Here is a 72,089-nt window from a genome sequence, read left to right as displayed (position 1 = left end):
ATGTTCAAAAAAAGAAAAGGAATGGAAAATAAATGTTTGTTATAATTCATCTCTATGGGATTCATATTTCAAATCATTATGTACTACATTTCCTAATATTCTTATGTTCCATATGACTATATTGGATAGAGTAGAACATATGATTGAACTCTGTCATCTATCAATCCAGTATGCAATAAATAAAGATCTTTTCCATTAAAAAGTTGTGGATTTGTATTTGAATAACTGCATTCCAACTTTCCTAGCCTACTCAAAAATGGAAACTGGGTTTGACTTTGACCTTTAATCACAGAATTGTGTCCTGTAAGCAGAGCTTGGAAAAGTTACTTTTTTTGAACTACAGCTCCCATCAGCCCCATCAGCATGGCCACTGGATTGGGCTGATGGGAGTTGTAGTTCAAAAAAGTAACTTTTCCAAGCTCTGCCTGTAAGTGCCCATCAACTCTCATTCCAAAATTTCAGTCATGAACAGAGATGTTTCACCACTATGTTTTCTTTTCCTGTCCCTTTGCAAACAGGAAGCCAATAAAACGCAGAATGCACACCAATTTTCATTCTGATGCCTTAGTGTTCAAGGGATTTCTTGCATTTCACAGTATTCATCTTTCTCATGCCCCCCCTTTGAAAACATGTGCGAGGCTAAGCAAGGATTCATACTTGAAAACAAAGATTATTACCTTGAATATGCAACTGACTTTCCATCTGTACCTCAGTGTTCAGTGCATTGTGCTGTGTTTTTCATTTTCTTTGTCCATTTGAAGTTGGGTGCAGTTGTCAAGCTGGTATTCAACTCTGCAATGTACAATTGCCCCTTATCATATTCAACAAACAGAATGCCAAATAGGTAAGTTAAACCAAAGACTTCAGTTCCCTCTGCCAGTAATAAACTTGAGTCATGAAAGGAATGAAAATGGCTAAGGGGTGGGGAACCTGTGGCTCTCCAGATATTGCTGAACTACAATCCCCGTCAACCCCATCTAGCATGGCTAAAGGCCAGGGATGATGGGATATGTAGTTCAGCAACATTGGGGGTGGGCATACTTAGCTACCCTTGGACTATAGCCAGAAGGCAACCAAAAGGTGTCTTTCATTAATGTTTTTAACCTTTCAAAAAAAGATTTTGAATGAGCTGTCTATACTATGGAGGTCTAGAACCAGTGGTGGCTAGTGGCCATTGGGACTGTGGGGTAGAAGGCAGGGAGCCCTACAGTAGGTGGAACCAGAGTCAATGACAGGGAGAACCAATTAATTCTAGTTTTGCCCCCATCTTCCTCCCAGTTGAGCTCTACAAGGGCAATACTGAGACTAAGGAGAAGGAAGCTGGCAGGCACTGCCAAGCTCCTGGAATGATGATAAGTAAGAAGGTAGGCAGGCAGTGGCTGGCTGGCTGAGGACAGAGGGAGGTTAGTGGGACAGTGCCCCGCTTGCCCCAGTGGACCAGGATCCACTGTCTAGAACTAGGTTGCTGCTTTCTACATAGGTAAAGTAGATAGATAGAAATAATATGTATATCCAAGCAGCTTCATTCTGGGATGAAGTAGGACAGCAAGACCTTCTGAGTTGCTGGCCGCAGGAAGTGTCACCAAAAGTTCCAGCATGTTTGGGCTTGCTGCACATTATGAACACAAGTCAGAAAAAGGAAATCAGAGTAACAGAAAAGCAATAAAGACTGTGGCCAGCTGCCTGGAGTTTGCTTTATGGAAATAGATAGCAAACTCCAGGTTAGGAAGCCCGGGAATTATTTTGGGCGCTTGGTTAAATAGGAAGGCTAATGGTTTGGTTTTCCCTGCCAAAGCAAGGAGGATAGGCAGTTTAGATATTCAGAAAAATTAAGAACCAGGATAGGCTCACCAATTCAAAAATGAAGAGGGGGTTAGGCAAACCAGACCCCATGTGAAAAACTCAAAAGTTACATTGTCAGAAAAAAATGCTAGGTGACACATTGTATGTAGTCTGGTAAGTTACACACTCACACACAAGAAATGTACATAGGGTTACAAAAGTGTATAGAATTTGTATACTATGATGGCTCTCAAGTCTTTTGCATAGAACTCTGTTAGTTATGGCCCTACTTACTCTTTGCAATTCTCTCCACACTTACCTGGGAGTAAGTCCTATTGAATGCCTATTCAGTTACCTTAAATCTGTGCTATAGATAAGTATGCCATAGTCACAGGATGCACTACGAAGGAACGGCCATTTGAAAGTTTTCCTTTTAGAAAATCTGGCTTGTTTAACAATATCAATACAAAGCCACTCCCCCTACCAACTTTTCTCTTTGGTAAATCACAAGGATTTGTCTCGTAAGTAAAAGAGCCTGGGAGAGGAGAATGCTCTTTTTCTGTAGCTGACCGCAGAAATATAAAGTTCCAACATGTTCAACCCAAACCCTTCACTAACTGAATTATTTGGATGTTCCCTGGCACAGTTTAGTCCAACCACTAATTCTCCCTGCCTTATCCCTGAATGCATTTCTGGAGCATTCAGCATCACTTGGAATGATGTCACAACTTTAGCATCCTGTATCACAGCCTACCCAATGAACATACTGATCTATATTGGCAAAATGTTAATAGAAATGATATAGTCATAACGAGAATGCTGTGAAGCATCAGACATTTCAGGAAACATTCATGACTGCTCTGGCCATTCTCCATTCCCACCCACCCCTCTCCCCAGGCATCTCACCCCTCTATAAGAGTTTAAGATTTCCATTTTGGTGTGCTGTGGAAGGACATTCCGCGCCATGGAATTCACCAACAGCAAAGAATGTAAAGATGAAAGGCCTCAGGAGTGGACGTTACATACATTTGGGCACTGGCAATATAGATGTGACAGAAGCAAGTAATTGCCAGCACTTATGGGAATTGACTGCAGGCTATTAAGCAGTCTGGGGAACGAGTACTTAGTTGCTTCTCTCTTGCTCTCCTGATCTTTTAGCCAACTCTGCTTGGATTAAGACAGGCTACTTAATCTTTAAAATATGTGTTTCCATAACAAAGGACGGATCATGCATAAATTCTTCATATTGCTCTGCAAGCCAGGGCCCACTGGAAATCCCCCACAAGGTGCTTTGTGTGCTAACCTTGTTTTGACAGGATTGCCATGAAAAGCTACGCAAAGAACCACTTCTAACCTGGAAAGAATTGTAACAGCAATGTAATTTCTCCTCTGTCGTTCTTTGCCTTTAGTCATGGCTGAGCAGCAAAAGGCCACAGCAAAAGTGATGGGGGGGGGGAGGAAAGAAAGAGACAGACACTTACAGGGGAGTGTGAATAAACAAATGGAAAGGGTATTTGTCTCTCATTTAGGTTCTAATGGATGCTGCTTGCTAATGCCTCCCAAAAGGCAGAGCTAGCGATTGTATGCTTCTGAGGGATGCTCTAATCATAGCTCTTGGTTTGGCTGGCGGGGAAGCAATGATTTATGTCAATCCATCTGTGCCAGGAGAGGAAACACTTTGAACTCCATTGGTCCCCAGACTGCATGATTAACCACCTTTTGAGACCACCTCCTGTTTAGAGGAGAAATAAAGGGCCCTGTGCCTGTATTGCAGGGAAGAATTTAGATGAGGGTACTTCTTGCTCGACTTTCAGAGTGGAATATGAGGCAAGGGAGTCACAGATGAAAGAGATGGGAAGGTGAGAAGGACAAGATGGAGAACACAAGCTGGAGGAAGAACACATTTGTTTCAGAGAGCTTTTTGCCTCTTTTATGACATACTACTTTAACAGCAGGCTGACTGGATGTCCAGAGTGGCCACAGTACATGAAAAGGAACCAACGAAGTATTTTGGATTGGGTTTTTGCTTCTACTGGAATTTTAGGATTTATTGCTCAGGGGTGCTGAATTCTGAAATCCAGAGGCATCATTGGGCCCAGAAGCCTTTGCAGAGCAGAGGGTTCAGGCAGACAAACCATCATCGTTTTACTTGCCAATGACATGTAGCGATCTTTTGCTCAGATCAAACATTTGAGACAGGATGATATGATGAACATCCAGTTTAGCACAGACTTCAAGACTCACTATGTTTTAAGTATTTTAAATTGTTGACATATCAGCCCCAATACTTACACTCTAAGGAAATACCTCAGATAATTTTTACTATTTTCTTTTCCCTCACTAAAATGAATACTCAAGTACAGGCAGCAGAATTAAGAAATTAGATCCAAATACACTGTTCTTGTAGGTTTATGTTCTTGGTGATCCCAGTGATTTCTTTGCATCCATATTGTTTTACTGAAACAGGAAAGTCTCACTAAAGGCATTTTTTAATTAGTATTTTTACTCAAAAATGCTGTTATGCTTACTCTCTTCCTCCTCTCCTGGTATTTTATGTTTTCTTGGGGTACATTCGACCACAAAGCTGGACTGAGACAGGAATTTTGATGGAGGATTAAATAACATGATGATCTTCATATGTTTTTCTACAATCCCTCCCCCACAATTACTTTTATTATGCAGTTATTCTAATAAATACATTTGGGAATTAAGTATTCATGTTTATGCTTTCTGTCACTTCACTGGAAAGTGAAGTCTTATGCTGTATCAGTTAGGTCAATCGAAAACATGTACAACACAAAATTGCATAGAAACTTTCATTAATCATTATTAAATGTTTATTCACCCATTTGGTCTGACATAATCTTATTTCTATATATTACAAATCATTTAATGTACAGGATTGGCATAAATAAATACAACACTTTTTCAGATCAATATCATTCTTAAGTCAACCATGCTCAGTGAAACAGCCTTTTTTGTTCTTCAGAATCAATTAAATAAAAGGGATTTGGATCTATATCTGCTGGAGCTCTGTTGTGCAATAATACATCGATAGAAAAACACTGCTGGGTAACTGTGGAAAGAAGTTGTACAAAACACTTCTCATGGCTTATGTTGCAAGTCTTTAAGAGTCACTCATGTCAGCATGCAAAAAAAAAGGGTAGTGAGCTCAAGCCAGAGTCACTCATCCTCATAGGCTTCCATCCTTTGCCTGTGAGAGGGGAAGTCTCCAAAAATAGTAAGTACTTGGATGCACAAGACTCTGGATTGTTAGGAGAGGTGTTTGTTTTTTTTAAACGCTTTCATCAGTCTCTAGGCAAGTTGACTAGACAGAAACATATCATCAACCCATACATTACTATTATCTGAGTCTACTAGAGCTGCAAGTTCTTCCCATAACTCTCTTTTAAAAATGTTTATTTTCAAACAATAATTTTGGGGAGAAAATTTCATATGGTACAGTATGTATACACTCAGTATACAGTGACAGAATTAGTATCTGACAATTTTTCACAGCTAATGTACCCCCCCCAATCTGTATTATCTTCCTCTATTGCTATCTGATATGCAACAATATACTATAGTGGTTTTCAGACTTTGAGGGAATGTTTTCTACCCTTTTGTGTCTGCCAGAAAAATCCTTGCACATCTGTTACACAACTTCTGCACATTGCAGAAGCTTCTAGGCCAGATTGAAGGGACACAGCATCTCACACTGTGAAATGAGAGTTCATCAGACCACGCTCCCAAGAATCCTTTATACTACAAAGTATAAAGTACAAGCAGCAGGAGATCAGTAATGGTTGGAAAGCTGTCAGGAGAGCCTGTTTATTATTACTGACTTCTTCAGGTTCCCCTGATAAGCTTGCTTACTGTAAAAACACATTGAAAACCACTTCATATTTCACTATATTTGGTGGTTGCAATCATATTTAATATTTGACATTATTTGAATGCAATGACATTTTTAATCTTACAGGGTTAATTGAGAGATAATGTGCAAGGGTAATTACTATTTAACAGATGACTACTATATTCAACAATTGCCAGTATATCAATATAGCCAAAGATGCCAACAAATCTATGGTATAAAAATTCAAGTTTTGAAGATAAAAAAAAAATCAAATTGAAAGTTTCCGATTTAGGATCTCAATAGCATAATTGGAAAATTGAGCAAATTTCAAATACTTACAAATATTCATTTTACTTGGTGTATATAGATCTAAAAAAATGACTCAGCAACTGTAAGAAAATGACAGGAACTTTATGTTTACAGACAGAAAATGTATTCTAATTCTAGATACATTAGATGTATTCTAATTCTAGCTACAATTTTGAAAATTTTATTTTCTTCCTCACTAGTGTATAAAGTGAATTACACATACATGTCAAATGAAATTTTACTTTCTTCCATACTTTTCAGGTATAGTCATTTGTACAGAGGATACATGTGCCTCAATAGCCAACACATAAATTATATATAAATGTAAATTTGGAGAGGAAGTAGATAATTTGTTCGTTCCACCTTGTGTCGGCCGCGTTTGCCTCTCGGCGCCTTTGCCTTTGGCTTCTTGGGGAGAACTGTCCTGTTGGTCGCGTCTTTGTGGGGCCTGTTTGTGCCGCCCCCTCGCTGTTTACTACACTGGACGCTGGATGCTGAGAGTGAGAGGAGGTGCCGCTTTCAGTTTCGCAAATGACGCACCTTTTGGACTATACGGGCTAGAAGCCTTATTGAACCTTACTGTAGTAGCTTTTACCTGGTTGTTTTAGTTTTATTGCTTGTTTTTTGATGTTGTGATGTTTATATACCTTTACTTTGTACATCGCTCAGAGTGGCTGGGTCTCCAGCCAGATGGGCGATAAATAAATTGCATAAATAATAAATAATAATAATAATAATTTGCTATTCAAAAAAATACATAGTTGTTGAGAAGTTGTAAAACGCAAGCATTCCAAAACAGAGCTGCATTAATCTGCATTATCTTTTTAGAATGTTGAAGCAAATGTACACTGGGGAGTTTTATTGCTATTTTTATTTTGTGTTGTTGTTGATATATGCCTTCAAGTCAGAGCTATTATTATTATTATTATTATTATTATTATTATTAGGATTTATATTCTGAATTTCCTCTCAAATAGAAGTGCAACCCATAAATGATATAAAATAATTTTATACTCCTGATATAACATATGTGTATGTTTCAATATACATAAAATGTACACCTCTTTGTTAATGAACACATACCAAAATCTTTGTGTATCTCCAGTGAGCGTATGTAAGTTTTACCTGCATATGGAAACCAGCAAGTAGAAATTTCAGCAAGCCCCTTCCTCCCATGCTTGAAATTCAGAAGTGCAAAACTATGTTCAAGAATGGCCATTTAATCAAATTGGGCTTGGGCTTCTTTCCTTGGACAGCAACATGAAAAATTGAATGTAACTATTTTCTGATAATTTCCGGATTATTTACAAGGGATAGCTAAGTAAAGAAGTCAAGCTATTTGCTCCCAACTTGGAAGATGTTATTAAAGCATAACCCTACATGAAACCCCAAATCTCTCATGTATTTTTCATCACTGCTCTTGCAACTCTCTGGAGCTGAAGAGCACAGAATAAATATTAGGGATGTATATCTGTCCTGTGTACTTTCTGAATTAAGAGGTAACTAGGAGAGATTTGTGTGAGGTTTCCACGTTCCCAAATTGGATTGCACCATTATCAAGGTGTCTTGAGTCAGATCAGAAACTGTGGGCTTGGGTGCCCCCCAAATGCTGCATTTAAATATGAACTATTACATTTTTAAAGTGAAACCAAACTGAATAAACAAACACTTATTTACAAGTGAGGAGGTGGAGAGATGGGGTATCTTTTGTTTTGATGGACAGCTCTATGTATTTTCCCAGGGCACTCCTATCTCAGTGATTTAGAGTAGGGGGTGTTAAAGTAAATATTAAAAACTCTGTTGACTATGCAAACCATTGGAGAGCTCTCTTTCTCTCTCCCAGGGACAAGAAGCTGTATCCCCCAGAATCCATGGTGGGGAATAGATACCCCTCAACCCTTGGGGTAAAAGAGTCCAGGGGTGACATTTTTCTCACCCTAGGCTTTCCTTTGGGATCATGCATTTTTACACCACCACCATCTGTCCTCCTATGATTCCTATTATACCCAACCCCAGTGCTTTTTTTTTTGTTAAAAATGAGATACCAGTACTCATCTCTTGATGAAAGTGTTGTGGCTGCCAGCACAAAACAGTTGCCATGGGCAGCAAAAAAGGGGGTGATGGTACTCCATACTGGTGAGTATTATCACAAAAAAAGCACTGCTCACCCCACAACAGCAACCTCTGCCTTTACAGGAGAACCACTGCAATTATTGTGAAACTTGGAAGGCTTCATCCCCTCAGAAAGGGTGACCATGCCTGCAAATTGCATCTAACTGTGGCATAAAGTAAATGATTTTTTATATTTCTTTTTTTTAAAAAAATCAAACTTCAAAGATGCACAAAATTCTCTGGATGTATCTATCTACAACGTGACAGGATTAAACCACTCTAGAGGGTGTCTTATGCCTGAAAATTTCATTGACTTTTGTGAAAAGGAAAAAAATGTTTAGCTGTTTTTAGATTCTCCATTATAGATTTGTTTTTAGTAGATCTAATTTGATCCTAAATAACAAAACAAATTGGAACGGATATTTCCTAAAGCTACAGATACAGGTCAAATGTTGTGACGAGTGCACACCCTTAAAAATAAACTCAAATATATAATGTTATGGTGCTCTTTCTGTAATATAATTGTGAGCTAGAAAACTGAGGTTTTTAAAGGGACCCATAATATCAGTAGTGCACTGACTATTGTATCAAATCTCACTCTCACAAGCTATACTTTGAAACAGAACATTTATCAGATTAATGCTAGCATTGGATTTCCTCTTCCTGTACTTAATGGCAGGGACAGTTATGCCATATGTTATTATTTAATTATCCATATTCAGTTTCATGTGCTGTACAGAGCTATCTGTTTGGCTTTTAGAAAACTTTATTTGGAGAGATATAATGGATGCAACATAGCTTTAAAAAGAAAGTTACCATAGTTTTTTAAATGGTTGCGAAGGTAGGAAGATAACTGGGCCAAATACGGTACTCACACACACATACACACACACTATCATGGGGCAATTTGGCTGCTGTGAAAGTGGAGGGGAGACATTTTCTGAGACTTGAAAAAATTGAACAGCGCTCTTTCTTCCTTCAACCACTAGGTGGAGCTAGGGTCAACAACCATGTATCTAAAAACTACTTTGTGGTGTAGTAGACACAGAATTCTGAAAGCAATGTATTCTGAAAGTAAAGTATCTTAAAACATTCCATGCCATTATCCACTTGCTTCTAATGGAAATGGACTGCCTTCAAGTCGATTCCGACTTATGGCGACCCTATGAATTGGGTTTTCATGGTAAATGGTATTCAGGTGGTTTACCATTGAGGCTGAGAGACAGTGATTGGCCCAAGGTCACCTAGTGAGCTTCATGGCTGTGTGGGGATTCGAACCCTGGTCTTCCAGGTCATAGTCCAACACCTTAACCACTACACCACACTGGCTCTCAAGACTTTCAGAAAAGTTGGACAATTATTTTGGGGGGGTTGATCAAAGATGAGGCAGCACAGGTTTCTGTTGCTTTTGTACTACAGTAGGGCCCCGCTTATACGGTGGGTTCCGTTCCGGACCCCCGCCGTAAAACGGAAAATGCCGTAAAGTGGAACCCCATTGACTTTAATGGGCCATGTAGCGCGAAAATGGCGCAAAACGTCACAAAAGGGGGGGAAAACCCTTTAAAATTGAAAATGAAAGGTGCCGCATCAGCAGAACGCCTTAAAGCGGAACGCCGTAATGTGGGGCCCTACTGTACTTCAAGTGATGGTGGACCTACCTTCAGCAACCTGGAAACATTCTTTACCCAGTAGCCACAAAATCACACAATGGAAATGAGGCTATGTATGTATGTAGCATTTTTCTCATTGGGCAATTGCATATCAGGAAATAATGCTGCAGGCAAAGTGATCACTACATCACTTGAAATGGTGACAACAGGAAATTTTGTAAAAGAGGGGGGGAAAGTAAAAAGTAAAAAACCTCTGCCATCTCATCTATAATGGTAAGTAACGCCCCTGAAAATTCTATCTTTGGGGACAATTTTGTCCTACCATCCCCAACATTGAGAAAAACTATGGGCTGAATACTTTGACCCAAATCTAGTCTCATACTGTTGGAGCATGGCCTTTGTGACTATCATGTCCCTGCTATGTTGTCATAAGCATCTTAATCTCCAACCTTCATTTCCAGATGTCTGATGGTATGGATGCTGCAGTAGAACAATTGTTTGGCATAGCCCACAGCCTCCCCACAAAGGCTGCCGATACCATATAAATGCATTGTTCAATGAGTTCATGCACAAACAATTTAAACTAAAGTACTCATCGATGTCAATTAGGGATGGGGCAGAAACTCAATTCAGTTTGCATTTAAAGCTGAATTTATCAAGTTTGCACATTGTGAAATAATATGTGAACCATAACACAGCCATCCTTCAAAATTTGCACTTATCTGAATTTTGTAAGGCAGTTGTCCAACCAAGTAATGTTTACAAAAATGCATATATTAGGAGGAATGTTCACAAAATGAATATAGTGGTGAAGATAACATATGAAAATGCATTATATTAGGATAAATTGCTTCCAAAAATGTGTACATTAGTCAAAGCTGCATATAAAACTGTATTTATTAGGAGAAATTTACACTAAAATGCTGGAGAGTATTCATGAGGATTTTTAAAAAAATCACAAATTGCTGCAGAAATGTGGAGGACCAAATTTAATATTAGAAAAATTAGAGATGGCTTGAAAACAAAAAAGGACACATACAGAAAGTAGAAGGAAAGCCAGGCCACAAAGAAGAGTTCAGACAGGTAGCATGGAACTGCAGGGATGGCATCAGGAAGGCTAAAACTGAAAATGAGCTGAGGTTAGCGAGGGATGGTAAAAGCAATGAAAAAGCTTTCTTGAGGTACATCCATAATAAAAGACAGAGAAAAGACATGGTAGTACAGCTACTCAATGAGGATGGCAAAATGACAACAGATGACAAAGAAAAGGCAGAAGTCCTCATTTCCTAGTTTGGCTCAGTCTTCTCCCAAAAGAAGGCCTATGACCCTCCTGGCAAACGTAAAGTTGAAGGGGCAGGGTCAAAGCTTGAAAATGATAGACAAATGGTCAATGAATACCTAATCACATTGAACAAGTTCAAATCTGCAGGGCCCAATTAACTGTATCTTAGAGTAATGAAGGAACTGGCTGAAGAATTCTTGGAACCACTGTCTATTACCTTTGCAAAGTTGTGGAGAATGGATGAAATGCCAGATGACTGGAGGAGGGCTAATGTTGTCCTTATCTTCAAAAAGAGCAAAAAGGAGGAACCTGAGACTTACAGACCAAATATCAATCCCTGGGAAAAGTTTGGACCAGATTATACAGCGGTCAGTCTGGAAGCACCTTGAATATAATGCAGTGATTACTAGAAGCCAACATGGATTTGTCAAGAACAAATCCTGCCAGACTAATCTTGTCTCATTTTTTCATTGGATAACCTCCCTGGTAGACTGTGAGAATGCTGTGGACATAATATACTGTATCTCAACTTCAGCAAAGCTTTTGACAAAGTGCCTCACAATATTCTGATTAGCAAATTAGCTAAATGTGGGCAAGATGAAACAACTATCAGGTGGCTCCATAGTTAGCTACAGAATAGTACTCAAGAGTGCTTATCAAGGGTTCCTTCCTTCCACGGGGGAGGTAACAACAGGGTACCACAGAGCTCAGTTCTGGGCTCAGTGCTCTTCAATATTTTTATTAATAACTTGGAGGTATAGGGAGTGCTTATTAAATTTGCAGGTCATACAAAATTGGGAGGAATAGCTAATACCCTGGAGGACAGAAACAAAATTCAAAGTAATCTTGATAGGCTGGAGCATTGGGCTGAAAACAACAGAATGAAATTTAACAGGGATAATCGCAAAGTTCAGTAGTACATGGGAAAAGGATCGAGGAATTGTTGATCACAAACTGAATATGACAACAGTGTAATGTGGCTGCAAAAAAGACAAATGCTATTTTAGACTGCATTAACAGAAGTATAGTTTCCAAATTGTGTGAAATACTGGTTCCCCTCTATTCAGCACTGGTTAAGTCTCATCTTGAGTATTGCGTCCACTTCTGGACACTGTACTTTAAGACGGATGCAGACAAACTAAAACATGTTCAGAGTAGGGCAACAAGGATGATCAGGGGACTGGAAACAAAGCCCTATGAGGAGAGACTGAAAGAAGTGGGCATGTCTAGCTTTGAGAAGAGAAGACTGAGGGAAGGTATGATAGCACTCTTCAAGTACTTGAAAGGTTGCACAGAGGGCCAGAATCTTTTCTTGATCATCCCAGAGTGCATGACACGGAATAATGGGCTCAAGTTACAGGAAGCCAGTTTTGAGCTGAACATCAGGAAAAACCTCCTAACCATTAGAGAAATACAACAATGGAACCAATTACCTAGGAGGTGGTGGGCTTTCCATCACTGGAAGCATTCAAGAGGCAGCTGGACAGCTACCTGCCTGGTATGCTTTAAGTTGGATTCAGTAGGCCCCTTCCAACTCTATTCTATGATTCTATGAAAATGAGAAACTTAGAGAACCAAACTGATGGATAATTCCATCTCTAATGGCAATGGAACTTCAGTCCAAGTATTCTACATTTACTAGTTTGCAAAGGTGCCTCATAATGGGTTGACTTCCCCAAGTATGTGGAGAGATTTTTTGTACAGGGATAGCTAATGTGGTGCTCCACATATGTTGTGGATTGCAACTCATATCATTCCTGCCCACTGGCTGGGGCTGATGGGAGATGCAGTCCAACAACATCTGGAGGGCACCATTTTGGCTACCCGTTGTCCAGTAGCAAACGACAATAATAGTGAAAGAAGCCTTAATAAACAAGAATTGAATATCACCAATAAAACTTTCTGTAAAGACACAAGAGTTCACACAAGCAGGTGAAGATGAGCTCTGCTGTAACAAACATCACCGGTGTCAAAACCTTCAAGTCATTGCAAACAAGTGCCACCTGGAGGAATAAGAAATTAGCTAGAACTAGTACAGAAGTGCATTCATCATGCAGAAAACATGGTTTGCAAAGTATTTTACACTGCAGAACATTAATGTGACATAAAAATGATGCAATCTTTGCACAGAGAAGTAATAAATATCAATAACTTTGCAGTGCATTAGTAAGGATAAAAAATTAATTGATGGACAAAAATACTGAAGCTCATTTATGAAAATCCTTTTTGAAAATTAATGTGGCTATGGTCATGTAATCTCCAGGATGTCGTCAGTTGCAGGTCCTCCCATGGTGAAAACACAGTGGCTCAGTTTGCACAGTTTATCTCTACGTGGACAGGCTCATGCATTCCCCTTTCCTCCTCCTGCACAGCCACGAGGGTGGCTTTGGCAGTGTTCAGTTTTGCTTTCACAAAATCCCTGGTTGTCATTGAATACGAACCATATATCATAGTTTATTAGCCCATGGTTTGAAGTTAGCTTGTTTTGAAACTGACTAAAGTTTGTTATAAATCATGATCTCTTGGTCATATGATAAGCTGGGATTCCGTGAAAGTGAAGTTAAAGTCTCTGAGAGGGGGAAAGCACGACCCCAAGTCTTGCTCTGGCTCATCCCAGCTTATGCATGCAGTGCTAAACCACTGTTTAGCATAACATAACGCAGACATGTTCATATGTAAAAATGACAGACAGAAGTCACGTTATGGCGATTTCATCATGTCAAAACTGAGAACTGAGGTGAGGTTGGATAAAATTTAGTAAAATTTTAGTAAACAAAACTAGAGAATAACGTTTAAAATGTTGGAAGTTGACTGCAGCACAGCTTTAATTCTACTTTGTTTCTTAATGTCCATCTACAAAAATAGGCAAAAGCAACACAACAAATTACACACTTCTGGAAAATACTTTAACATAATCCATTAACAAAGAAGTGTGAACTTGGGAGGGGGGGAAACATGACTGGTACGCAGTTGTTCTGAACACAACGTTTTGCATTTGCCTTAACACTGTATTTATAAATATGCTTGCTATTTTTCCATATCACCCACTGCAGTTGGTGGTGCTCCTCCATGCCTCCCAGCCCAACACAAACCATATTACATGTATGCATGCACCAGCCAGCAGTTGCAAGTTGCTTGGTCACTACTTATACGTTATCTTGTAGGATCAATCACCATGGCAAATTTCCCAAACTATATCATAGCACTCACATTTTGATTCAGGGCTATCATATAGTGAAGTTTCTGTCCCCCACCAGAGTTTTCGAGGTGCAGCTGGGACAGGGAAAATAGCTAGGTGATGATGGCTTCTGGGGGAACTACCAGGGATGGAAAACTCACCAGGGAAATTACTGTTCCCATGACAACTATAGGATGTAGCCCAAGCCTCAGTTAGGAAAAACAGTTTAATGTCTGCAGCTGAATGGAGTTTCCAAACTGCTCTGCCCAAATTAATTCTAATGTTGCATTCAGTCTCTTGTCAGAATTTTCCTCTGGTTCTGCCCTTAATATGATTCTATTTTATCTTCATGTTATTTCATTTTGACAACAACAAAAATGTAGTGCTGTACAAAATCCACATCCATTTAGTCCAGTAAAGGTCCTTTGAAAGCTTAGATCCTAGCCTGTCCTCTGGGACCAGCCTAGTTAAACATGATGGATTCAGGGTCTTGATTTGCCATTTGAGCCATATGCCTTAACACGTCCTTTTTCGTTATGATGCCCAAAAGCCTCCTAAAAAAGAAGAGAAGGAAAGAAATAGAAAAGGTCGTTAATCATTAGCCTTTCTCTTCTCTTTCTCAAGTTCTGCTACAGGCAGAACTTCACTACAAAGAACGAAACAATTTAAAAAAGTATTTCCTCCCTCTTTTAAAAAGCAGGAAATGGGAATTTTAGAAAGTCATGATTTCTCCTGAAATCATGAAACTCCTGATGAATACAGGTTATTGAAGAAAACTCATCACAATAAAAGTACAGTGCATTCATTTTGTCTCCCCACACACACCTTTGACAAAATGATAAATTTGACATAGTCCCTTTAGCTGCATTCTTGAATGCACTCGGGTAAGGCTGGTCCTTGGGGCAAGCAAGAACTCATCTCACTTGACATCATCTCTCAGGAACTTCTTTCAGGAACAGTTTCTAACCTGTAGGCCACAAGAGGCTAAGCTCAGTCTGGGCCAGACCAAACGGAGACAGATATATTTAAGAATCTCAAATGACTTGTAGCCAAAGGCCTCTGAACTGTGACCTGAACCAAGTCATAATGAGTAATTTTAAATGAAAGTCTTCTTAAAGGCAACTGAATTATATCCTCCCTCAAGCTACAAGTCCTGAAAAAAACTGATGTGATCTCTCAAGGATTCTTCCATTTCACAATTCATACATAATCACAGATGAGTTTATTAATTGTATCAGCTGTATGCCACCATGTCAATTGTAAAAATATAAACAGCACAATAGCTTGTCATCAATAATGAAACAGCAGAAATAAGCTTAACTGTTGATTAAATAAACCATACAAAACTCTAACAGGAAAAGCATTTGAAATCAATGCTAATTTATCAACAAGTCTACTGCAGGAAATTGTATGACCTTATAGGCTGATGCCAAATCTTGAACACAGGCGAAAGTTTTTGACAACTTACCAATAATCAATAAAGTAAAAAATTGCTTTCTAACCTTCCAATAAAAAGAACAGAATATGCCCCACTGACATTGTCACTTGAATACAATAGTCACGTTTCATATGCAATGTCTGAGTCATAGCTTTCAAAAAAATCACCATGTTCCTTGTTTAACCACACAAGGTAATAACAACTCCCTGAAGTTACTGAAACATTTGGTCACATACACACCTTACATTTAAAGCACATTTGTACCACTTCAACAGTCATGGCTTCCCTCAAAGGATGTTGGTAACTATAGTTTGCCCCTCACAGAGCTACAATTCTCAGCACCCTTAACAAACTACGTTAAGTATAGTGTGGATGTGGCCAAATTATTTTGCAAACAGTGATTATTTTTAGTGCAAATATGAAGGCCTGAAGCACCACTAAGTCCCTCTGAGCACCCACATCTTGCAGCTGAACCATAACCTGAGATTACTTTGACCAGAACTAGACACATTCAAGTTCTACATTCCACTGAAAATCCACACTGTTGTATAAATCTATCGGCATAAAAGAAAACCAGGAATATTTAAACAAGCTATAGCATTTATTGATTGTTTCAAAAAACAGTTTTTGTAGTTTCCCTTAGTCCATCAGTTGTATTTAGTTTTATTTGAAATAGTTTAAATAAAAATGGGAAACATGGTCAAGCCCCACCATCACACATAAATCATCACTCGTTCAGCATATTATCTCTCTCTCACACACACACACACACACACCTCATTTGTTTAAACAGGTCTGAAGTATTCAAAATACGCACTGGGCAAGCAAGAATGTATTCATGCTGAAAATGAATTTGGCCCCCTGGAATGTATGAAAGAATACTCAAAGAGGCCTGATCCCCCACCAAGGGCAGAATAAACCTTTCCTCATCCTCCCATGTTTGCTTCTAAGATGAAGATTTTTCTACAGTGGCCATGTCTTCTTTGCCTGGGGTCATTGGGGGGGGGGAGAGATTGAACTACAGTTTTCAGGTTCCCCAGAAAAAAATGCAGGTGATGGACGAAGAATCTCACCTGGCCTTTCCACCTGCTTGGAAGAGCCACCCCTGCTTGCTACCCTCTCCTGGCCTAAGATAAACGAATCCTCCTTGAGGACCAGTCAGTGTGGTGGAGGTGCATGCAAGAGATCAGGTGGGTGACCCAGTCAAGGTGAACTGATTTTGTTTGCAAAAATCAAGGAAGGGTGTTTGCGTATAAGAACACACCCCATTCAGTTTTTCACAATACTCAATTGTAGCTCATGGTTACAATTTTTTAAAGTGTCTGCTATACACATTCTATAATATTCAAAGGATATTCTAGAACATTTTCATTGAATCAAGTACATACTTGACCAAATGTAATAGAAATTATAGCCCAGGTTTGGTGTGAGTGTAATTTTGAAAGTATTTACGGATTTACCCTGACCTCCCCACAGATTTAGAAAGCAGACAGAGTCTGGTTTTTGATAAGTAAAGTTCACACAATAGCAATTTTTAGGAGAAAATCTGATGAATCCATCAAGACCACACAGTTTCCATTGTATCAGAAAAGTCTGAGCTATTGGATTTAGAAATCACTCTTTAATACCATCTTGCCTTCCACTTCAACTGTGAAATGAGCACCCAAAGCATCCAACCTTGAAAATGTTCTTTATAATCAGGTACATCAGTGGTTCTACCACTGAAGCTTGGCCTCCATCGTGGCTTCAGACTATTTAGATATAATTTGAGCTTCTGAGGGACATGCTCTACATTCCTCACAAGGTCACTGTTTCACTTGAGTTAGCTTCTGTCTCTTATTTTTAATTCCTCACCTTCCTGCAGACTCCCAAGTCATATGCACTTCCAGTTTGTGGAAAAATAAACCTCCACTGGTTAATTCCCTTCATTTGTCATTCACTTCAGGATTTATATAAGCACTTTAGGTACATTTAAATCTAGCTAGAAGCTCAAAACACAAACAAAACATTTGCTAACAATGACATTCTGCTGGCACTCCTCCACAGCAGCAAAACATTGGCTTCTCCACTGATAAAATTAATACTTTTTTGGGCAGTCATGCTATCTATAGCCACAGTTTAATTACATGTATTATGTATGCTGCTCTCGTCAGGAGAGGGCAAGTGAAGAGAAGAGATGCATGACTATGAGCTTAAAGGAGAAACATTTTCAAAAGGAACTAGTGATAAAGAATCTTTGGGAACTTGTCAGTCCCAAATGTGTACATTACTAGCACCTGCGCTTGGCTGTTCTTCCTTCAGAGATAAATTAGGAGGCCCCACTTAAAATTATTTCTCCCCCTCAAATAAAAGAAAAAGAAGAAAGGGGAGAACAGAAGTCATACAAACAGGGCATCAGCACAACTAGGTATTAGTTTGGCATGGAGATCCCAGCTCACATGTTCTTTGAAGTGTGTGGTGTAGAAGCTGGGCTGCTCCCTCATTTCTCCATCACAAAGAGTTGCTGATGCTGAAAATATTACACGATAGAATTCAGCACAACCAATGTGTCTTGTGTTCCAAATCCGGTTCTAACGTGGTCATCTTTTGTGAACACTGAATTAATTCACTGTTACAGAATTTTTTTAACAAAGTATCAGTTGTTTATGATTATAGCAAGTAATATGTTGCTCTTTTCTCCATTCTCAGATAAATGTATTCACTTTTGTATCCTTGTGTGTCCTAACTGGCCACTAGACAGGCATTTTTTCTAATATAATGGACATGATCCAGCCAAAGTTAAGCACTTTTAAGCACCAGAATTTTCCATGGGAGAGATTTAAATATGTGCTTAAATCCATTCCACCGGAATCAGGAAAAGTACAACACTTCACTTTGCCAGATCATATCTGGTATCATAAAACAAGTTATCAGAAATAAGCCCTTTGCACACATATTTGTTAGCATGATAAAAAGAACATCATAAAAACAAATAGGCTAAACTTTGCACACACAAAATTAACCTGGCCAACTGCTAAGAAGGGGCAGAATGTGTTGCTTATCCCTTGCAAATGGTCCCTACCAAAAAAACCCAAGACACTTCTGACTTTTTCATTCAGCTTCTTAGCCTGAAGACTCAGCCAATCAGTTATTTTTTTTAAAAAAATGTGGCTCACAGGCTCACATTTTTTAAAAAATGGATTTTTTTCTGTCAGCAAATAGTAGGAATCAAGCTAGGTTATCTGAAGTGTTTCTCTCCTACAAATAGATTCTATTTAAAATTGCTTGTTAGACTCTATGACAAACTAATATATCAAATGAGCAAGCAAAATACCTTTGTCATATTAATAGAGCATCCTGGCTACAGGCCTTTTTTCTTGCTCATATGGATATATTTTATTTATTTATTTATTTATTACATTTGTTAGTCGCCTTTCTACACAAATATGTGCACTCAAAGCGGCTTACAGTTAATAAAAAGTAAAAGAGTAATTTATATACATATATACATGTGTGTGTTTAAAAAACAGTATAAAAGGCAGGGGAGCAATCCTTCTTAAGAAGGCTACACTATAAAGCTCACCTCCAAAAGCTGTCTAAAGTTTAGAAGCAAACGGCTGGAAGAAAAGAAATGTTTTTGCCTAAAGACGGATAATGATGTCCCCAGGAGAGTGAACCCCTGAGAAGAGTGTTCCACAAACGGGGCTGCCACAGAGAAGGCCCATTCTTGTGTTGCCACTCTCCACACTTCTTTTGGAGGGGACACACAAAGGGCCTCTGATACGAGCGCAGCGTCTGGGTTGGTACATATAAGGAGAGACGGTCCTTGAGGTATTCGGGTCCTGAGCCATATAAAGCTTTATATGTTAAAACCAGCCCTTTGAATTGAGCCTAGAAGCTAACTGGTAGCCAATGCAGTTGCGCCAGAATTGGTGTTATGTGCTCATAATGTCTTGTCCCGGTGAGCAGTCTGGCTGCTGAATTCTGCACCAGCGGCAGTTTCCCAATTGTCTTCAAATGCAGCCCCACATATAATGCATTGCAGCAATCTAACTTAGAGATTACCAGAGCATAGGCAACATAAGTTGGGCTATCTCTATCCAAATAGGGTCGTAGCTAGACCACCAGCCAAAGATGATAGAAGGCACTCCTTGCCACTGAGGCCACTTGAGGTTCAAGCAACAGTAGTGGATCCAGACGTACTCCCAAGCTACATACCTGCTCCTTCAGAGGGAGTGTAACCCCATTGATAGCAGGCCACAACACCTCCATCCCATCTAGGGAACCACCGCTAACAGTGTCTCAGTCTTGTCTGGATTCAGCTTCAGTTTATTGGCTCTCATCCAGTCCATTACCGAGACAAGACATTGGTCTAGAACATCTACTGCGACACATGGAGATGTAAAGGAAAGATAGTGTTGTGTGTCATCCGCATATTGCTGACAACTTACTCCAAATCTCCAGATGACCCCACTCAGCTGTTTCATGTAGATGTTAAATAGCATGGGAGATAAAATCAAACCCTGAGGAGCCCCACGATGGAGACTTCACAGAGCCAAACAATGCCATCCAAGAATCACTATCTGAGAGCGACCATCCAAGTAGGACCGTAACCACTGCAAAACAGTGCCATCCACCCCCAACTGCGACAGCTGTTTCAAGAGAATACCATGTTGGATGGTATCAAAAGCCCCTGAGAGATCAAGGACGATTAAGGAGGACATACTTCCTCTTTCTCTCTCCCAACATAGGTCATCATGCAGGGTGACTAAGGCAGCTTCTGTTCCAAAACTTGGTCTGAACCCTGATGGACATGGATCTAGAAAATTGGTTTCATCCAAGAGAGCCTGGATCCAGCCTGCGACCACGCACTCTAGAACCTTGCCCAAGAATGGAACATGTGCAATTAGCCAGTAATTATTTAGATCTTCCATATCCAGGGAGGGTTTCTTAAGGAGTGGTCTTATCACTGCCTCTTTTAGGCAGATGAGGACCACCTCCTCTCACAGGGAGGCATTGATCACCTCCCTGGCCCAGCCAGCTGTCTCTTCCTTGCTAGTTTTTATCAGACCTGAAGGACAGGAGTATATCTAGTCACTTACCCACTGCGTGTGACAAGACACTGCCTGAGTCCAAGTTTTCGGAAAATATCTACCACTGTTTCCATTGGTGTGTGGTCTGTGACTGTAAAGGGGCTCAGATTGAGAATGCGCCGGAGCTTTAGGGGGTGAGGGCTGTTCGCAGGGACTTCTGGAGGCTCTTCAGTGAAGTATACAATGGAATTGCTGACTACACCATCCTGGCGCTGCCTTGCATTTTCTGTGTGACAAACAGATAAAATACACTTGAAAAAGTGATGTTATGCACCTTTTTTTAATGGATTGTAGAAAACATCAGAGCCAACACCAGCACACAGCTTACTTGAGCAAACACTAGAGCCCTGAAAGAGCCTGCTCCTACTGACTTTTTTATCTGCCTAGTACAGCTGGACAATGGACAGCCAACAACTGTCCCTCCACGGGTAGGCCTATGAGGGGCTCTGGCTCTCAATTCCTCTTCCCAGGGAATTTTGGGAATTGTAGCTCTGTGAGGGGAACAGAGGCCTGGCAACCAAAAGGTCTTCTGTATCTTTAAAAGTTGTGCAGGGGGAAGGGGGAATTTCACCTTGTGGTTTTTCCCATTACAGTGTTGCAAGAAAACCTGCACTTGGCTGAATTTTCTCTTCTCTTAAAGATACAGAATCATTCTCAGGCCCTGAGCCTGGCAACCCTAGCTGAGAGTGATCATGTGTTTCTTCATCAAATAATGTAAATGAATGTATAAAGAAGAAGGAACATTTCCCACATCTTGAGTTGAAACTGGCCAAAACAATCTTTCAAATACCTGAGTTCTTGGTGTGAATTTAATAAACATTCCTTCCAGAGTTTTGTAAAGTTAAAGGAATATATTTGCTTGATATATTTGACTGTTATGAGATAAAAAATGTATGACAACCAGCACAGAGAAAAATGGGATGACACGGGAAAATACTAATCTGTAGGAAGCATCCATTTATTATCAGAAACTGCTGTTTGTGAGGATTATGAGTTGTGTAAGCTAAAATGAATTACCACTTTCCACAAACTATGGCCTGATCCAGATGTAACAGTCAAACCATGGCTGGCACATTCCTCCCTCCCTTCTCCAGCCACATGCTCAAATTCTTCTTTATTTATTTATTTGTATTAAATTTATATCCCACCCTTCCTCCCAAATGCAGCCCTCTCCCTTTCTCTCTCTCACTTCCTGGTTTGGAGAAACCATAGTTTGTAATGATGTTAAAACTTAGCAAAGCATAGTTTGTCTCAAACCAGAACTGGAAACCCATTTCAAACTGTGGCTTACAATTCGGGTTTAGAGTAAAACTACAATATGTACATATCACAATTTTTCCAATTTAGGTATAGCTTGCCTGAACAAGGAAGCAAAGGAGGAAATCAGAATGCAAGAGGGCCTGCGTATACTTACATCATGACTCTTGAATACAGATTTTAAAAAGAAAGTGTGCAGTGCCTCTTATAATGACCTTCCCACTCTACTGAGTATGAGCAGTCCTCTGAACAATTATTACTGAAGGGTGCAATCAGGAGAGGCTGATATCGTTTACCGGCTTCCTTCCTTTTTCTTCAGTTTCCAAAGGGCATGCTGAAAGCTCAAGGATGCTGACAAACACTCTAAAAATATCCTGTGTTCAAATACAAACTAAAGCTAGCAATGTTTTTCTTGATTTGAGCTGCAACTGAATGATTTGAGCTGCAACTGATCTATATCTATATCTACACTCTTTTTCATCAGACATTGAGCAGAGATGTGTCTCTGACTTTTAAAATCCGGAAATGAATGATTTCCAACACATTTCAGTTCTGCTATGTTTCTCTTAAAATTCTGCTTTTGTAACATTAGCAGGCTTAAAACTACATTACCTTCCAACCAGCCTCCAAGCCCATATGTTGTTCATGACCTTTGATCTGCGGAAAATTTATGAAAGCCAAAAATAGCTGGCCTTTAAATGGGGACACTCTTGAACAAGTTCCCACCTTTAAATATCTGGGTGTACACTTGTCCAATAGATTATCCTGGACCCCGCAAATCAAGGCAGCAGCCCTAGCTGGCTCCCGAGCAATAGGATCAACTAAAAAGTTCTTTTACACACGGGGGGGGTCAGCTTATTCCCCCGCTGATAAAAATATTTAAAGCAAAAATACTCCCCAAAATCTTATATGGAGTTGAACTCTGGGGAAATATGGCCAGAACTAAACTAGAGTCCATCCAGAATATATTTATGAGGCAACTGTTAGGCCTCCCACAGGGGACCCCGGCAGCCCATCTCAGAGCCGAACTGGGACTGCCCTCAATAACGGCACGCATAGACTTAGCTCTTCTAAGATACTGGCTTCGTCTCAATAACATGGACGATACATCTCTGGCCAAGCAGTGTTGCCAAGCACAAATGCAATCTGCCGAGGGAGCCACAGAATGGCTGACAATCCTTTCTAAATATGACCTCTCCCCAGCTAAACTTATGGATCTCAGTAACATCGCCCTTCGCAACTGGATCCTTGACTATGATGCAGCACAGGACCGTGCATCCATAGAGATGGCCCCCTTTTCAAGATGGTACCCCTGCATTAAATTAAATCACCATATGTCAAACTATTTAGAAGCCATAGATAGACCCCCATTAGAAGAGCCTTTACGGCTCTCCGCTTCCAAGCCATGCCTACGGCCTACCTTGAAGGACGGTTTCGGGGTATCCCTGTGAACCTGCACCAATGCATTTATGGCTGCAAGGCCATCAAGGACATCGTTCACTATCTACTCCACTGCCCACTTTTTGACGACCCCAGACAAAAATTTCTTTCTCCTTTTTTAATTCTCTTAGGACCTTGCTCTGACAGAGAAAGAGTATATGCGCTTTTATCTGATGATTTTAATTTAGTGACCTTTGCAACTGCTAATTTTGCTGTGGCAGCTCAAAAACTGAGAGAGTCCTTTGCTGCAGAGATAAATGCAGAGATAAATGCCCTGCCAAACCCCTCCTGAAATGTTTTGACATATTATGTTAATTTTATACCTATTAATTTTTTACCTGTTTGTATCTTGCATATGGCCTATGGCTAACTCTGCTATAAAGATTACATAGTAACCATATGTTGTTATAAATTTACTGCAATTTACAGAAACATTAATAACTTTTGTGATAAATCTGCCATTTTGCAATTAAAATGTGTTTATTTCCTGTACATACGTTTGTCATAGCTCATATTTAACCTTTTTGTCTGATTTGAACTAAGATAAAGTATGGATCTGAAGAGTAAAACAGAGATAGAAGGAAATAAATTGAGGGTGTATTTTCTCTTTCAGTCTAGCCATTACTGTAGCCTGATGGGAGTTGTAGTCCACAACATTGTGAGGGCACCAGCTGGCGAAGGCTGCTGTAATGCATTGTGACACTTCTCTTACTACAGAAGTAACAACAGAAGAAAAACCATGCTCTGATGCCATTCCTGAAAGAATCAGTGGGCTGAATCCAACATTCTCTGTCCACTAGTGCAAGAGCTCTTGTGCTAACACAGGGGTGGGGAACCTTTTTCAACTGAATTCCCTTCTGGTCAACTTTCTGAGGGCCACATGCCAGTGGTGGGCAGGATTAGAGGAAAAAGTGGGTGGAGCAATAACTTTAAATTTTGCATCTGCACAGTAGACTAATTTCTACACACACTCACACACACCACTCTGTCCTCCATCCAGACAAGCAAGAGGTATTTTCAGAGTCCAATGACACATTCCAGCTAAGCAAAAGCACTTGTGGTGTGAAGCAGGGTCAGTGAGGAGTGTGGTCTGGGGAGACTCATTACTCACTTATCGCAAGAATCAACTCCCGCCTCTGTGCAAAGCCTATAAGACGTTCAGAGTCTTTAGAAACTACCACTGGAAAGCCATTGTAGTCAGTCTCCTTGATTAACGTCTCCACATCTTCCACAGTCATGCTGTCTTGGGTTAGGACAGAGAGAGGGGGTTCACCACGTCTAGGCCTCATGACATCAGTAGCCAGTGTTCGGTGGGTAAACTCATCCTTGACATCCAGAAATGGATAGCCATTCAAATGGATGTGTGCCTCATAGATTCCTTCTTTACCAAAGGCATCAGCTACCCATTTGCTAGTTACAGCTGCAGCCATCAAAGGTACTATGTACTCTAATCCTCCTGTTAACTCAAACATGATCACAACAAGAGAGACTGTCATCCTGGTAACTCCACCTGTTGAGAAAAAGAGAGACTCCAGTTGATTATGTGGCAAGATTCCATATATCAGGCTACCCCTTTGTTTTCCACTTTCTGTAGATGGTTCATCTTGTTCAATTTAGTGAGAAACACAACAATACTTTCCACAAGCCACCACCATAGAATCAATGTGGGCTATGAATGAGTGCTATATTGATAGTAGCATTGCCACACATTGAAACTTCAACACCCCAATACATCTCCTTGTTCCCATGTGGATATATTATTTATTATTTTATTTATTTATTATTTTATTTATATCCCGCCCTTCCTACCAGCAGGAGCCCAGGGCGGCAAACAAAAGCACTAAAAACACTTTAAATATCATAAAAACAGACTTTAAAATACATTAAAACAAAATATCTTTTAAAAAAGCTTTCAAGACTTTTTTTAAAAAAAAAGGTTAAAAACTTTGAAAAACATATTCTAAGTCATCATTAATTCTCAATAGCTTTCAATCTCAGGCTCAGCAAGAGCAAAGAAAAGAAGTCAAAATGGTTACCTTGCCAATATTATGGTCAATTATATCATTATTTTATGTAAGTGCAAAACACCTAAAATCTCATGTTATTTAACTTCTCTAATAAATTGGAGGCTTAATCCCATTTTGGAATTAATGATCACAAAATAGCTCTTCAGTATTATCTACTAACACAGTTGTCTAAGTAGAGACCAGTCTACATTTGTGCTGGAACTGCTTTTTAAGATGTTTTTAAAGTTGTTTAAAGATGTTTTAAGATGTTTTGTTTTAATATGTTTTAAAGTCTTTTGTTTTTAAGATTTTTAAAGCACTTTTAGTGTTTTTTGTTTACTGCCCTGGGCTCTTCTGGAAAAAAGGGAGGGATATACATTTAATTAATTAATTAATTAACAAACTAAATCATACAAAACTGACATGATACTCATTAAAAATTGGTCAAGAATGTCAGAGTTTAAATTATAATTGAGCAAAATTGGAAGTCTAGTGATCCTTTGTATCTTGCAGATTGTTAACAAGTAATATTTGTTGCTAAGCTGGAGAAGTTAACAGGACAGCAACATCGATGAAATGGAACTGGCAAAGGGCAGAAATCCAGAAATATACTTGCTTCTCCCTGCGCTGGTGAGTGAATTAGGCAATAATAAGTATGTTCAGGCAGGCTTTACATTTTTGTTACTGTTTATGATTAACTCAAACTGAAGACGATGGAAGGTCAGCAAGTCGCTCTGGCCCAGTTTGCACACAATACTAAGCCAAAGCATGGCTAAGCATAAACAAACAGGTGTGTGGGTACTCATAGTAAAAATTACAGCCACTTCAGCAAATCAATTTTTCTAAAAACTGATCTAAAGTATTGACAGAACTTTAGAACCAACAGAAAAGCTCGAGTGACCTCAACCAGAGAGTGCTGGGAAGCAGGAAGAGTAGATATAGATACCCCTGTACCTCAAGGTATGACAAGTCTTGAGAAGACATACTTTAATCGTGGCACAGCTGTTTGCTGACAGAGAAAGCTTTCTGGCTGCTTTTTGAGGAGTGAATGAAAGAGAACCTGTAGATGGAGAATTCATAGTCTTTGAGATGACAAATGGTGACTGGTTGACAGGATATAGATATACCACCATAACATATATGGCAGATGCAGATGAAGCCCAGGGATGGATGGATGCCCATGACCATGAATTCGTGAAAGCAGATGTGCATATTAGAGCCCAAGAGGCAAGAATGGCAGCTTGGTTAGGAGCCATGCCAGAGCAGCTGCCTGGAATAACGAAGAATGGGCCAGTGGCTGTAAGAGCAACAGATCCCTGGGTTAATTACAGTACACATTACACCCCATTGGCACCGGAAGAACTGCCAGAAGTAGCCAACAGAAATGATTGTGAAAAAGATTATGCGATCCTGAGAAGACAATATCTATGGATAAGTCAAGAGTTATATGTGGGAGGCCCTATACCCATCCCCCTCGAATACAGAGAAATGCCTCAGGCGTTGCCCATACAGGTGGTCAGAAGAGTCATGAGACCAATGCTGGGAATGAAAGATGTGGCAAAGTGGATCTTGAATAATATGGCTGCTATAGAAGGAGTAGTCCTGGTTCCTTCTGCCAACATACAGAAGAGACTGATAAATGCATTAGTACCAGCTCCATTGGCATTGACTAAGAACGTACAGGCATACCCCGTTTAACGTTGCCCCACTTAACGTTGCCTCGCTATAACGTACATGCTCCATTCGTCCCCATACCCTGCTTAACGTTCGTGCGCTTCGCAATAACGTATACTTTATTGGCATGACGCCATTGCCATCTAGTGGTGATTGCGTGCAGTACAAGTGAAGACAACTGCTTCACTTAAAGGTTATATTTGCTTAAAGTATACTCTCCGGTCCCATTGCATATGTTAAAGTGGGGTATGCCTGTATGTGGTAACTGGTGTAATGTGGTGGCCAACTTCTATTTGAAAGCTCATGGACATGTAGCAGTTGCCAACTTGCAACCAGTGTTGGCTGCTACAGCAAGAACTGAGGGAGCAGCAGTAGCATTTTGAGTGGGTATGTGTTTGGCCCTGAAAGCCTATGCAATGGTACAAGAACCTGCTGAGAAGACAACCCTTGATGCTAGCAGTGAATATAGACTTAGAAACCTTACCTGATGACCACATGCAAGCAGAACAGTTTGAGACTGTGTTGACTCAAGCACAAAACACTCTTGGCCTGGATCCGTTAGGGCGTACCCAGAGAACACGAGACAGAAATTGTACATGAAGTAGAAGAAGATAACCTTCTTTCAGATGGGGAAGAAGATGACATAACATACCCCTACAAGGTGGACTACCACAAAGGTTTCACAGGGACACAGACATCTCACAATGACAGAGAGAATCAGCTCCTCCGAGGAGGCCCAATGGAAGACTTGAAGAACATTTTCAAGAATGTTATCAAGTGAGAGCACCATGACGTTGTGGAGACAAACATTCTGAATTTCATGAGTGAAGAGCCATGTGGGAAGTGAGAGGCCAAGCAGTGAGTGCCACTACTCCCCAAAGAGGAAGAGGAAAAGGACGCCACTCAGTCACCACACTGCCAACCACAGCTGAACCACGTCCATCAACCAAAACCACAGAAGGAAAAGCTATGTATAGCATACACACAATGCACCCAGATGAGGAGGGTGAAGAAGAAATTACGGAAAACTTCAAGGACAAACAGTTTGCCTGAAGGAAGTCTAAGGACTGACCTAACATAATACAAAGTCCCACTACCATGTTCTACAAGGTTCTTTCCAAATGAATAATTCTTAAGTGAATGAAGAGGCACAAAGATGCCCAACCACAACAAATGTATGTCTGAGGACAACTAACCAGCAATAGAAATTTGCTATATTAATTAAGCCATGATTCAAAGTGATGTAATTTTCCAGGGTATAAGGAACCATATCAGAAGCACTAGCACCCTGCACAGCCAGTGTTGAAAGCTTTAAGAAATATAAGAGCCATAGAGAATCCTGCAGCACAAGTAAAGATGAGTAGACCCCTGTGTTAGAAAGATATTAACATAACTGTTAATATATTTAAATTGGTTGTAACAGTTCTTCCATATTATAACATCTGCTATCTTTGGGTGTATAAGATTGTAACCCACCTGGTGCCTAGTGGCTGTCAACAAGTTTTCTCACCTATCTCATTGAGCTTGAAATTCCTGATTGTCCCTGGTGGAGTCAAGGGGTTCAGCTTGCTGTTTTATCTTAAAGTGCACAAGGATGTAATGGTAAACTGTGGGATTAACAAAAACTCTTGCTTTGCTGGCAAGCTGCTGGATTCCTAAAGCGACTTCTAAAGCCTAGAGAGAGTGTTTGGGAGCATAAAAGAAATTTGCAGTAAATGTATATGTATTTGTTGATGTATGTGTTCACATATTAATACTACTTTTAACAGGTTATAGTAATTTTTTTATCCTGTTAACATACAGAGTGGAGCCAGCTCTAGAAACACAAGCCACAACGTTCAAATCTGAAATAAGACCCATTGAAAGAGAAACAAAGTCTTCTTCATAAGTTTCGGTACGCAAAGAATTGAGATGATGACAGATACAGTACCAAATGGAGATTTAATAATCTGGTTCCATCATGGCCAAAAGACTTTAGTGACCATGAAGCAGAGAGCTTATATAAGCATATACCCTGGTCTAACTCGGGACTCTAATTGGTATCTTAAATGTACATGCAGGGTATGTGGCCTTGAACCGAGCACTCAATATTCGTGGAAATTGTATGGAGAATGGTTTATGACCCTGAAATCAAAGACAGTGAAATGATAATCTCTATATAGTCACTGGGAGAAAGCCCACCCTGAAGAATTCATCCAGAAAGGAAGAATTGCCAAGCAAGATTTTTGCCTCCGAAGTCCCTTTGGAAGTTCACCAGGACGTTCCGATACTACTATGGAAACCCTGGATTCAGATTCAGAATCTGAGTGCAGCAGATCACATATAGCTGTTATTAGTGTAAAAGAGGAGCCAGGTTGTAATTAGTGATTTGAAGACCGAAATAAGTTACAATGATGCATGTTTTTCTCTTATGTTATCCAAATGTAGTAAAAGCTTCTATAGTGATTGCTTTATTTACGTACATGGGCACCATATACATGTATATGTAATTATCAAGATTTCCCTTGTCAAATAGAATGTACTGATATGTAAACATGGTTCAGTGTTATGATGTAAGTAAGCAGTTTGTATCAAGAAGAAGATGCCTTACAAAACAGTGTCTCTGAAGAAGAATCAGCAACCACCACCACAGATGGAAAAAATGAAAACACCAGACATTCATGGCCTGTGTATTATGTTCAACCCACAAGAAGTGATGATGTCACTGTAATTGCCTAAGAATCAATTATATACATTCCAATGTTATATTTCAGCAATTTCAGCAATATGGGGGTGTAATGGGCCAGTCCAAAAATGGTTTAAAATATGTATAAAATATTGCTGAAATAGCTTTGATTTGCTTACATTTGCTTAGCTGATAGCTTATTGATGCATAAGTTGCAAAGAGTACAATGTTCTTTTTAAAATGGGCATCTTGCCCTCCCTTCTGAACAAAGCAATGTTTTGTTATGAGGCAAAGTACAAAGTGATAAGGAAGTTTAATTTTTGTAAGTTGTATTTAATTTATGTAAATTGTACTGTTTTTATTGATATTTATTTCTATATTTGTGTTTATTTTTTGTAAGCTGCTTTGAGGGCTTTTTGGCCAGAAGGCGGGATGGAAATATTATAGAAAAATAAAATAGAAAAATTGTATGGGGTCGTACTCTCTCTGAAAGAGCAGGTCTGTAGTCTGGGGGTGCTCCTAGATCCATCTTTGTCACTAGAGGCCCAGGTGACCTCAGTGGCTAGGAGTGCCTTTTACCAGCTTAGCCTGGTAAGACAGCTGTGGCCATTTCTGGACTGGGATAGCCTGACCACTGTTGTCCACGCACTAGTAACCTCCAGGCTGGATTACTGTAATGCACTCTATGTGGGACTGCCCTTGAGGTTGGTCCGGAAGCTGCAGCTGGTGCAAAATGTGGTGGCGAGACTGCTCACTGGTGCAGGGTATCGTCAACATGTTACCCTGCTGCTGAAAGAATTGCACTGGCTGCCCATTTGCTACCAGGCCAAGTTCAAGGTTTTAGTTTTGGTGTACAAAGCTCTATACAGCTCGGGACCAGGATACCTGAAAGACCATCTTATCCCTTATATACCCAGACAATCACTGCACTCTCCAAGTGAGGGCCTCCTGCAGATACCATCTTATCAGAAGGTCCGTTCTGTACAACATAGGAAACGGACCTTTAGTGTGGCGGCACCTACCCTGTGGAACTCCCTCCCCTTAAATATTAGACAGGCACCATCTCTGGTATCTTTTCAGCACCTATTGAACACCTTCCTCTTTCAACAAGCCTTTTAAGTTGAGACCTTATTCCAGTCTGCTTCTGTGTTGGAATTGCTTTTTAATATGCTTTTAAACCTTAAAAAAAATGTTTTTTAACTTTTTTTAAAAAAAAGTCTTCAAAGCTTTAAAAAGTGTTTTTGAAGTTGTTTTGTTTTAATGTATTTTAATGTCTGTTTTTATGATGTTTTAAAGTGTTTTTAGTGCTTTTGTTTGCCACTCTGGGCTCCTGCTGGGAGGAAGGGCAGGATATAAATCAGGTAATAAATAATAACTAAATAAATAAACTATAATAATAATAAATAAATAAAAAGTCTAGACAGTCAGCCAACACTTTGGCTGTATCAACAAGGAAGCTCCTAATATGGTGTGGCTGACACCTGCAGACGGTAAGGTAAACTAGTTGTTTATACCAGTCATAGAGAAGGCATGGGGAAGCGCAACTGACAGACAGTAGCTGATAAGATCATGGGAACATGCCCCCTCTTTGATACCAAAGTGTATAAAAGGCCAGGCTTCACACACTCACTATCCTCCACTCTAGCTGCAGTGAGGATCAAAGAGAATGCAGGAGAACCATTCCATCTATTCTATCCATGACATCTGATGGGTGATCTATTATGACATGTATTTCCATGTACTTTGTAACTTTGGCTCAGCAACAGGACTTAAGAGTTTAACTCAATCTTTCATCTATTGTAACCTATTTTAACTAGCTTACAATAGATGAAAGATTGAGTTAAACTCTAAGCATCCCTTCAAAGTCTTATACTTTGATGTTAAATGGATATCCAGCAACTTCTTTCTTGTTGATAGGTATTCCTTTTTTGTATTTCTGCAGTGTTGGCTAAGGCCACCTAGAATGCATTTTATTAGTTTTGGTGTGCAAGATATGAATAAATAGCTTATATTTTAAAGATTCTGCTGTCTGAAGCCTGACTGCCAAATAGAAAATTTCTGGTACACCCCAAGAATCAAGAATTCTTGAGTGGGGTCTCCTCTGTCCTCCACCTACGTTTGACAACTGCTGTTGATAACCTGTGAGTTTAGTGAACTAACGCCTTATAACATATAAGGACTCTAAGTGGACATGGAGGAAGGGAGAAGGCTAGAACCCTCGACCCTGTGCATTCACAAGAGGGCCAGCCTTGCCAGTATCAACTGCTCTCCCAGTTCTTCTGCTGCCACGCTACCTGGAGGTAAGCCATGGTTTGGCTTAGCATTATTCCCAAACCCAGACTCGTAGTTTGTCTCCCCCAAACAAGCCACGAGTAGTAAGCCAAGACCAAACCTTGGCTAAGGCTTGTGGTTTGTCTGGAGATAGGCAAACCATGAGCTCAGGTATGAATGTAACACTAAGCTAAGTCATGGCTTAGCTCTGTGAGGTGCAGCGGCAGGACTAGGGAAGGAGTGAAATGGCAGTGATTTTTACTGTGGGTACCCACATTCTATAATGAAATGCTTCTTAGTTAATTTATATAGCTTAGAGCAAGCACAATTTGAGACTAAAAACAAGGGTCAGGAAATGCAAATAAGATTGAGCTTAATTTCTCTCTTTTAGTCATAGCAGTCACAGAGAAAAACAGCTGGATCAGCCACAATTTGTGGAACTTTGGTATTGGAAAGGATTTGTAACTCAGCTGAGTACCTTTAGTAGTATACTGGAATAACCACTCTATGTATCCTATATTAGAGGCACAGTTTTATGTTTGGTAATGTATGATTTTATATTAATTAAAGCTGATAAAAAACCAGACATGATGGTGGTTAAAACCACTTCAAATAAAGTAACATGACATTGGTAATCATATCCGTGAATGATGAATTCTTAAACTAAAGAAAAACACCTATCACTGTATCTAAATATCATGTCTCATACAACAATGATGAAAATCACATATTGTACCTAAGCAAGCTGCAGCTCCCACCATGGCATAAAGTCCTGGGGTAACACAGTCAGCTCCTGGCCTGCACCAGTTCCTGAAGACAATCCAGTCATGATGATGGTAGGCCAACTGCTCCACTCCGATTCCAACTATTCTACCAGCTATAGCTCCTACAGCCATACTAGGTATAAAAAGTCCTGACGGGATCTCAAAGAACATAAAAACAAGTGAATAGTCAGATTCTCAAAAGGCCAGCTTGACTATGAACATGATTTCAAAGTTTACTTTAAACATACAATAACTGAGTAATACTCAGTATTTAGCTACCATAGATCTTTGTCTCTTGTTACAGATGAACTATGCCCTTTAACTACTGAGAAGTCTTGCTTTCGCTATCTCTTTGGCTGTTTGGTATAAACAATGTAGGTCGGGGGGGACTTTTTGGCTTCAGTGGCCAGACTCTTATCAGGATCTGCCTCATGGGCCAAATTTGAGAGGTGGGCAGTCCATCTGTCAATCACATAATGTAATTATGATGTCACCTGTTGGGCAGGGGCACCCATCTGTCAAAAACCCTCACGCTTCCTTTATGTTTCTGCGATCGGGGACTTAGAACGGGAGGGGGGAGACTTGGAAAAGCCACTTCTAAGTCTCCTCCCACTTCCTTTTTTAATTGCCCATGATTGGGGACCTAAAGAAGGAAAGGTGACTTGGAAAAAAGTCTTCCCCTTTCCCCTTTAACTCCTTCATTGCAGAGAATGAAAAGAGAAATGTGGGGAGACTTGGGAAAGGCTTTATCTTAGCCCCTGCTCTCTCAAACAGAAGGGCAGGAGCTGTCTTAAAGCCTTTGCAAAAATTTCTTTGAAGTAGCTCACATGAGAGCTGCTCCAAAAGGTGCTTTTGCATACAACTTTAATCCGTGCTCATTTGATGCAAGGTGGTGGGCTCATATGCCTTCAGATCATTGCCAGGAACTACCATACATGGTAATTAAATCTCACCCTTAAGGTCTGTTCAGATCCTCAAACTCATGGTAAGTAGGTTAATAATATCCCACAGTTAGTTAAGTACTAAATACCTTGTGAATATTTCCCCAGACAAATTTTTATCCACAATCTTTCCTGTGGATCTGGCAAACTCCAAAGGGAAGCCATGTTAGTTTGTTACACCACACTTAAAAAAGAAACCTAACAGATTTACTGCAGTGTAAACTTTCACAGACTAGAGCCCACTTCTTCACCATGGTGAAATATAAATCCAATCTCCTGGTGAGGACACATTCACAAGAAAATGTTACCAGAATAACAAGGGAAACTGACCGATGCTTCTTTCCTGACATAAATGACATACCCGCATCCTAATACCAGTAGAACTCAACAGCATGTGAAGGGCAGCAGTTTAGCCACCACCTGCTCTTAGGGTTTCAAGCTTTGACTTTTTTCCTTAGTCTTTTATGGATTTATCCAGCTTCCAAAGTACTTAAAAGTAATGCCTAAGATTTTCATAAAAGCAATTTAGCTTTGCCTAATTTCATTTATGAATTTATTCCAAGTTTAGCTACTCATACAGGCTACATTATCTTTTTCTCATTCGACTCAAAATATGCATGCATTTTTTTCTCCTTGTCAGAATAAAGATTTATGCATAATGAGTAAGTAAAGAATTATATCATCTGTTTAAAACATCTAAAAATGAGTCCTTGTCATTTGGCATACTTTACAACTTTATTACTGCCCTTTTCTACATAATTTAAATTGGATTTGAATTACATGTCAAACACAGTATAAAAATGTTAACAAGGAGCCTGACTTTTCACAGGTGAAATCAGGCGGTTCATTCTTTCATCCCCAACTTGTCAAGAGTTTTGTGAATTACTGCTTTCCTTGCCTGAAGTGCAATCAAATCACCAGTCACTAAAGCAATAACAGGCAGAAGGTGAAATGAAAACATCAGTCACTCCACTTGCTTGCCCCATCCTGGCAAGATATACATTGCCGCCCTGGGCTCCTACTGGGAGGAAGGGCGGGAAATAAATCAAATAATAAATAATTAAATAAATAAATAATATTTTATAATAAACCTACTTTTCAAGCCAAGGCAAGTGTGTGTCTGTGTGAGATGAAATTGTTTAGCATCAGAGGTTGAATCCCACTACCATCCCATTATTCTAAAATCCAGTTAGTACTAAAGGGATGAAGTGATAGGAGCAAGTCCTATTGAATTCAATGGTGTTTGCTCCCGGGTAAGGGGTGTTTGGTTTGCAGCCTTAGATCTCTTCAGGTGGCTAGTCTAACATGTTAGCTCTCAGGACATGCAGGGTGAAGAAGCAAAATATGAATCTATTTTCTCTTCTTCATGTACAAACGGGAATTTGCACATCTTCCATGTAATAAGATGTTCCTCAATTTGGAGCAAGCACAGCTCATGAACCCAGAAGTTGTGTGAGTTTATTCTCCACGCTGGAGGTACAAAAACAAGGGATATAACTTACTTTGGCTCCTTTTCCCTCTGCTTCCTTGTAATATGTGAAGCCCCCATAATCAACCGCGGTAAAAAGGCTAAGCTATCTGGCACCGTAGTGACGTACTAGTTTTTATGGTGACTCTGAATGTTTTGTATTTATTTATTTGTTTGTTTATTACATTTATATACTGCCCCATAGCCAAAGTTCTCTGGGGGGTATACAGCAATTAATTGCTAATTCTAATATTGAACTCAGCTGGTGAATGCTGAGAGGATTATAGTCAAAATGGAGCCTCTAAAAAACAAGAGCAAGATATCGGCATGCTTGGAGGAACCCCAAGAAACACCACACGTAGAGTGATAGCTGAAAAAAATAAAAATTGGAGGCTGGGGGTGAACACCCTTCTGGAGGGAATATGTGTGGAACCCTAAAGAGAAACACTCTGATTATTTATGAAGAATACTCCTATGCTCTGAGAGGTTCTCAAAGCAGCTTATAAAAGATTCTTCATAATAAAAGCACACTCAAATTTAGCACAGAAACAGAAATTACATGGTGTCCCTATGGAGCCCTATGGCAGCATCTGCTGCCCTTGTGTCATACTAGGCCACAGCTTCCACCCAAACCCTCTGAGGCAAGAGAGTGAGGCTGATCAATTTAAGTCACTCAGGCCACAGGAGTGGCAGTGCACCACAGAACCGCCCCACTCAGCCCATGATGGAAGCAGTTTTCTTTTGCTGGTGTTGGCAGGAAGCAGGTTCTCTGAGGCAAGGGAGAAGGGCCGAGCAGCTGGTTCTTTTCCTTAGGAGGGATGATGCACTGCAATATTTGGTTGCAATTATTAATAATTTTACCATTAATAATCTGGACTAACAAAAAATTAGGGGCCAGATAACAATAGCAACAACTCTTGTTGTTACAATCATTACCATTTTATTTTTTGAAATTATACCCCAAAAGTAAAGAATAGAAAAGTTACCTCAGAATAGATTGTCCTCCCACCGTATCATTTTTGAGGATGAAGAGGGGATCTGGGACACTGGCATTCTTACTCTGAGTTTGGGACTGGTGGGCCAGAACATAGGCAGAGGCAACTATGCTGAGTGAAACTACCACACACCACCAAATGATGAGGAAACCAGTGGCCACTGTTTTTCATGTGTTCTTCAAACATATCTAATACTTGTTCTGCAAACTGAACCAAGCTAATATATGATTGTTTTGTGTGAAAACAAACTGATGACAAAAAACAAAATCCTAAAACACACACACACACAACCTGGAAGGTCTTGGCACAAGAAGCCATAATTGATCAAATTAAGAAGTGGCCACAATCAAATCATAAAGGGACCTCATGTGTCAGCAGGTTAGGCACTCAGAGCAGCTTTGTCCAACTGCACATTCTTTCTGTTTTTTGGACATCATTCAGGATAAAATTAAAATACTTCCAGTGTAGTTTTGCCAATGGCGTGACAAGTTGATTAGCCTGTCATTTAACATTGGTCAGTTAATGCAACAACTCCACTTCCTGTCAGCAGCCCATAAATTCTTATTTCAATCCAGGGATTTCTGAAAAACATTAAGCAGCCTAGAAGAGGTAGAAGCTGAGCCTTGCCAGAATGTTGCATGTAAAAAATTCCTTCAACACAAGAAATGGGGAGGTGCCAAGCTGCTCATATCACATTACTTGAGAGTTGGGCTTGCACAAAAAAATTAGGTTCCCTCCAGAGTGCACCTTTGAGAACCCTAGATTTACATCAAATTGATTTGACAACCAAAGATATAACGGTCTCTAAGCTCTATTACACTAAACTAGACTACATTGCACAACAGAAGCCAAGAAAGAACGATCAAGCAATTGTACTAACAATCAGGAGAAACAATGGGCTGGCTCAGATGTAATTATAAACCATAGTTAAATTAAACTATTGTTTAAAAATAAAGCTAGTACACACTGCTGAAGTTGTGAGTGTTTATTCCTCTCTCACTGCTTTGGCGCTGGGACCTAAGCCATGGTCTGGCTCAGCATTACATCCCAACACGGGCTCATGCTTTGTTTTCTCAAAAGAAACCACAATTGGAAAACCAAGATCAAACCTTGGTTACCGCTTGTGGTTTATTAGAGAAAAATAAGCCCGGGTTTGGATGTAACACTAAACCAGACCATGGTTTAGCTCCTGGCAGCATGGCAGAAGCAGGACCTGGGGATGAGAGATATGCCTATGATTTCAGCAGTGTGTACCAGCATGTTTACGTTTAAACCACAGTTCAGTTTAACTATGGTTTAAAGTGATGTGCAAATGGAAGCCAGTAAATGAAACAGCCAGAATCCAAAATGGATACATTTATGTAATTAAAGGAAGTAAGAAATGAACTATTCTGAAGGCATCTCTAAAAGTCGACAGAAATGTGGGAAGATGCTTTGATTTATTTGTTAAGTCATATTTCTGAAAAGAGTAGCCTTTGCATTAGGAGTATATATGATATAGGAAGCTGCCTTATATGGAATCGGTCACCTACCTCACAGGGCAATCCTAATCATGTCCACTCAGAATTTATTTATTTATTTATTTATTTATTATACTTCTATACCGCCCAATAGCCGTAGCTCTCTGGGCGGTGCACAACATAAAAACATCCAATATACAGGCAAAAACATATATCAACAACTTAAAAAACAATATATCAAAAGTAGTAAAAACATAATTAAACATATAAACATCTACAACACAAGCCTAAAAATATTAAAAGCGTATTAAATCAGTTAAAAGTATTAAGATGTTAAGTAATTAAGATTACTAAAATATTAAGAGCGTAAGTGCAAATGTAGGTGTTAAAGATAGATGTTAAAAATGTTGTTAAAATGCCTGGGAGAACAAAAAGGGGTTTACCTGGCGCCGGAAAGACAGCAATGTTGGCGCCAGGCGTACCTCATCAGGGAGAGAGTTCCATAGTTCGGGGGCCACCACAGAGAAAGTCCGTTTTCTTGTTGTCACCTTCCGGGCTTCTCTCTGGGTGGGCCCCCGAAGGAGGCCCTTCGATGTTGAACGCAGAGTACGGGTAGGTTCATATCGGGAGAGGCGTTCCACCAGGTATTGTGGTCCCAAGCCGTGTAAGGCTTTATAAGTCAAAACCAGCAATTTGAATTGAGCCCGGAAGCATATAGGCAGCCAGTGCAAGCGAGCCAGAATCGGGGTTATATGTTCACATCTCCGAGTCCCTGTTAACAATCTGGCCGCTGCATTTTGCACGAGCTGCAGCTTCCGAACTGTCTTCAAAGGCAGCCCCACATAGATTGCATTGCAGTAGTCCAATCTTGAGGTTACCAGTGCATGGACAACTGAAGCAAGGTTTTCCCTATCCAGATAGGGGTGTAGTTGGGCCACCAACCGAAGTTGACAGAAAGCATTCCGTGCCACCGAGGCTACTTGTGCCTCTAGTGACAGGGATGGTTCTAAAAGAACTCCCAAACTACAGACCTGCTCCTTCAGGGGGAGTGCAACTCCGTCCAGAGCAGGTTGAGCCTCTCCCATCTGGTCAGGGGAACCACCCACTAACAGCATCTCAGTCTTATCTGGATTGAGCTTCAATTTATTCGCTCTCATCCAGTCCATTACCGCAGCCAGGCATCGGTTCAGCACCTTGACAGCCTCACCTGAGAAAGATGAACAGGAGAAGTAGAGCTGCGTGTCATCAGCATACTGATGGCAACACACTCCAAAACTCCTGATGACCGCACCCAGCGACTTCATGTAGATGTTAAAAAGCATGGGGGATAGTACTGACCCCTGTGGAACTCCGTATTGGAGGACCCAGGGTGCCGAGCAAAACTCCCCCAGCGCTACCTTCTGGAGACGACCCGCTAAATAGGAGCAGAACCACTGCCATACAGTACCTCCAACTCCCAAATCAGTGAGTCTCCCCAGAAGGATACCATGGTCGATGGTATCAAAAGCCGCTGAGAGATCAAGGAGAATCAACAGGGTTACACTCCCCGTCTTTCTCCCAACAGAAGTCATCATACAGGGCGACCAAGGCCGTCTCAGTGCCAAAACCGGGCCTGAACCCCGATTGAAATGGATCTAGATAATCGGTCTCATCCAAGAGTGCCTGGAGCTGGTCCGCGACCACTCTTTCTAGAACCTTGCCCAGGAATGGAACGTTCGCTACTGGCCTGTAATTGTTAAAAGTTTCTGGGTCCAAGGAAGATTTTTTTCAGAAGTGGTCTCACCACTGCCTCCTTCAGGCAACCAGGGACCACTCCCTCTCGCAATGAGGCATTAATCACCTCCGTGGCCCAGCCGGCGGTTCCAACCCTGCTAGCTTTTATCAGCCAAGAGGGGCAAGGATCCAGTATAGAAGTGGTCGCATGCACCTGTCCAAGCACCTTGTCAATGTCCTCGAGCTGTACCAATTGAAACTTATCCAAGAAAACATGACCAGACTGTGCTCCAGATGCCTCATTTAAATCCACTGCTGTAACATTGGAGTCCACGTCCTGACGGATGCAAGAAATTTTGTCCTGGAAGTGCCTGGCAAATTCATTACAACGGGCTTCAGATGGATCTATCATGTCCTTAGGGCCAGAATGTAATAGCCCTCGGACAATCTTAAAAAGCTCCGTCGAATTCAGTGAGGCTTGCTCTGAAGTAAGTGGGGTTAGGGCTGAAGCCTCAATAGTGTCTACACTGGGGAAGGGAACCTTTTCCAATCTGAGGGCCACATTAACTCAAGGGCAACCTTCTGGGGTCCACGCACCAGTAGTGAACAGGGCCAGAAGCAAAATGTGGATGTAGCAGCAAATGCAGCTACATTCCAGTCATGAAAAATTATGCACACCTCCATACAGGTAAGCAAATGGCATTATTACAGTTCAAGAACACATTCATTCCAGGCAAAAGTACTTGAGACTGTATAGGGGGTCTAGTGAAGGGTATAGCCTGGGGCCAGTTAGAGAGGCCTGGAGGACCGTATTTCCTCTCCCACCCTCCCCCACTGCCTGAGGTTCCCCACCCCTGGCCTAGACTAGCTGACAGTGGATTTCCAGGTTTTCAGACAGGAGTATTTCTCAGCTCTACCTGGAGATCTTTTGCATGCAGAGCATATATTCTGCTACTGAGCTATACATTCTTTCAATACATCTGCCTTCTTGGTTTTGCTTGTATTATGAATGCCAGTTTTTCAAATTAGAAACTAGATTGCAACGAAATACACACACACACTGTGGACTTACCTTCATGCCAAAGGTAAATATTGTGATGATGATCTTAAAAACCAGAGCCAGGGCTAGTTGCCACATAGCCATATACACTCCTATACCAGCTGGTCTGTCAGGAATGTCATCCACAGGCCTAGTCATATTGGGATCATTTATGTAGTCACAGAGCTGTGAGGACTCCAGAGCTCCACAGTCATTGAACAGTTCAGAGATGAGCTCACTGGTGCTTCTCCGAGTGTATGGATTGGGAAAGGCAATTATGGCAGTGATGGCAGTTACCACTATCACTTCTAGAACTGGGTATTTCCCTAGCTTAGTGGTTTTACGCCTCCTGCACCAGGCAATGTTGCATCGAATGAAAAGTGTCCCCCACAAGCCTCCAAAAACTCCAAGCAGAATAAAGGGGAAAAGTTCAGCCATGTACCAAGGTGTGTGATACTCCACATAAAAAAGAACCAAGCGGCTGTTTCCAAATGGGTTGATGGATCTCAGGGTAAAAGCAGCAACAAGGGCAGCAAAAAAAGATCTCCAGAGGGTCTTCAATGGAAAATAATAACTCACCTGAAGGAAAAATAAAAGCAATCAATAACAACTGGAGTGCTTCCCATTGGTTATTGATCTGCAAAAACTATGATGCATTTTAAAGCATGCTCTTCTCCCTTACTTTAAAAGGAGTTCCCCTGATATGCATGTGGAAAGGATGTACTGTCAGACTCTGGGGGAGTGTCATATAGAAGCAAAACTGTGCAGAATTAATTTGGTGATATTTAGGTACATTCATGTTGCAGAGGGAGAACAGCCCTTTCCAAACTTTCCAATGGTGCTGGGGTAAGGAAAATGTGCCAACATGGCAGATCCTTTGACTGGCAATGGTAGTCTGCCCGTCTTCTAAATAAGAAGTGGTGACTGTCACCGCTCACTGTACTTTAAAAGAGTACCTCAAAGCTTATAACTTGAGGGCTGCTCTATACAAACAACAGACAGGGTGGCAAAACTGTTTCTAGGTTGTGGAATTTCGAATGGTAATGTTCTCCTATATAAAAAGCTCCTTATTTATGCATAGAAAACAAGATGGTAAATAAGAGAGCCATAGCCAATGTTTTAGGGATTTTTTTAAATTGTTGTAAGGCTCCTTAAGTATTGAACCACAGGACAGAAATCCTTCATTTAAATAAAACAAACTGTGTTCTACCTGTCAGTTTAGTTTTCTGTATGCAGTGACTTGTTTCTCCTACCATGCAAGTAATCTACCATTGTCACCTGTCTGAATTTGTACAATCCAGAAGCAGTTACATCCTGCCATCAGCTGTCCATGTAGACAAGGCTTCATTCATTCCTATTCCTTCCCAGGTGTGGTGCACAAGTATCACACAAAGACTTCATTTCTATTCCCATCAAGGCCACATCCATGCTGTACATTTAAAGCACTATGACAGCACTCTAGCAGTGGTAGAATCTTGGGAACTGTAGTTTGCTAGGGGTGCTGAGAGTTATTTGGAGACTGCCTACTCTCCTCATAGAGCTACAGTTCCCAGGGTGGTTTAACAATCAGTCTCTCTTGCTCTGTGAGGGGAATAGGGGTCTCCTAACAACTCTCAGCACCCTTAAACTACAGTCCCCAGGATTCTTTGGGGGAAGCCATGACCATTAGAGTGGCAACATGGTGCTTTAAATATATAATGTGGATGTTGCCCAAGCATGTCATCTTCAGAAAACCGGTGTGTTCTATATAGCTCAAGTTGCATCTTACCTCTTCTAGGCTAAAAAGAACACCACCGATTGGTGCCCCAAAGGCAACAGAGACACCAGCGGCGGCAGCTGCTGAAAGCACCTAGCATGGAAATAATGACATAAATAAGTTAAGAGCGTGAAGAATGCACAGAATGTTACGATGGGAGGGGAGGAATATGCAAAGCCAACGTTACCTCTCTTCTTTTTCCTTCATTTTTGCTGTACTTTGAGAAGAGGCTGCTGAAAAAGTTGCCGCAGCAACAGGCCACATGCACTAGAGGCCCTTCTTTGCCAAGGCTGAGTCCTGAAGATACCACCAGAACCAAAGTTACAGTTTTGATTAAGAGGGTCCACTTGCCTAGGTAGCCCCTAATAATGAAACCACTCAAGATGGTCTTTATCTGAAACAAAGGAAGAACAACACCAGTCAGCAGCTCTGGTTTTTTAAAAGCTGATACAAATTTTGAAGAGGTCATCTCTCCCTTTTTTTAAGGCTTATGAAAGTTAAGTTCTAAAACAAAAAAAATCAAATGCCACTTTTAATGCCAAAGAGTTTCTTAATCTTTACTCCAATTCCATCTCTTTTAGTGGATCCCCTGATTTTCATGCCTTCAGACTAAGCATTGCAAGGTAGAAAATTATTCCCACCCACCCTCATTCTGAAATACATGCCAATCCAGAAAGAAAAGCTTACCTCTGGAATGCCAGAGCCACAGGCGTAGGGAGCAAATACCCTGACAAGGGAGACAGCCAGGAAAGCAAACAATAAAGCCCACAAAATGTACAGAAAATAATTTAGAATGTAAGCGCTTGCACCCTATAGGGGAAGGGAGGAAGAAAAACAAAACAAGAACAATGGTTAAACTAATCCCAAAAGTGGCACATTTCTGCTGGTTGCTATAGTGATTGTGTGGGGAAGCATCTCTTCACTGAACTTAAGAGGCTATTGCAGTACAAAGTATGTAGACACGGCTCCTCCAGAAGACTTGTTTATTCAGCATTCATCCTGATTTGCTTGCACAAAGGGCCCCTCCAGACTGGTGTTTTATTTATGGGCATATTCTACAACATTTTCTTGACACAATAATAGTGCACTAGTAGTGGTTTAGTTTGTTCTGAGATGCTTCCCCTGTGCTACCACATGGTTGCTGCCTGGAGGGGCTATAGTGCAACAAAAGCAGGACAAAAATAAACCAGGACATTTGCAGTATAAAAAGTTATGGGTTTTCAGTAGCAAGTTATGAGAGACACACTGATTGGATGTGAAGCAGTGTGGTCATCCCAAAACTTTTGCAGGTGCAAAATTATTGAAAAAAGTCTGACTTCATGACCACCCAGATACATCATGAGCACAAATTGTCATAAATATGCATTAAAAGGATATGTGGAGGGGTCCAAAGCTGATGTGGTGGTTCAATTATACCCAGCTAGTCTTTACTGAGCATTCACTCTAATTTGTTTGTGGATGGTTATACGATAATGAGCATTCATTGTGGGCTGTTTATAAGTCTTCCCATTAATCATTTATACATATCAGACTTTTCGGTGCATTTCCCCATCACTTTTCTAACTGCAAAAAGTCCATTTCTTTAAAAAGGGATTTGCAGTGCTAGACAGAGTGCTTTAATTCACTTTAACTGCACAAACCTAAATTTCCAATATTATATATTTATTTATTATCATTATTTTTACCCCGCCCTTTTTCCAAACTCACAGCGGCTTCCAGATAAAAGAACACATATAATTAAAAACATACAAAAGTCTAGATTAAAATAGAATTAAACTATTTACAGTATTAAAACCATTCATACATACAGTTAAAATAATTCAAACTCAGTTTAAAATAATACAATTAGACAATAGCAATGCAGCACCCTTCAAGCCCTGTCCTTAACAGCCTTCAGTTCCAAAGGCTTGTTGGAATAAAAAAGTCTTTGCTTGCCGACGGAAGGACTGCAAGGAGGGGGTCATTCTTGCCTCCCTAGGAAGGGAATTCCAAAGCCTCGGGGAAGCCACCGAAAAGGCCCTATCTCGCATCCCCACTAGTCGTGCTTGTGAGGACGTGGGTATTGAGAGAAGGGCCCCTCCTGAGAATCTCAGGGCCCAGGCAGACTCATATAGGGAGATACGGTCTGACAGATAGCCTGGACCTAAGCCGTATAGGGCTTTATAGGTCATCACTAGCACTTTGAATTTTGTCCGGAAACAGACTGGCAACCAGTGGAGCTTTTGTAACAGGGGAGTCGTATGGTCCCTGTAACCAGATATATACATTCAGATCCGTCCTACAAAACAGTGACAGTCTGGAGGCACCCAATGTTTCTTCAACAGTACAAATATCTACTTCATGGCTGCAATTCTGTGCACACTTACTTGAGGGTAAGTCCCACTGAACTCAGTGAGACTTACATCTGAGTTAGTCATAGAGTCAGGCTCCATGTGGCATCTACAGTAAAGCAATTTATACGAAAATATAGCTGGCATGGGGGGAATTAAATTATCTATAAATACAATGCATGGCAGTCACAAAAAACATATTGCAAACAGTATTAATAAATGCTAAACCCACTGTAGGAATTGGCATGGCATTTGGAAAATGTTCATTAACTGCCCAAGAGAAAAATGACTCAATGCTTGTAGACAGGAGTCTTCTCCCAAATCTCTATAAAGCAAGTGCGGGGAACCTTTGGCCCTGCAGATGTTGCTGAACTATAACTCCCATCAGCCCTAGCAAGCATGGCCAATGGCCAAGAATGATGGAATTGTAGTTCAGCTACAGACCAAGGGCAAGTTAACACAGATACAGGCAGTCAAAAGGGAAACTTGTGATGTCCCTTGTTTCTCTTCCCATACACAACCAACAGTTTTTATAAAGATCATGTGTTGGTGGAAGTAAGTAGAAGTAACTAACCCAGGGTATTCAAAGAAATGCCCTCCAGATGTTGGTGGACTACAACTCCTGCCAGCCCCAGCCAGAATGGCCAACAGTCATGGATCATAGGAGCTGGAGTCCAACAACAATTGGAGGTACCACATGGGATACCCCTTGCGTATTCCCTACTGGTGAGAAGGAGAGAAGAGAAGCAGTTGGGGTAGGAAACACTGGACTAGGAAAGATTCAATTCCTGTCCACCATCTTGGCTTTAAATAACCCCATCTAGCTGGGCCCTTAAACCCTGGTTAAAATCAGAGTGATGCTCCTTATACATTAACAAGAATGGTATTTCACCAGATAGTGGCTCCAAATTTCACAGCTTTATGCTGGAAGTTCTGCCCATATGGTAAACAGGGATTACTGCAGCAGGCACATATTTCCCCTAGTCCTACCCTTTTTCTTACCTATTTGCACAGAACAATTATTGATTGGGTGGCTCTTCTGCTCGTTAATTTTGACAGCTGGATTTACTTATCCCAGCAAAAGGAAAGTTTAATGGCATTTCTGTTTTGACACTTATTGATGCCATGAGTAATTCTTATTGCCACAGCTGAAGAGCATTTGTTTAAATTTCCCCATGAATGTCTTCCCATAGTGCTTTAAACAAGAGCCAGCTATGGCAATAATTATTATTCCTTTACAGCATGGACTTTGTTTGAAAATCAAGATCCATACCATTGTGAATTGGGAATAGCCTCAGAGGAAAAAGAGGTTGCTCTTTAGAATTTGGTTCTCAAAATTCTTAGTAGAAGAGTTGTTTGTCCTCTAAATGTAGCTAAGTGGCTCTACTTGCTACTTCCCATCCCTCCTTTAAATCACAGAGATAAGCTTAAAAACAACATATTTTAGAGGAATGTTAGGGTGTCTGCCTTCTTCATGAAACCTTAGTATGGTGGAACTGGTTTGAGAACATACAATCTCTACCCTGAAAATAAGTGTCTTGGGATACAGATATTACCTAGATCTATCACTTTTCTCTTTAACCTAAATACCACTGAGATCAAAGAACTATGTTTTCAGCTTTCTCCCAAAATACTTTAATGGCCCTTATTAAACTGCACCATAGGCATTCTATCTCACCCTTCTTCCAGAGTTTAGAGGGGAATTTTGGCCTCACAACAGTCCTGTGAAGTGTAAGCTGAGAGATAATGGTTTGGTTTAGACATAAAAAAAATAGCACGGTTTAGAGCTACCTATGTGAGCATTGAGCTTGTACATTCCCAACCCTCTCCTCTGGCATGGCCACAAGGAGAATGAAAACTTCCACTTCCATTTTTAATCAGCTGAATTTTAGTGTTATGTCCAAAGCCTAAGCAATGGTTAGTATTAACTATGGTTTATTGAAACAAGCCAAGATGGGTCACAGTTTGTCCAGGTTTGGATATAGCATTAAACTGTTATTAGTTAAGAACAGAAGCAAATGTTTATGACCTTCTCCTCACAGTCAGTCCCGGCAAGGCAGGGGGTGCACAAACCATAGCTTAATGTTGTCCAAACACAGTTAATCACTTGTCCAAAGCCATCAACTGATGTGTGATGTGTGAGCCCAACACTACACCCACCTCTATACTAGCGATGGTCTCCGTTTCTGCAATAATTTATTTGCCATCAGATTATTTTTCTGATATTCTCTATCTTTATGGAGAAAATTTTGAAGTAGCAACTCTCCATGCCTGGTTTCCAATTCATTCTTCTTTTTTCCCCAGTTTGTTTGTTTTTTAAAAGTCACTTTGAAATCAAATACTTTTATTGATCTACTTTCTATGTGAGCTCCTCAAATGTATATTCTCTTTCTCTGATGTCAATGAAGTGTTGTTTGTAACTGACAGACAGAAAGCAGCAGGGGGGAATGAGGTGCTGATTTTAAGCAGCAGGGGGGAAGACACTGACTTGATTATCTGCCTTAATTTGCTCTGCGAATGCACATGAAAAGGAATGTAAACAGGCAATAATTACAAAGTTCTGAATAAAGATCAATACCAGTGGAGACTCGTGAACAAATAGCAATTATAATATGATAATTATCTGCAAAGCAAAAAAAAAAAAATCTGAGAAGATTGGGAAAATGAAAAGATGTTGGAGGAAAAAAGAATCAGATCATTAACAGCCACTAGGGGGCCACATTTAAAAAAGGAACATAAAAAAGGAGATAATTCCATGCCTGCTCTACACTGGATGTGTATTTACCAACTACAATAACCAATAGAAATGATTGATTCTAACCAATAGAGATGATTGATTCTAACCAATAGAGATGATTGATTCTAACCAATAGAGATGATTTGGTGGATGAAGTGGCAGTTACGGGAACTCTGAGGGAAAGTGACCACACCATACTTGAATTCTTGATTTTAACAGAAGCAAAAGCTGAGAGTAGCCATACGCGCATCCTGGACTTCAGGAAAGCTGATTTTAATAAACTCAGAACAAGTGTAAGTACCGTTCCATAGCAAGCGACCCTAATGAAAAAAGGAGTCCAAGATGGCTGGGAGATTCTAAAAAAAGAAATTCTAAAAGCGCAATGGCAAGCAATTCCAACAAGGAAAAAAGGGGGGAAACAACAGAAGCAGGCAATGTGGCTTCACAAAAAGCTTAGAGAGGACCTGAAAACAAAAAAGGACACATACAGGAAGTGGAAAGAAGGCCAGGCCACAAAGGAAGAGTACAGGCAGGTATCACAGAATTGCAGGGATGGTGTCAGGAAGGCTAAAGCTGAGAATAAGCTGAGGTTAGCGAGGGATGCTAAAAGCAACAAAAAACTTTCTTCAGTTATGTCCATAGTAAAAGACAGAGAAAAGAAATGGTGGCACAGCTACTCAATGAGGATGGCAAAATGATAACAGATGACAAAGAAAAGGCAGAAGTCCTCAATTCCTATTTTGGCTCGGTCTTCTCCCAAAAAAGGATCTGTGACCCTCCCGGGAAACATGAAGTAGAAGGGGCAGGATTGGAGCTTGAGATTGATAGACAAATAGTCAAGGAATACCTAATCACTTTGAACGAGTTCAAATCGGCAGGGCCCGATAAACTGCATCCTACAGTATTGAAGGAACTGGCTGAAGAACTCTCAGAACTGCTGTTTATTATCTTTGTGGAATCATGGAGGACTGCTGAAGTGCCGGATGACTGGAGGAGAGCTAATGTTGTCCCTATCTTCAAAAAAGGCAAAAAGGAAGAACCGGGGAACTACAGACCAGTCAGCCTAACATCAATCCCTGGAAAAACTCTGGAGTAGATTATAAATTTTTATTTATTTATTTTATTTATTAAACTTTTATACCGCCCGACTAGCCGAAGCTCTCTGGGCGGTGAACAACAGAAATACTAAAATACACAATATAATACAATAAAAACGTATAACAATAAAACAGTCTAAAAACAATACAACAAATGAACAATCAATAGCTTAAGTTAAAATGCATTGGGAAAGAGGAAGGTTTTAACTTGGCGCCGAAAAGATAGCAGTGTCAGCGCCAAGCGTACCTCCTTGGGGAGACTGTTCCACAGTTTGGGGGCCACCACTGAGAAGGCCCTAGATCTTGTCACCACCCTCCGGGCCTCCCTATGAGTCGGAACCCGGAGGAGGGCCTTCGAAGCAGAATGCAGTGAACGGGCAGGTTCATATCGGGACAGGCGTTCCAACAGATATTGTGGTCCCATGCCATATAAGGCCTTATAGGTTAGTACCAACACTTTGAATCTGGCCCGGAAGCATATTGGCAGACAGTGCAAGCGTGCCAGAACAGGTGTTATATGATCGGACCGCTTGGTCCCTGTCAACAATCTGGCAGCTGCATTTTGCACTAGCTGCAGCTTCCGAACTGTCTTCAAAGGCAGCCCAACGTAGAGCGCATTGCAGTAGTCCAAATGCGAGGTTATCAGAGCATGTACCACCGATGTAAGGTCCTCCTTACTCAGATAGGGACGTAGCTGGGCTATCAACCGAAGCTGGTAGAACACATTCCGTGCCACTGAGGCTACTTGAGCCTCAAGTGAAAGGGAAGAGTCTAGAACGACTCCCAAGCTCCGAACCCGGTCCTTTAGGAGGAGTGTAACCCCATCCAGGATAGGGTATGTATCCACCATCCGATCAGAGAAACCGTCCACCAGCAGCATCTCAGTCTTGTCAGGATTGAGCCTCAGTTTGTTAGCTCTCATCCAGTCCATTGTCACGGCCAGGCAACAGTTCAGCACATCGACAGCCTCACCTGAGGAGGATGAAAAGGAGAAGTAGAGCTGCGTGTCATCAGCATACTGATGACAACGCACTCCAAAACTCCTGATGACCGCACCCAACGGCTTCATGTAGATGTTAAAAAGCATGGGAGACAGAACCGACCCCTGCGGAACCCCACATTCGAGAGCCCACGGAGCCGAGCAGTGTTCCCCAAGCACTACCTTCTGGAGACGACCCACCAAGTAGGAGCGGAACCACAGCCAAGCAGTACCTCCAACTCCCAACTCCGCGAGCCTCCCCAGAAGGATACCATGGTTGATGGTATTAAAAGCCGATCAGAGATCAAGGAGAATCAACAGAGTTACACTCCCTCTGTCCCTCTCCCGACATAGGTCATCATACAGGGCGACCAAGGCCGTCTCAGTGCCAAAACCAGGCCTAAAACCCGATTGAAATGGATCTAGATAATCGGTTTCATCCAAAACCGATTACAGTCAATCTGTAAGCACCTTGAAAACAATGCAGTGATTACTAGCAGCCAATATGGATTTATGAAGAACAAACCCTGCCAAACCAATCTTATCTCATTTTTTGACCAGGTAACCTCCCTTATAGACTGTGGGAATGCTCTGGACATAATATACCTCGACTTCAGCAAAGCTTTTGACAAACTGCCCTATGATATTCTGATTAGCAAGCTAGCTAAATGTGGGCTGGATGGAACAACTATCAGGTGGATCCACAGTTGTCTCCAGAATCGTACTCAAAGAGTGCTTATCAATGGTTCCTTCTCAAACTGGGAAGAAGTAACGAATGGGGTACCACAGGGCTTGGTCCTGGGCCCAGTGCTCTTCAACATTTTTATTAACGACTTGGATGAGGAGGTACAGAGCATGCTTATCAAATTTGCAGATGATACAAAATTGGGGAGCATAGCTAATACCATGGAAAACAGAAACAAATTTCAAAGGGACCTTGATAGGCTGAAGCATTGGGCTGAAAACAACAGAATGAAATTCAACAGGGATAAATGAAAAGTTCTACACTTAGGAAAAAGAAACCAAATGCACAGTTATAAGATGGGGGATACTTGGCTCAGCAATACGACATGTGAGAAGGACCTTGGAATTGTTGTTGATCACAAGCTGAATATGAGCCAACAGTGTGATGTGGCTGCAAAAAAGGCAAATGCTATAATAGGCTGCATTAACAAGTATAGTTTCCAAATCGCGTGAAGTATTAGTTACCCTCGATTCAGCACTGGTTAGGCCTCATCTTGAATACTGCGTCCAGTTCTGGTCTCCGCACTTCAAGAAGGATGCAGACAAACTGGAACAGTTTCAGAGGAGGGCAACAAGGATGATCAGGGGACTGGAAACAAAGCCCTGTGAGGAGAGGCTGAAAGAACTGGGCATGTTTAGCCTGGAAAATAGAAGACTGAGGGGAGATATGATAGCAATCTTCAAGTACATTAAAGGTTGTCACATAGAGGAGGGCCGGGATCTCTTCTCAGTCGTCCCAGAATGCAGGACACGGAATAATGGGCTCAAGCTGCAGGAAGCTAGATTTCGACTGGACATCAGGAAAAACTTCCTAACTGTTAGAGCCATACGACAATGGAATCAATTACCTAGAGAGGTAGTGGGTTCTCCGACACTGGAGCATTCAAGAGGCAGCTGGACAGCCATCTGTCGGGAATGCTTTGATTTGGATTCCTGCATTGGACTTGATGGCCTTATAGGCCCCTTTCAACTCTACTATTCTATGATTCTACAGGAGTAATATATTTTACAGCTTTTAAAAAAATATTTTATTGTTTTATGAAGTAACATAACATATAGTATCCCACCCCAACAGGAGTTTGCAATACATATCTTTAAAAGTATACATTTCATTATTTGAGCATATATTATCATGATAACCATATCCTGTTAGCTACACTTTGCAGTTGGTGATGCACGCCATGTTCAATAGTATATTCTACAAATTTCCACCAGGTGGTATTAAAGTACAGAAATAATATGTGGCAAAATAATAATGGGGTAGTTGTGTGAAATAACGTCTCTCACCCATTCACTCCACAAGAACAGATTTGATATATGAATTGGCACAAAATTGGTCTTGGACTGTCCAAGCAGTAGGCAAAACTGGGCAAACATCAGAGCAAGAGTGGGGGAACCTGTGGGCCTCCTGGCATTTCTGGACTGCAGTTCTCAGCATCCCTGACAGCTGCCCATGCTGCCCAGGGCTGATAAATAGTTAGAGTCTGATAGCATTGGGTAAGCCATAGGCTCCTCAGTTCTTCTTTAGTGTTCTATGGGCTTAATGAGTAGCATTAGGAAGAATGAAATACAGAAGGAAGAAAGGATCTGGCGGATCTCTGATTTGCTTCCATTTTCTATTACATCAAGCATCTGGTTTAGCAGTTCTTTCATACACAAAAAATAATTAAAAGGATTTTGACAGGTGTCAGAATTCATAACTGCAGTGTGATAAGGAGCTCTGAAACTGCACAAAACCTCAGGATAAAATGGTGTTGCAAAAATATTCATCTATATCCGTGTCTTCAAATTGTCAAATTCCATCATCTATGACAAGCAGAATCATCAGGCACAGATAGAGAAGAGGGTGAAAAGATTATATGTGAGACACTGCCCTCAAAGAATGGTCTACATAAAAAAAAGGTAAAGGTGTCCCTGCACCTATAGTGCGAGTCGTTTCTGACTCTTAGGGTGACGTCTTGCGACATTTACTAGGCAGACCGTATATATGGGGTGGGATTGCCAGTTCCTTCCCCGGCCTTTCTTTACCCCCCAGCATATGCCGGGTACTCATTTTACCGACCACGGATGGATGGAAGGCTGAGTGGACCTCGACCCCTTTTACCGGAGATTCAACTTCCTCCTTCCATTGGAATCGAACTCCAGCCGTGAGCAGAGCTTACCACTCTGCGCCACGGAGGGTTTCTTAGTGCTAACAACATTTCAGAAAAGCCACATAAAGATGCAAGGTTTGTGTAGAAGCAGTTAGGAAGGAAGAGTGCCAAAGCTCAGTGGAAGCACACATGCTCTGCACGTGCAGGTCCTGAGTTCAATCCTTGGAGTCTTCAGGTAGGCTGGGAAAGACTGCCAACCGAAGCCTGGAGAACTGCTGCCAGGCAGCAAAGACCCTTCCGAGCCAGATGGTTTGCATAAGGCAGCTTCCTAAGTTCCTATGATTCTGCCAACCATTAGTCATCTAAATAAATGAACAATAGGTATTCCTATAATGCTCTTGAAAAATGGAAATGGACTGCCTTCAAGTCGATCCCAACTATTGGCAACCCTATGAATAGGGTTTTCATGGTAAGCGGTATTCAGAGGGGGTTTTACTCTTGCCTTCCTCTGAGGCTGAGAGGCAGTGACTGGCCCAAGGTCACCCAGTGAGCTTCATGGCTGTGTGGGGATTCGAACCTTAGTCCAATACTCTAACCACTATGCCACACTGGCTCGCAGGTGACCTGTAATTCCATTTGCACATTATTCTCTTTGAATTCTGCAGCCTAAAGCAATAACCATTATTTTGTTAAGTCTGTAGTACTGGAGTCACAGGTCCAAATCCTCACTGAACCGTAGAAGTCGCTAAGTAATTTTGGGCCAGTACCTAACTCTCAAGGTTGTTGTGAAATTAAAATGGAGGGAGGAATCATATAAATGAGCTCCTTGGAGGAAGAACAGTATAACAATGTAATACATACATTAATTAAAACTTTAAAACTTTAATCTAAGTTGAAATACAATTATTATGTTGGTTCCAGAAGGAAGATGGTATTGTTTTATCATCTCTGTTTCTGTGTATATGTGCAAATCTTTGCACCTGCAGTAACAGTAGTAGGTGCAATGAGTGGCAATATCTTTCCCTCATATTTCAGAAAGTGTGCAGATTCCATATTATTTTGAACTAACTTGCCTTGTTTATACTCAGATAAGCCTCTAATGAGAAAGCACATTTTCTTCCTTCAGGAATCCAATAATCCGCATGCAAAACCTCTTTCAAGTTTAGTAGAACATTCTTTAATGAGAGCTATTTGTTAAAATATTAACTATGCAGGAAAGAACGGAATGAAAACTACAGTAAGGGTGTAACTATACCTCAGACTGATTAACTAGAAGTTCAGACCATTTTTGCCACTGAGGACATTTGTCCCTGTCCTCAAAAGTAGTTTCATTAGATGTCCAGCAACACTGCTCATGGCTGTACCAAAACGCTGATAAACAGACACCTTCCTTCAAATCTGTCATCCAGTCCACAGCTAAATCGATAACTCCAGCTAATGTGCCTGGTAAAGGAGAAAAAAAGATGCTAATGTACACACAATAAATATATATGTAAGAAATAAGATATATATACATTTGAATTAGAGAAAGGGATGCATTTTCATAAACAGCAAAGGCTGGTGGCTATGATGTTAGTAGGGCAGTGAATCTGTTCCAGGTTTTAGTATGAACTTTCAATGAGCTGTCCAATGTGCTGAACCTATTTTGGGTAAAGGTTTCAGCACATTGGACAGCTCCTTGAAAGTTCGGACTAAAACTCAAAGCAGATTCACTGTCCCACTGATATCAGATATTGCTGCTCTGTGTTTCTTCTGGGAGGAAGGGTGGGATATAAATTAAATAAATTAATGGCACCACCAGGCTCCACTGCTCATAGAGATGACCAATAAATATGGGTCAATCCATGGCATTCGAAGTCAGATCTATGTTGAGTCACCCTATGGTGACCAAAATAAGAGTTTTTCCTGCTTTCTGACAGCATCTTTAATTTATGACTCCCTATCCACAAAATTATCTCATAGCTGCAGGGCTGTTTCAAGAGCATGTGTCCTTAGAATGCACATTAGGGGGTTAAGAGAGATCTGGGAAAATAAAAGATAAAGGAAAGTTCTCTTTTACCTTCCTGCATGATTAAATGTGCAATGTTTCTTTTTTAAATACCATCTGCTTTTCTTGGCTCGCCACTGAGAATTTCTAAACAACAGGCTCCTAAACACACACAAGCAAGCTTATTTGTCCAGACAGAATATGTTTGCAGCACAAGTAAATATATTCTTGTCTAGACTGCTCCATGTGCCAATAAAATCAAAGAGGTCAAAACTAGTGGTAGGGCAACTGTGCAGATCTCATTCCAGAATCAGGCCACCAGATGAGCAAGCAAGTACCTTGTGTGCTTATTAGTCTCTGTACACTGATCTTAAAATAGGAAATTGTTTTTAAAAATACATTTGGGGAACATTTATAATTTACTTACATTGCACAGATAAGTATAATCTACTTATACTGTGCAACTAGAATGTATAAAGTTCTTGGCTGAATTTTGTTTAATAGTAATATTGCCATTTTTTAATCTTCACACATCTGAGCTGACAGATGTTATTTTTCAAATTACATAGCACAACACTGACATCCAGTGGTAGCTAAAGGAATATGCTTAATGCTTGGACAGCGAAACAAAAAGTATACAAACCAATCAAAAATCACAAAGCAGTGAGTGTTTGACCAAGTGACTTGTCAAATACATTCTCCAACATTTGAGTTCAATTCATAGGTGAACACAGAGAGCTCCAAGAGCGCACAGGCTTTCCTGTTCATTATAACACTGGAGCCAGTTTGAGGTAAGCACTCTTAGATCTGCCCTAGATACTTGTAGTAAATGGGGGACTTTTTCCTTATACTAATATTCTTTAAACCTTCCTGCATCACAGCAAACTATTTTAATTCAGGAAACTTTCTGTATGCTTCCCTTTAAATTTTTTTCAGTCATCCTAATACTATGAAAATATATAGCCTTTTAACTGATAGTAAGTCAAAGCACCAGCTAGATCAATACAAATATAGCTATGTAACAATTTATTCAGTTTTGCAGCAAGAATAGAGATAAATATTATATAGCCATTGTTTAAAAGCAATGCTTAGTAACTCTGTACGGAGTTGCTGATGATGGATCCTTATTCTGTTTTGCAATTACAAGTATTTTTGCTTCATTCCATGAATCCAGAAATTTCACAGAACTTAGAAAATTAATTGCTAATCTTAATAGAGTTGTCAGCATACTTGCAGATATCTTATAGGAAATAAGCCATAAAGCCATTAATTAATTCTTTTCATACTTCTAATACCTCTTCCACCTTTATAGTTTCACCTAAAGTGTTCCAATCAATTAGCCTGGTGATTGTTAAATTCTTTTAAAAAATATTGTTTGGTCTACATACATTTACTTTGCCAGTATTATATATTGTATGTGTGTGTATCTATATTTCCTGTGAGAATTACTGAGGGGGGGTGGATAGAGTGTTGGTCTGGAGAGGCCATGAGAAAAGCCCTTCTGGATGAGACCAAAGACCCATCTAGTCCAGCAACCTATTCTCACAGTGGCAAACCTATGGGAAGCCTGCAAGTAGGACATGAGTGCAACAGTGCTTTCCCCACTTGTGTTCTCTAGCAACTGATATTGCAGAGCATACCATCTCTGATGCTGGAGGTAGCACACAGCCATCATGATTAGTAACCACTGAATTCCTCCATGAATTTGTGTAATCCCCTTTTAAAGCCCATCCAAGTTGGTGGACATCACAACATCTTTTGGGAGTGAATTCCATAGTTCTATGCAGTGTGTGAAGTCCTTTTTTTTGTCTGTCCTGAACCTTCCAACATTCATTGGATGGCCCTGGGTTTTACTATTATGAGGAAGGGAGAAAAACATATCTCTACCTACACTCTCCACAACATGCATAATTTTATACACCTCTATCGGGCATGATACACTTTTTTTCTAATTAAAAAGCCCCAAATGTGCACTTTTCTGAACCTTTTCCAGCTCTACATTATCCTTTTTGAGATTTGAAAACATCCCTTTGTTAAGAAATGTCCCTGCATGTGGTAAAATCCCCCATATGTACTATGGAAAATTTTCTAACATTCGCCCTGCCATGTAAACTTTCCACATGTAGAGAAATTTTGAGATGGAGATTTTTTAAAAAACAAAACAATATGTTATTTAAATACATATATGAGGTAGTGCATGTAGATAGTCCCAAGGTGGCATAGTTGTGTAGTGGGCCTTGCCTTTGAAATTGCTTTCAGTTAGTTTTGAAGGTACTGTCACACAGTTTGTCTTAGGAAGTAGTTGTAAACAAAAAGGCCCCCTTTCTCAAAAATCAAAGGATTTTGAGTTATTTTTAAAAATTACATGAAAGGAGTAGAAACAATGTTAAAAATTATCTGAGTAACATCTGGGATCAATTAAAAACAACAACAGAATATATGGTATGTGGTATAACAGCAAAACTTGCAGATAAAAGCACAAAATGAGTTTACATCAGACTGTGTTTCTCAAGTAAATTTTAATTTACTAGAACCACACAAACAAAAGTTAGGATCAAAGCTATGATACGAACAAACATCCGGGATTTAATTGTGATCACACTTATGAGAAAGTAAATCCCATTGAACTTGTTGGGGTAACTTTCAAATTCCCATACCTAGCACAGGGTTGGTGACCCAAACTGTAAGAAAGGAATCTTTGGGCTATAGACAGTGGGAATTTTCAAAGGTGGCTGTTCCAGCTTAGTCCTGGTGTATGAAAGCAGGTCTCTGAATTGGCTGATGTGTCCAGATTTGATATTGTGTTAGATTAAGTAAAAGACAAAAACTACATTGGAAATGAACACATTTTCCTGGAAACTGAGCAAGTTGTTAAAAAAAATCCATGTCTTCCTTTGGAACTGGAATCTAAGTAATCTAATTCTTTGCTATTTAAAAAAACCAAAATCATAAAGATTATGTGTATAATGCATTCTGTGAGCTACAGAACACATGGTTTGATCCCACATTTCCAGTGATACAGCTTCCCTTTATAAATGTGTATTTTTGTAGCACTAATTTAATCAAGGCCAAGAAATGAACACATTAGCGTCCAAGAAAGAATAGCTTATTATAGCATTTCCATTTAAAGGAATATTTTCACAGAAAAAGTATACTACTGGTTAACAACATCTTTTTTCTAGGTCAATGCTGAGCATGAGATTTTATTCACATATCCCAAAGCACGAAGCATAGCTACATCTTCTGTCAGGCATATTGAAATATTAGGGATCACACAGCCAGGTATGTTTTCCTGGTGGGATACTCCGGGATGAAGCCCCATTACTTTTTTTGCAGATCCCCTGCCAGCCCCTTCCTGGAGTCCCTCTGTCTGATTCTACAGCCAATCAAGCCACAGCTATTCCCCAATGCCCGAGTTTATGCTTGTATTTAAAAGCTACACCATTTCTTCTTGCCTTAGGAGAGCTGGAGAATCCAGCAAAGTCAGGAGTCACTATAGTTAAACAGCAGTTATTATAATCTCCTTGCATGCTATTTGGCTCCCACCATCAACTGTGGTGTGGAGGAAGAGAGGGAAGTTTACTGACAAGCCTGAATTGAGAGGATGTTTGTATCAGAATCTTACTAAAATGAAGGGCTTTCAAACAGTCCCATGCAGACCCATAGTAGCCACCACTGACAGTGGCCACATGGGGAGGAAGGGAAGATGGGGCTAAGAGTGAGGCAAAGCAGTGTTTTCTCACAGAGAAGGGAGAAGAAGGAAGGAAGGAAGGAAGGCTGAAAGAAGGAAGCCTGCTTGTAAAATACAAGGTGCATTGCTTATAAAGCATTTTTTTCTCCCTCAATGGTGTTTTTTGCAGATTGTCTGGGAGAAAGTGGAGGGTGGGAGGAGAGAGAAGAAGAATGGGGATATTTTACAGAAATCACTTCACGAGGCAGAACTCCTCACAGCTGATCTACAAAAAGGTTTCTTCCCCTTGTAAAATACAGGCAGCCTCATTCTTCTTAGCCCCTTGCTCTTTCTGTCTTCCTCCACCCTCTGTGAGTCTCTCTCCCCCCACACACACTTTCCCGCAGACAATCTGCAAAAAGCACAATCGAGGGGAAAAGAACTGCTTGATAAGCAATTCCCCATGTATTTTAACAGGCAGCCTTCCTTCTCCCGTTCTTCAGCCTTCCTTTGCCCCTTCTTTGTGAGGAAATGCCACTTCACCTCACTCTTCATCCATTCTTGTTAACCCTCTTTCTCTCTCCCCATGCACCCTCCTTTTGGCTGCTGTGAGTCTGTGCAAGGAGAAAGAAACACTTGTCAAGCAATGCCCCTGGTATTTTACAGGCATCGTGTGTGAGAGAAGTCCTCTCAGCGGATATGCAAAACCTGCTTTTTGCAGATCAGCGTGAGAAGGACCTTTCTCACCGGCAGCAATGCCTGTAAAATACCAGCTTCTTTGTCCCCACCCCCCCATGGGAGGGGAGAAACAACCACTTTGCTAGCTGTATGGTTGGTGCTTTGGGAAGCATGGAGCACAAGGCTAGCAACTCCCCATTTGCAGTGATTTCCAAGCACCTGATTACCAGAAGGATGTTGTGGCTTGGGAACCCCCTGCAAGGGGTTTTGATAAGTGGGTTGGATAAGTCACCTGTTGAAATTGGCATGTGAGGCTACTCCTGGTGACTCATGAAGGGACCCTGGACTTCTAAATTGGCCACTACACACAGCTAAACTCAAGTTATGCAGATGCCCTCAGAGGCAAGCTGAGAATGTCTACACTGGTCAACGTAACATAACACTTTCTTGAGCATACCTGCCAGCAATCCTATAAGAAGCATCACAACCCATCCTGACCAGGCATCCAGTAAACTTTTGATGAACTCCCATATTGACTCCTTGCTTTTGTTTGTAATCTGGAAGAAAAAATAGCGTTCAGTTGAAACATATGCCATTTTTGTATGGGACAGTTCCATATACCTCATTATGTATGACTTGATCAAGAAATATTTGCATTTGCTTACAATGGCCTGTGTGCCTATGCAGGATTTGCAACGAAAACAGATAAAAGCAGAGTTTCAGTTCACCAGAGCTCAGACATATCAGTGACATAAATGATGACCCAAGATGCCTTAATGAAATTTAAACACTGATATTTAATATTCTCGCTTACTAGAAGGCAAAATATGCTAATTTCCTTCCAGGTTTTTCCTCTTAAAAGACAATCACATAATGCAGGACAAGCTATTTTGAAATCATAATGTAAGCATTGGAAAGATGGGGATAGTCAATGCAGTGCTTCCAGATGTTGTTGGACTCCAACTCCCATCAGTCCCAGCCAGCATGACCAATAGTTAGGAATGATGGAAGTTGTAGGCCAGCACCCTCTGGAGAGCACCATGTTGACTATCTCTGGAGTAGTTTAAAGATTCATATTCTGCTAGAAGTGGATTTTGAAATATGTCTAGTATTGCATGGCCAGTTCCTTCAACCATTTTCTCAAAGTTTTACTGAAAACATTTGAAGATCATATCTATGAATTGGGGGGGATTAATAATCTACCACTTTAACTAGTTAAGTGCTCCTGGTTTTTGAAATATAATTTTCTCTTACCTTCCTGTGTCTATCTGTGTCACGTGATTTTTCTCTCAACCAGTCAATGGTATGAAAGTCTTCATATGTACCAACATCAGGGAAAGGTTCATCCAAAAAATCCATTAAATTCCCAGCACCATTCATATTTCCTGCATTAACCATATTAGTATCTGTAAGGAAAACAAAGGAACAGGTTCCATGGTTGGAAATGCAGAAATTCATTCCTCACATGCCTCCTTCTATTAGTTCTATCTCCTCCACAAAGCAAGCAGACAACATGATAGAATCAGAGCACAGAAGTGGCAGATACTTGAAAAATAACTGAAATGTCTTTTCATTGAGTTTTTGTGACTCCTGGCAACTACCAAGCCAACAATCCCAAAAGGGAATCCAGTATGTGGGACATTTGTGTTTTTCCACTGAGATACAATTGGTTCGATTCCAGCTTATTATCCCGAGCACAATTTGAAACTCCACCTCAATAATCTCCACTATACAATTAATTTTAGTTTGTTAAAGACATAATGAAAGAACTTTGGTTGGTACTGAGCAATACACATAGCCACACACAAAACAAACATAAAATGAATGTAGTATAGATCCAAAGAATCATACAACTAGTTCTACAAGATTTGGAATTGTGTTTCTGTTTAATAGAAGTTTCCTATGCCACATGCAACAACTGAGGCGATTTACACATTACTACAAAAAAAACCAAACACCTGGGCACACCCACCACTTGCCCCCTTGTCCCTTGCCCATCCTGGCTGCTGAGATCTAGCCATAGGGGACTGACTGGGTGGGTCCAGGGAGTGATTAATGCTTCACTGCAGGAGGGGAAGGTACCATCTGCCTTGAAGGAGGCGGTGGTGTGTCCTCTCCTTAAGAGGACCTCCCTGGACCTAGAAGTGTTAAACAGCTATTGCCCAATGACATCTGTTGGGAGCAAGATAGGGGGAATGTGACCCTGCTCGTTCTCCTTGATCTCTCAGTGGTTTTTCATACTGTTGACCATGGTATCCTTCTGGAATGTCTTAAGGACGTAAAGGCTGGGGGCACTTTGCTTCAGTGGGTCTGCTCATACCTCCAGAACCACTTCCAAAATGTAGTTGTGGGAGATTACTGTTCAGCACCAATTATCCTGTATTCCACAGGGTTCCATCTTGTTCCCCATGCTATTTAACATATATGAAGCCACTGGGAGCTGTCATCAGGAGATTTGGAGTGAGGTGGCAACCATATGCAGATGACACCCAGCTCTACCTCTCTATTCCTTCTGAATCAGGAGAGGCAGCTGAGGTGTTGAACCAGTGCTTGGAGGCAGTGATGGACTGGATGTGGGTCAATACAGTGAGGCTGAATCCTGAAAAGACAGAAATGTTATGTGTCTGGAGTTCTCGTGTCCAGGAGGTAGGAAGATGGCCTGTTCTGGATGGGGTTGTTCTTTTCTTGTAAGAGCAGGTCCACAGCCTGGGGGTACTCCTTGATCCAGCACTGTTACTGAGGTTCAGGTGGCCTCAGGGGCTAGGAGTGCCTTTTTCCAGCTCTGGCTGGTTTGCCAGCTTTGCCCCCTTTTGGACAGAGAAGACTTGGCCATAGTGCACCATGTTCTGGTAACTTCCAGACTGGATTATTGCAATGCACTCTATGTGGGGCTGCCCTTAAAGACGACTCAGAAATTTCAACTGGACCAAACTGCAGTAGCCAGATTACTGGTGCAGGTTCCTTTTAGAACCCATAAAACCCGTTTCAAAACAGTTGCATTGGTTGCCAGTTCGTTTCCAGGCCCAGTTCAAGGTGCTCACATTAGTGTTTAAAGCCCTGAACAACTTAGGCCTCAAATATCTGAAAGACTGCCTCCTTCCCTACAGACCCTCTCGGGTGTTGAGATCAGCAGAGGGGGCCTTTTGGTAGTTTCGCCACCCTCGGAAGCTTGAGGGGCTGGCCCGGGAGAGGGCATTCTCTGTGGCAGTCCCTAAGTTGTAGAACTTCCTCCCCACCAACGTTCATCTGGTAACTTCGCTGTACAGTTTTAGGCAAATGCTAAAGATGCACCTCTGTACCCTGGCCTTTGACACCTGAGATGTATATTTTTAGGACCCAGCCTATTTTCTGTGATGTTGTTTAGGTTGTTTTTAACTATTCTACTTATGCATTTTACAATCATTATGACCAGTCCTGTGACCTCTGGTTGAAGGACAGATAATAACAACAACAACAACAACAATAATTCCTTTAAATCCTAGCCTTTGCTTTCAACCAATATTTTCTTGATATACGAATCTGCCCTTTGAAGAGATCATAGATTCCAGAATAAGTTCCAATTATGTATCAGTTACTCCCACAAATAACTCTTCAATCATTGTACTCACATGGGAACATAAGAAGAGCCTGCTGGATCAGGCCAGTGGCCCATCTAGTCCAGCATCCTGTTCTCTCAGTGGCCAACCAGGTGCCTGGGGGAAGCCCGCAAGCAGGACCCGAGTGCAAGAACACTCTCCCCTCCTGAGGCTTCTGGCAACTGGTTTTCAGAAGCATGCTGCCTCTGACTAGGGTGGCACAGCACAGCCATCATGGCTAGTAGCCATTGATAGCCCTGTCCTCCATGAATTTGTCTAATCTTCTTTTAAAGCCATCCAAGTTGGTGGCCATTACTGCATCTTGTGGGAGCAAATTCCATAGTTTAACTATGCGCTGAGTAAAGAAGTACTTCCTTTTGTCTGTCCTGAATCTTCCAACATTCAGCTTCTTTGAATGTCCACGAGTTCTAGTATTATGAGAGAGGGAGAAAAACTTTTCTCTATCCACTTTCTCAATGCCATGCATAATTTTATACACTTCTATCATGTCTCCTCTGACCCGCCTTTTCTCTAAACTAAAAAGCCCCAAATGCTGCAACCTTTCCTCATAAGGGAGTCGCTCCATCCTCTTGATCATTCTGGTTGCCCTCCTCTGAACCTTCTCCAACTCTATAATACCCTTTTTGAGATGAGGCAACCAGAATTGTACACAGTGTTCCAAATGTGGCCGCACCATAGATTTATACAACGGCATTATGGTATCGGCTGTTTTATTTTCAATACCTTTCCTAATTAGCCCTAGCATGGAATTTACCTTTTTCACAGCTGCCGCACACTGGGTCGACATTTTCATCATGCTGTCCACTACAACCCCAAGGTCTCTCTCCTGGTCGGTCACCGCCAGTTCAGACCCCATGAGCGTATATGTGAAATTAAGATTTTTTGCTCCAATAGGCATAATTTTACACTTGTTTATACTGAATTGCATTTGCCATTTTCCTGCCCATTCACTCAGGTTGGAGAGGTCTTTTTGGAGCTCTTCGCAATCCCATGTATTTCAAACAAACTCAGTTTGACCATAAGCAGACTTTGAATGCTGTCGATTCACATCATTGCAATGTCAGCATGAAGGTTCAAAAACTGTTTCCCTCCTATGTTCTCAGGTAGTATTTTTTGCCATGTCAGAATTCATGCACAGCTGAAATGAAAGACTTCAAAAGCAGTTTGTGTTGCCATTCCTGCTGAATTTTAGCACAAAAAAGCCTGTCAGAATAAAAAAGATTCTTTATATCTAAAAGTTTGTAAAACTAAAATCAGAATATTTATAGCACATAAAGTATATACATTCTATCAGATTCAGGCACTGGCAGCATCCAAATGGTTACATGTGTCAAGAGTTGGTTGGCATGGTTGGGCTCCTGCTGCAGGCACATGTCCCAGCAGAGAGTCCACTGATAAGAGTTCCCTGGGCCTGCTCCTCCTCTTCACCACTGCAACCTGCTTGCTTACCTGCCTTTTGTTCTGGCCCAGAGGGCTGGTAAGAAGGAGTAACAACTGGGGTGGGAAGAAAGATAAGTAGCTACCAGTGCTTGCTTACTCATTGGCTCTGTCTGGCAAGCAAGCAGGTAGTCGCAATAATAAAGCTGAGGAGCTGGCAGCAATGGCAGTGAGAAGATAAACACAATGAGGAAGGAGCACCCAGTGATGGTGGCTTGACCAAGGCTCTCCCAAAACCTGGATCTGGAGCAGTCCTGTGTCAGTGATCAAGAATGCTTTATTTCATTTTGTTTATTTTCAAAATATATACCCCACTTTTCTAAACACATGTAAAAACCATTGTAGTATATCATTCTGTCTGAATTACCATGCACTAGTGCAAGAAATGACTGACTTTTTAACAAATTCTCATTGGTTCCCCTGATATTTAATTATACTACCATGACCTTGGGGCTTTGACCAAATAACATAGCTGAGTCTGCTTTAGAATTGGGTGGCTAGACTACTTGCATATTGTACTGCAGTGCAGGACAGTGAAAACTGCTCAGAACTGCATTCAGAAATGCCATTTGGCTGGGCACTGCATGCCAAATGATAATGCCACAACGGAAGGAAGCATATTGCAATTGCCATGGAGCACGATCACCCTGGACATTCCACTGTGTAGCAATGCAGGATGAATTATGTCTTCTTTCACCTATTTCTCTTTGAAGTATTTGTCCTGTTCTCTGTCTTGTTTTTTTTGAGGCTTGCCAGACTGCAGGTTTGCTTTCTTTCAGGACAGAAGTTTGTTTAATCAGCAGCAAAGCAAGTCTCCTGGGCAAGATGGTCAACCCCACCATTTTGAACAGCTATCATACTATCGCTGTAGGACTGGCCATTGCCATCATTCATAAAAACATGAAACCTGAACAAACCTTAAGAATATAAAAATGAATGTTTTGAACATGCTCATTACAGATTGGCCCAATATATGGAATAAATAGACTGGTTTAAATGTCTCTTGTGACAACAGGCAAACTTTGAAAATAATTTTACACATCTCTCCTCAATAATACAAAGGGGGGGAGAAATAACCCTCATAATACCTAATTATGTCATACAGTAGCTAAAAATCTATTGTTAAGATTGTTGTTTTTTATTGACAACGGTTTCAACAACTGATCACACCCAGGCTTGGCAGCAGCTTCAGGGTTGCTAGACTGGACTCCTTGAGCTAGTTTATCTCCATTGTTTTTCAAAACTAAGGTACCTGTTCATCAGTCTTTACCTGATAATAATTTGGTTGAAAGAAAGAATGATGTCTTTTAGGAATTGTGTTACAGCAGCCTTTCCCAACTTGGTGCCCTGCAGATGTTTTAGACTACTGCTCCTAGTAGCCCCAGCCACTATGGCTGTGCTGGCTGCAGCTGATGGTGCTGTTGTAACCTAAAACATCTGGAGGGCACCAGCCTACAAAAAGCTGTGCTAGAGCCTTGAAGAAATCCTGTATATCCAGTCTGGCTGGAGTTCAGCTGAGCTAGTAGTGACCTGAAAAATTGATGAGGCTTCCATGGCTATCATCTTGAAGCTTCCTGCAACACTGACTGCCTAGGAACTGAAAACGATACAGTAGGGCCCCACTCATATGGCAGTTTAGGGACCAGACCCCCGCCAAAAAGCGAAAAACGCCGAATAGCGGAACATAGCATGGTGGGGAGCCAAAAAGGCCTTAACAAATTGGTCGCGCAGGCTCTGAACATGTTGACAGCCTCCCCCCGCCCCCCCCCGTTGACCGGAGCGGCAGCCGCAAACTCCGGAGAGACCGCTTGTACCACAGTGGTGAGTCCCGAGATGGGAGAGCCAGATCAAAGCCTGCCCCCCCCCGTTGACCGGAGCCGCAGCAGCGAGCTCCGGTATGATATTTCGGGTAGCTGCTGCGAGCTCCAGGGGTCCGCTGTAGCAGGTGCCGCCGATCCAACCCTCGACCAGGAGAAGGGAAAGAAGCCGCTGATCAAAGCCTCCACACACACACACACACATACACACAGTTGACCGGAGCTGCAGCCGCGAACTCCGGAGTGATGCTAAAAGCAGCCGCTGCGAGCTGCAGGTGGGCCGCTGTAGCAGGCGCCGCCAATCCACCCAAGAGGGACAGAAGCCGCCGGTGCGAGCTGCAGGCAGGCGCAGCAACAAGCAGGCCGCGCTAGAGTGAACTCCCGCTGTAGCAGCCTCCGCTGTCCCCCCAAAAACAGAACAGGGCTTGGTAGGTGGAAATGGGGAGGTGGGGGGAACCAAGTAAGCAACTACTGTACTCCAAACTACCTTAAGTAGGCGAGGGAGCCTGGCGGATCGCAGGGAGGGAACTGCCCACCCACTCGCTGGCCTGCCCACGCCCGCTTGCTCCCTTGGTCCGGACACACGCTGGGCCCCTCTTCCCCCAACCCTGAAGAAAACCGCCGTATCAGCAAAAAGCCGAGAAACGGAACGCCGAGCTGTACACAGCCACGACACATGGTCAGGCACTAGCTGTAATACACACCCAAGTTTCCCAGATCACATATGCAGTCACATTTCAAACACCCTTGGGCAGGAAAGCACGAGTAGAAATTTTGCTTGAGCAATAATCTTGGCATATATCTGTGACACTATTAAGCATTCAAATGCACTGTATCATGCCAAGCAATTAATGTGGAGGAGAATTCACCATGTTAATCCCTGCATCAAAAGGTTGTTTTACTGATAGAGGAGTTGCCGTGGTTTCAATCCCCAGCATCTCCAGATAGGGCTGAGGGAGATCCCCTGTCTGAAACCTTGGAGAGCTGCTGCCAGTCAGTGTAGAGACAGTACTGAACAAGATGGGCTCAATGGCTTGAGTTGGTATAAGACAGCTTCCTTTGGTATCAAACAGGTGGCTTGGCAAATTCATTAATTCAGGTCCAAAGGGAATTGATTAACTCACTAAAACAACAAATTAAAACTTTATATAGATGAATGAATATATTAAACTCCACGCACTGTTAACCTCTACGCTTGATGACTGTAATGCACTCTATGTGGGGCTGCCCTTGAGGATGGTCTGGAAGCTGCAGCTGGTGCAAAATGCGGCGGCGAGACTGCTCACTGGGGCAGGGTATCGCCAACATGTCACCCCACTGCTGAAAGAATGGCACGGGCTGTCCATTTGCTACTGGGCCAAATTCAAAGTTCTAGTCTTGGTGCACAAAGCCCTATACAGTTTGAAACCAGGATACCTGAAAGACCGTCTTGTCCCTTATATACCCAGTCGATCACTGCGCTCTGCAGGTGAGGGCCTCCTGCAGATACCATCTGATCAGGAGGTCCATTCTGCACAACATAGGAAATGGACTTTTAGTGTGGCGGCACCTACCCTGTGGAATTCCCTCTCCTTAAATATTAGGAAGGTGCCATCTCTGTTATTTATTTATTTATTTATTTATTTCCATTTCTATACCACCCTTAGCCTATGGCTCTCTGGGCGGTTCACAGCAAGGAATAAAATACAATACAGTAAAATAAAAATCAGGTAAAATCACTAAAAACATACAGCTTGAGCATGTAACACTTGGTATAAAATTAACTTAATAATAAACATTAGACATTAAAATGCCTGGGAGAATAAAAAGGTTTTAACCTGGCGCCGAAAAGATAGAAGAGTAGGCGCCAGGAGCACCTCATCGGAGAGACTGTTCCATAATTCGGGGGCCACCACTGAAAAGGCCCTGGATCTAGTAACAGTCCTCCGAGCTTCCCTATGGGACGGGACTCGGAGGAGGGCCTTAGATGTTGAACGTAGTGAGCGGGTAGGTTCATAGCGGGAGAGGCGTTCCGCAGTAATGAGGTCTTTTCGGTCTTTTCGGCACCTGTTAAAGACCTTCCTCTTTCAACAAGCCTTTTTAGTTGAGACCTTATCCCAGTCTGCTTCTGTGTTGGAATTGCTTTTTAATATGTTTTTAATTTTTTTTAAAAAAAAACCCACAATATTTAACTTTTTTAAAGATATCTTGAAAGCTTTTAAAAAAAATGTTTTTAAAGATGTTTTGTTTTTATGTATTTTAAAGTCTGTTTTGATGATGTTTTAATGTGTTTTTAGTGCTTTTGTTTGCCACCCTGGGCTCCTGCTGGGAGGAAGGGTGGGATATAAATCAAATATAATAAAAAAACCCTTATCCACGATTTGATTGTGGAGAAGGGTGCCAACCTTGTGTGTATTACCGAAACCTGGGTGGGTGAGCAGGGAAGAGTTGCTCTTTCCCAGCTTTGCCCACCTGGGTATTCGGTGCAGCACTGTGGTAGATCTGAGGGCCAGGGAGGCGGGGTTGCTGTGGTCTATCGGAGTTCTTTCTCTCTCACTAAGCACCCTGTCCAGACGGCGACTGGTTTGGAGTGTCTTCATCTTGTGCTGGGCCAAGGAGACAGATTGGGAATACTATTGGTGTACCACCCACCTTGCTGCCCAGTGGCTTCCCTAGCTGAGCTGACGGAGATAGTCTCGGAGGTATTGCTGAGATCCCCCAGACTTGTGGTACTGGGGGATGTCAACATTCATGCCGAGGCTGTCTTGTTCGGGGCAGCTCAGGACTTCATGGCCTCCATGACAACCATGGGGCTGTCTCAAGTTGCTACTGGCCCGACGCATGTATCAGGACATACTCTTGATTTGATCTTCGCCACTGGTCATGGAGATGGTGATCTGAGGGTGGGGTATTTTTCATCTACTCCATTGTCATGGACAGATCACCGCTTGCTGAGCTTTAGACTCACGGCAACCCTTTCCCTCTGCAGAGGTGGGGGACCTATTAAGTTGGTCCGCTCCCGGAGGCTTATGGATCCTGTTGCTTTCCAGAGCGCTCTGGGAGTTTTTCCGGCTGATAGCACTGGCGCTCCTGTCGAGGCCATGGTCGATCTGTGGAATGCGGAGATGACCCGGGCCATTGACATGATCGCTCCCGCGCGCCCCCTTCAGTGCAGAACTCAAACAGCACCGTGGTATACCCCGGAGCTGAGAGTGATGAAGCAAGAGAGAAGGAGGCTAGAGTGCAGGTGGAGGCAAACTCCTGACGGATGTAGTCATTCTTTGGTGAGTGCTTCCACTAAGTTGTATGTAAAAGCGGTTAGGGCGGCAAAAAAGTCATATTTTGCTGCCACCATTAGATCATCTCTTTGCCGCCCAGCGGAGCTTTTTAGGGTGGTACGAGGGCTTTTACATTCTGGCCCTCCTGATACTAAGGAAACATCGGAAGCTCGCTGCAACGAATTTGCGGAGCACTTCCAGGATAAGATTGCTTGCATCCGTCGGGACTTAGACTCTGATGTTATGACAGATGACTCCATTGAAGTGTCCAGAGCGCGGTCTTGTCCTTCATTGTTGGATGAGTTTCAGTTGGTGCAGCTCGAGGAAGTGGACAAGGTGCTTGGAATGGTGCGGGCGACCACGTCTGCCCTTGATCCTTGCCCATCTTGGCTGGTGAAGGCCAGCAGGGCTGTAACCACCGGCTGGGCCAAAGAGGTGATAAACGCCTCCTTGAGAGAGGGAGTAGTCCCTGGTAGTCTCAAGGAGGCAGCAGTGAGACCTCTTCTAAAGAAACCTTCTTTGGTCCCAGATATTTTGAACAACTATAGACCGGCGGCGAATGTCCCTTTTTTGGGCAAGGTCCTGGAGCGGGTGGTCGCCGGCCAGCTCCAGGCGCTCTTGGATGAAACCGATTATCTGGATCCGTTTCAATCCGGTTTTAGGCCTGGTTTTGGCACTGAAACAGCCTTGGTCGCCCTGTATGATGACCTTTGTCGGGAGAGGGACAGGGGGAGTGTGACCCTGTTGATTCTCCTTGATCTCTCAGCGGCGTTTGATACCATCGACCATGGTATCCTTCTGGGGAGGCTCGCGGAGTTGGGAGTTGGGGGCACTGCTTGGCAGTGGCTCTGCTCCTACTTAGCGGATCATCGCCAGAAGGTAGTGCTTGGGGAACATTGCTCGACACCCTGGACTCTCCACTGTGGAGTCCCTCAGGGGTCGGTCTTGTCCCACATGCTCTTTAACATCTACATGCAGCCTCTGGGTGCGGTCATCAGGAGTTTTGGAGTGCGTTGCCATCAGTACGCTGATGACACGCAACTCTACTTCTCCTTTTCACCTTCTTCAGGTGAGGCTGTTGATGTGCTGAACCGTTGCCTAACCGCGATCATGGACTGGATGAGAGCTAATAAACTGAAACTTAATCCAGACAAGACTGAGACACTGTTGGTGAGCTCTTTACCTGCCCAGATGGTGGATGTTCATCCTGTTCTAGATGGGGTTACACTCCCCTTGAAGGAACAGGTTCGTAGCTTGGGGGTCCTTTTTGACCCTTCCTTGTCGCTTGAGGCTCAAGTGGCCTCAGTGGCACGGAATGCGTTTTACCATCTTCGCTTAGTAGCCCAACTACGCCCCTATCTGGACAGTGACGATCTCGCCTCAGTTGTTCACGCTCTGGTAACCTCTAGACTGGACTACTGTAATGCGCTCTACGTAGGGCTGCCCTTGAAGGCCGTTCGGAAACTTCAGCTAGTGCAAAATGCGGCAGCCAGGTTGTTAACGAGGACCCGCTGGTCTGCGCATATAACACCTGTCCTGGCCCGCCTGCACTGGCTGCCTATTTGTTTCCGAGCCAGATTCAAGGTGCTGGTTTTGACCTATAAAGCCTTACACGGTGTGGGACCACAATACCTTGTGGAACGCCTCTACCGCTATGAACCTACCCGTTCACTTCGTTCAATATCCAAGGCCCTCCTCCGGGTACCAACTCATCAGGATGCCCGGAGGATTGTTATTAGATCTAGGGCCTTTTCTGTAGTGGCCCCCGAACTGTGGAACAGCCTACCTGTGGAGATACGCCTGGCGCCTTCGGTACTTTCTTTTAGGCGCCAGGTTAAGACCTGGCTATACTCCCAGGCATTTTAATGTTCAATGTGTTTCATTTAATTTTTTTTTTTCGTTTAACTTGTTGCTGATTTTATTGTAATTTTATTGTAATATTGTATTTTAATCTTGTTTTGTTCACCGCCCAGAGAGCTATTCGCTATGGGCGGTTTAAAAATGAAATAAATAAATAAATAAATAGTAAATAAATAAATAAATAATAAACCCCACAAACTGCTAGTTTCTTTGAGACAGGTAAACTGAAGGCAAATCAGTGCCTCAAAATAGTGATAGATTGGATAAGGGCTAATAAACAGAGACTCAATCCAGAGGTGGAAGTACTGTGGGTGATTTGTCCATATGGGTAGCTTTCAACCCATTCTGGACAGGGCTGGACTCCCCCTAAAGCAAGGGTAGGGAATGACCTGCATACAGGCCACATTTGGCATGCCAGGCCTCCCCATTTGCCCCATGTGGCTGTTTCAAGCGAGCCATGTCCACCGGCCATACTTGGCCAAAAGGGGCTTTGCAGACACTGGATTTGGGAAACACTGCACCAAGCGCTTTGCATACTTTGTGTTCATCACTTCCTAAGTGCCAGGCATAGGGCTTGCAAAGCTTGTTCAGCGCTGTGTGAAGTGCTTCCCAAGTGCCCAGCAATCAGCTGGTTGTCAGGTGTTTGGGATGGGCTGCACACAGGGCTGAGCAACCTTTTTGGCAATCTGCACACATGCCTGAGCAGTTTTATCTCCGCCACATTCCCATAGGCCAACTTCGACAGATGTCAAAGATTCCCACCATGGTAACCATTTAAAGCTTCCCTTCCCACCCTCACTCAACTACTTTTCACCTTACTACCAACCCCATTTCTGAAGCCACTTTTCTATTCTGCAGCTCCACTTTGCACCCGTTTTCACCTCACCTTCACCCCCATGTCTATGCCTTCCCCCTTCTCCTTTTCTGCACCCCCCTTGCCCACAGCCCATCCACATGGTAACCTCTGCCTCCTGCCACACATTCCAGCCACTTAGCACCTTTTTCACCTCCTGCTTAATTATGAAGCCCCCTTTTGCTTAAGCCCCCTTTGTACTCATTTTCATCTTCACTCCCATTCCCATGTCTCCTACTCCCTTCTTTTCTCAGCTCTTTTGCATACAGACCACTCCCTCATTTCCACATCTCCTTCCCCTCCTATTCGGCAGCCCCCTTTACACACACACGCCACTTAATGACAGGGATTTTGAGCAAAGCAGGGATGGAGGAACACTGAGAGAAAAAGACTTGGTTTTAAACAACGGGAGGAGTTTGAATACAGCAAGTTGGGAAAGGTTCTGTTGTACCCACATTAACTTTTTGGTGTTATATCTACCTCTGCTATTTTTCCTTGTTAAAACTTTTTTTTAAAAAAAATCCAACCCTACGTGTTCATTCCTTCCCGATCTCCTGCTTTTTAAAACAACCATTTCCCCCCCTCTTACTGTCCCTCTCTGTCCTCATTACTCTGCCAGGGCAGGAGAGGATCTTAGTATTGGTAAGAGAATTCACATATATAGTTCAGAGGCCAAATCCCCGCTTGCTCCTCCCCCTCCAAGTTACCATGGAGGTGAGGCCTGCCCCTCCACCGCAATAACATTCTTACGCAAATATTGCATAGGGGAAATTATAGTAATTATTTCTAAATTTGCATCTATGCTATAAATTACCATTTGCAAATTTTATGCCCCCCCCTTTTATGGGGCAATGCATAACTAGCCA

General features: G+C 41.7%; 1 protein-coding gene across 1 annotated transcript; it reads right to left on the bottom strand.

Annotated features, from left to right (window-relative positions):
- Positions 1–13,755: 13,755 nt before the first annotated feature.
- CLCN4 (chloride voltage-gated channel 4) lies at positions 13,756–65,899 on the bottom strand. Its single transcript, XM_061629423.1, has 12 exons — positions 65,741–65,899; positions 59,658–59,809; positions 58,861–58,960; positions 53,324–53,511; positions 42,776–42,898; positions 42,276–42,482; positions 42,101–42,181; positions 40,366–40,911; positions 32,689–32,875; positions 24,448–24,846; positions 20,649–20,865; positions 13,756–14,683 (listed from the first exon to the last, which is right to left on the bottom strand). Exons 2-12 carry the CDS (start codon positions 59,799–59,801, stop codon positions 14,593–14,595), a joined length of 2,283 nt encoding a protein of 760 aa, XP_061485407.1. The 5' UTR covers positions 59,802–59,809; positions 65,741–65,899; the 3' UTR covers positions 13,756–14,592.
- Positions 65,900–72,089: the final 6,190 nt, after the last annotated feature.

Source organism: Rhineura floridana, chromosome 5 (assembly GCF_030035675.1).
Source record: "Rhineura floridana isolate rRhiFlo1 chromosome 5, rRhiFlo1.hap2, whole genome shotgun sequence".
Lineage (NCBI taxonomy): Eukaryota > Metazoa > Chordata > Lepidosauria > Squamata > Rhineuridae > Rhineura > Rhineura floridana.
This window is presented reverse-complemented; position numbering and strand designations above follow the sequence as displayed.

Coding starts and splice junctions, on each gene's coding strand:
- CLCN4 (XM_061629423.1), bottom strand. CDS start 59,801: ATGGTTAATGCAGGAAATATGAATGGTGCTGGGAATTTAATGGATTTT. Junction 42,483..42,775: donor GTGGCTCTGGCATTCCAGAG/GTAAGCTTTTCT, acceptor CCTTTGTTTCAG/ATAAAGACCATCTTGAGTGG. Junction 40,912..42,100: donor TTCTTTTTAGCCTAGAAGAG/GTAAGATGCAAC, acceptor TTTTTCCTTCAG/GTGAGTTATTATTTTCCATT.